The following is a 71,563-nucleotide window of genomic DNA, read 5'->3' as shown; positions in this document are numbered from 1 at the left end:
ACATGGCTAGTCTTGCACTTACTGAGATCTACCTGCCTCTTCCTCCTGAGAACTGGGATTAAAGGAGTATGCCACCACTGTCTGGTGCTTCTTTTTTTCTTGGTCAGATTTGCCAGGGTTATTTTAATTAATTTTTTTTCAAGGCAGAGTCTCACTAAGTAGATCTGGATGTTCTGGAACTCACTATGTAGAGCAGGCTAACTTCAATCTCAGTGAAATCTGCCTGCCTCTGTCTCCTGAGCACTGTGTTTAAAGGTGTGTGCCTCCAGACCCAGCTTTATTAATATTTTTAAATACTATCTATCATGTATTTATATATATATTTTATGCTCTTCTTTATTATTTAATTTCTTCTAATTTTGGTTAATTTTTATTTTAGAAATTCTTTAAAAATTAAAAAATAATTTTTATTTATGCATGTATGTGTGCTTGATTATAGGGGAACCATGTGTGCACAGGTGCCCGTGGAAGCCAGAAAAGCATGGAACTGGAGTTATAGGCAGTGTTGGGAGCCACCCAGTGTGGGGTCCAGACCCTGTCTACTGCAAGAGCAGCAAATGCTCTTAATTACTCTACTTTTACAAATTCTCGAGGTGAGTGCATAACTTACGTATTGACAGCTTCTTTCCTCCTCTTCTACCTTCTCCACCCATTTCTTGATGGTGGAAGTTACAAAGTAATCCCACACTAGTTCAGAATTATGTATAATAAAGGGTTATTTATTTAGGGGAGACTTACAGATCACTGTCCTAGATCACAGTCCTCTGCACTAATGGGGAACAAGAACAGAGTCTAGCAGTCAGAAGCAAGAGAGAGAGTGCACACTTTACAGCCACATTTATAGTATAAGAGACCATGCCCAAGTGTGCTGGTATCTTAAAGACTATTGGCTGAAGAAGCAGAAGGAGCTCTCACAGCACTGTATCTTAAAGGCTATTGGCTGAAGAACTAGAAGGAGCTCCCATAGCACCTCCCCCTTTTGTTTAAATAAGAGAGTTCCAAATCCAATACAAAACTATATACACTAGGAACAGATATCAAGTATAAGATTAGAATTACAACCATCATAAACAATATTAAGCAAGGAACGTATTCTAAATGTTTTAATAAACATTCTATCCTAAAGAGTCTAAGTCTTGTATTGAAAATGGCTTGGCTAGATCATAAGAGGACAGTAAATATGACTATATAATCTTCATCCCATTGCAGGTCTGAGAAGGGAGATAATATCACTTGAGTAGGCAGGAAGTGCAATCAAGCAGCTTCCAAAATGTGTAGTAGATGACAGAGACAACTGGCTGCCTGATCAATCACCCAAAGTCTCATTTGCAATGTTGAAGCAACCAACTTTGGCTAAGACCTAGAAGAGTAACTGACAGACCATTTTCAGAGGCAGAAATTTTTTCAAAACCATCTTAACCTGTCTTAGCAAGATTTGACAGTCTTTTTTCTTGTATCCTGCTTGTCCAGTCTAGACATTGTGCACTTTGTCAATGGTCAAGATATGGGCAGTTTCTTGCCCAAAGGCCAGATGTGCCAAGAAGACAAACTCCAAGAGGAGTGTCTTTGGTGCTCAGAACTCTCAGAAATAGATCAGTGCTGACAGAAGCAATTGTGTCTAATGTCAACAGAATCCTAAATTATTTAAATGCCATGTTCTACAGATCTTTGAAGTGGTTGAAGGTTACCTTTCTATGTAGAATACAATCTCTATGTATCTAAAGAACTTAATTAGTCTGACTAAAAGTATAATAAACATAAATGACTATTGACCTATAATCCTTAATACCTATATAACTTAAAGATTAAGATTTCATATCAGAATATTAAACAATCTTTAAACAGCTGTGTAGTAAAGGAGGACAATGAACTCAAAATGTAAACAATGTATAAATATTGTAATGAGGTAGAAATATATAATACAATATAATAAGTATATCCTAAAATTGTATCAATATAAAAATGTCTTAAACAGAGACAGAAACATGCATGCATATATGACAAAATAATTTTGCATAGTTGTACAAATACTGTAAACAGAAATAACAAATATAATTTAAACTTGTATTAATATATAAGAAACTATACCAGTGTAAATTGTCTATAAATAGAAGCTCACAAATATTCTATTACTCACTATTATTAGTGTGAATAAGTTCACACTAAGTTACCTATTATCCCACTCGATCTTCCCTTTTTTTGGGATTTCTAGGCCTACATAATTTCCATCCCAACCCCAACCCTATGCAAGTAATAATCAACCCCTAAATAGTGTCTTTAACCATGGAAGACAAACTTTGTTGGAAGAGGGGAATGTTGCTTTCTAGAATTGCTTTCTGCTGTCATGGGGGTGATGTTTTTTCTATGGGATCCTGTAAAAGTAAAATGATGATTAAGTTTCAAGATTGCTGTTTTGTATATTACAAATGGTCTCTGTGTAGTCAATAGGGTCTTTTTGCTTGTTTGCTTTTTTGAAGTTCTTATTTAGAGTTTAGGCCAGAATGTTGTAAGAAGGTGTACCATTTCCACAGCTGGTACCAAAAAACCAGTCTCATAGTCGTGCTATCAGCATCATGACCTCATATCAACCAGGTGGAGTTGTTGTTGTGGGGCCCCATCTTCTTCCTGGAAGCTTCAGTGATTATTGCAGGAACTTCAGCTGCTCATAGTTGAAAACTTAGACATTATTCATATAGACATATATTCAACAAAAGATATAATATAGACAAAGTGGGCATGAAGAAAAGTAAAATTTCCTTAAAATCTGTCTTCTTTCTGTCCCATACCAGATGGCTGCTGACATGAGACAGAAATTCTGAATTTTTCTTTTAACAATGTGCTTGGATTTAGAGAAGGATTGTCGTTGTCCAACTCCAAAGACAGCTCTCATTTTTAAGTAGAGATGTATACACGTCCAAATAATCAAATTTTACCATGAAGATAATATAACATCATAAGTCAGATTTCTTTTGGCTTGTTGATTTTTTCTGGATAGCTATGATTTTATCTCTAGGCATCTAAATGTCCAAGGTCTCTTGATTCTTTGAAGATGAGTATTTTCCTGAAAAGACAAGAACAGAACCCTGCCCCAACCCTTATGAGATTTTCTTACCACCTGTATGGTTGTTACTTGTGTGGATGAGGTGTCATTTCTCTTTCTCAAGAGGTTTCTCTTTTTCAAACTGAATCTTTATTAATTTTGATAATATCCATAGTTTTTCTTCTCCTGTGGAAACAAGAGCGAAACCCCTTCCCCAGTGTAACACATCTCCTGGTTTCTATTATGAGGGCAACACATCCTTGAAATACACTGGCTCATTTAATTCAGAAGTTTTTTTCTATTACCCAATGTCTTTACACTGCCATTGTTAATAAAGCATTATGCAATTTATTTCTGGGGGTATTTTCCATCCCTTTCTGTTTGTTTAGCATATCCTTTATAGTTTGATTTGGTCTTTCTACAACTATAGGTTATAGAAACAAACCTGTAGGGTTGTTTGGTATACCTGCAATATTCTTTATATTATAATAAGCAAAAAACTGTTTCATTTTTTTATACACATATGCTGGACCATTGTCTGTCTTTATTTGTGCAGGTATACCCATGATGGCCATAACTTCTAGTAAATGCATGATTACTGAATCAGCCTTTTCTGAGCTCAAAGCTCACTGAAAACCTGAATAAGTATCAATGGTGTGGTGTACATATTTTAATTTTCCAAATTCTATAAAGTGAAACACATTCATCTGCCATATCTCATTCCTTTGAGTACCCTTTGGGTCACTCCCTGCTGGTAATGGTGTTTGGTTATAGAAAGAGCAAGTAGGATATTTCTTTATAATCTCCTTAGCTTGTTGCCATGTAATAGAAAACTCTTTCTTTAAACCTTTGCTATTTACATGATGTTTCTTATGAAATTCTGAGGCCTTCAGCACACTTCCAATCAATAATAGATCAATTTCTTCATTACCTTCTGCTAAAGGACCTGGCAGACCTGTATGGGATCGGATGTGTGTTATGTATATAGGACAAAGCTTATTCCTGATTATTTCTTGAACCTGTATGAATAATGAAGTCAATTCTGTATCATCTAGTATAAATTCAGCAGTTTCAATATGCAAGACAACTTTTTCTGCATATTGTGAATCAGTAACTATATTGAGAGGTTCTTTAAAATCCCTTAGTACTGTGAAAACAGCATTATAATTCTGCCTTTTGGAACTTTTGGGCAGAATTATAAGGGCTTAGTTCCACCTTACTTAATTCTTCTGATTTGTAACCTGTCTTCCCTGACTTATTTGCATCAGTATAAAATGTATGGGCTCCAGTTATTGGTGCATCACATACAATTCAGGAATGAATCCAAGTAGTTCTCTTTATGAGGTTAAGTCTATCACTTTTGGGATAATTGCTATTAATTTCTTCTAAAAATTAGCACAAGCTCTTTGCTATGGTTCATTATTTTTCCATAATTTTAAAATTTTATCAGCAGTAAAAGGAACTACAATTTCTGCTGGGTCTATACCATGTGGCTGCTGGGAATTGAATTCAGGACCTCTGGAAGAGCAGCCAGTGCTCTTAACCTCTGAGCCATTTAATTGTTCTTGTACCAGCTGTTCTAAAGTCTGCAGTTTGTCTTCCATTAAAGGCTATTGTTAACCCTTATGGGTTTCTCAGTTAACCATTTTAAAGGCAAGGCTGTTAGTACCTCTGAAGGTTTGCTAGTTGCTTTGTGTTCTTGTATAGCCTGAATGACTGGTGACTTTTGTTTATAGTATCTTATAATATCCTTCCCAGAAACATGAGTTTTGGGGACTGCAGGAATCTTAACCTGGGTATTCCATTGCATTCACAGCCCCATAAATTCACTGCTGTATTAGCTACATATGGCCTCAGCTTTCCTTTCTGTCCTTCTAGCCCTATGCATTTAACCCACCTCATGCTTTGTTTCACTTGAGATAGGGTTCCAATTCCTAGGAATTGAATATCTGCCTCTTGAAGAGGCCAATCTGGATGCCAAGATTTTGGAGTAATGATAGTCACATCCACACCTGTGTCTAGTAACCCCTCAATTACAATGTCATTTATATGCACTCTTAGCTTTGGTCTTTGATCATTTATAGAAGTCTGCCAAAATATATGTTTCCTATTTCCTACTGGAGTTTTTGACTCATTCTCTAGGTCTGTTTCATCATCCAGAATAGTATGGTTATTTTTTTATAGTAGGCATTGGATTGTTTAATTTTCCTGGTGAGACATATTCTCCACAGTGATTGGGAATGACTAGGCTTTGTTTGACACTGGGACCTGTGAGACACCCCCAAGGAGTTTCCCAGTGGCGTTGGGTTGCCTTGTCTGTCTCTTGTTGACCTACATTCATTAGTTCAATGTTGACCTTTGTCACACCTATTATATATACCAGAAGGCTGAGTTCTCCTATTCTTGCCATTCCTAGAGGAGACATTGGTCCTAGGAATTCCTTGTCTATAGTCCCTTCTTAGATGTCCTATTCTTACATAATTAAAACATTTGACATCTTGGTGTCTCCTCTATCATTGGAAATCATTTCCCCTACCCAAGTTTCAGTACTATAGTCAAATGTTTTAACATTCATTGTATGGAAGATCCATTCATTCATTGGTGCTGATCTGACCTTTAAAGACCCAAGGATTGTCTTACATTCTAAGTTGGCATTTTCAAAAGCCAAGGATTCAATTAGTACACCTCTAGCTTTAGGGTCTGTCACTCCTAACTGTACAACCTTAGTTAATCTTTGTAAGAAGTCAGTAAAGGGTTCTCTCTGGCCCTGTTTAAGCCTAATATATGACTCAGTCCTCTTTCCTAGTTCCTGAATCCTGTCCCAAGCATTTAAAGCTGCTGTGCTGCATAGGGACAAGGTGTGTTCATCATAGTGAGCCTGTTCCTGAGGATCAAAGTAATGACCCTTGTTAAGAATTTGATCTTGGGAAGTCTCAAATCCTTTTGCTTTCCCCTGTTGTTCTAAAATGTTTGTCTCTTCTCTCAGATAACACTTCCAAGCAGCTGACGTCCATTTTCTAGGATCACTGAGATTAATTGCAGCCAATAGAGTGGGTAGCCTTAGTGCTTGGAGCCCATGTTTTCATCATTTCCCTGACAAATGGTGAATGTAGCCCATAAGAAACTATTGCTTGCTTTGTCCTTTTAGATTGCTCATATGTATTGTTTCCCATGCATATTCTTTGACTACCTTGTACCAGATGATCTTTCTGAGGAAATTATTGGATATGCAGTTGAAACTTTTTGTAGTCAACCTGGGGTCTGGCACATACTCATGAGGCTAAATTCTGACCTTACCTTCTATTCCTGCTTATCAATTTCAATAAATTCCTCAGTCTTTTCAAATATTTTTACTACTGTCTTTTGTAAAGCCCGAATCTTCTGGCCTGTATATATTTCTGGTGATTTCACTGAGGCACCTAGCCCCTAGTCCTCATTCTGCACATGTGATTCCAAGGTCTGAAGTTTTTTCTTTAAAGATAACATCTCATCCTTGGACATTATTTGGATAGCATGCAGATTGCCTTCTTGGAGAGATACTCTATCTACTAACCTATCATTAACTTTTTAACAAATTTTGATTGTTAAATTCAACAGTTAGAATTCTTTCAGATAATTTGTCAGTACCCTTTGACATGGATTCAATTTGTCTGTCAAATTAATATTACCCTTTTCAATAGTATTAACTTTTTAGGTAACTTTTGATTTTTGATGGTATTAATCCTGTCAGCTAGCTGTTCATTATTAGTTGGTAAAGACTGTATCATTTCTAAAAGTGCCTCATTCTTGGCTCTGTTTTCAAACCATTTTCTTAAGGATAAAGAAGAAAACTGAGTCCCAATATCCAATAAATGGATGTATCACAATAATCATATAAGCCTTGCAGAATACAATCCATAGTATTAGCAAAAAGTTACTAAAATTCTTTATGGTAATATTTTCTGCCATTATATAACATTCAAGTTTATTGATTTATTTATAAATTAAACAGTTACCTTTGTTATGAGATTCCGGTAAATTGCTTTAGGTGTAATAATCTTTATTGTCTAGCAGAAGAAGCTCCCACAGCACTTTCTCTCTTTTCTCCCCTTTTTTTGCTTCATGATTGCACATTGCCTCTGAGTTCTACAATGATAAGTTTCGGTGGATTACATTGTCATTGTTATTCTTGTCAAAATATGTTCCAAAATGTCTAAACATATGTTTTCTGCTTACCTCAATGTTAATGACATCTATCGTAAGTGCATTGTGTCAGGAGACTATTTGAGGCTGAGCATGGTTGGGCATGCCTATAATCTCAGTTTGTGGGAGTGAGAGGCAGGAGGATCAGGAGTTCAAGGCCGGTCTTGGGTACATAGTGAGTTCAAGGACAGTCTGAGATATAGAAGACCTTATTTTTTAAGAAATTCTCCAAAATTAAAAAAAATTATTTTTGTTTATGAGCCTGTATGTGTGCCTATTGTATGTGAATCATGTGTATGCAAGTATTTAAGAGTGGACAAGAGAGAAGGAGAATCAGAGAATTTGAGGCTTTATTTACAGCTCAAAATATGCTTTTCTGTGGTATATGATCTGAGTTTTCTTTTTCTTAATTTTTAAATTTATTGTGTATACAGTGTTCTGCCTACATGCATGCCTGCATGCAGGAAGAGAGAACCAGATCTCATTAAGAATGGTTGTGAGCCACCATGTGGTTGCTGGGAATTGAATTCAGGACCACTGGAAGAGCAGCCAGTGCTTTTAGCCTCTGAGCCATCTCTCTAGCCCATGATCTGAGTTTTTGTACGTTAGTAGTTCAAACTTAGCTGATAATAGTTTTGAGCTTCTATATCTTGACTTTAGTCCTTCTCCCCTCCTCTTCCCTTCCTCCCTCTCCTCCCCTCCTCTCCCCTCCCTCCCCTTTAATCCTCCTTCTCCCCTCTTCCCTCCCCTTCTTCTTCTCTCCCTCCCCTTACCCCTCTCTCTTCCCCTCCTCTTCTCCTGTCTTTTTTTCAAAAAATGATTAAATTTTGAGATTTCTTATGTATGAGTATTTGTTTGCCTGCACCTATGTCTGTGTACCACGTGTGTGCCTAGTACCAAGGAGACCAGAAGAGGGTGTCTGAGCCTCTGGAATTGGAGTTATAGATGGTTGTGAGCCACTATGTGGATGATGGGAATTGAACTCAGGGTCTTTGTAAAAGCAGTCAGTGCTCTTAATGGCTGAGCTCTCTCTCTCTAGCCCCCTCTCTTTGTCTTCTCTTTTGTGAGGTAAGATCAGTTCATATAGCCCAGACTGGATTCAAACCCACAGTCTTCTTGCCTTAGTCTTTCATGTGCTGGGATTACAAGCTTGCACCACCGTGAATGGTTAGTCGGCTTGTCTTTTAGTGCTGAGAGGGGTATGCAAAAACCATTCACTGTGATGAGAATCAGATAGACTACCATGATGAATCAGTTATAAATGTGCAGTTTTCAACTATAGTATTTTTCTATTGAAGTTTTCCTCTATCTTTTTCTTTTTTTCATTTTTTTTTGTTTTTTTTTGAGACAGGGTTTCTCTGTGGTTTTGGAGCCTGTCCTGGAACTAGCTCTTGTAGACCAGGCTGGTCTCAAACTCACAGAGATCCGCCTGCCTCTGCCTCCCGAGTGCTGGGATTAAAGGCATGAGCCACCACTGCCTGGCTCTTTTTTTCATTTTTTGTTTGTTTTTCAAGACAGGGTTTCTCTGTATAAACAGTCCAGTTGTCCTGGAGCTCACTTTGTAGACCAGGCTGGCCTCGAAATATTGAAGTCTACCTGCCTCTGCCTTCCAAGTTCTGGGATTGATCCTCTTATCCTTATGAAGCACATTTCTTCATGAATTTGGGGAAATACCTCATATTTTTAATATTACATTTTAATTAATTTAATAAAACATTTGTTTTGTAGGCAATCTTTTTTCACTTTTTTTTAAAAAGATTTTATTTATTACATATACAATACAGTGTTCCGCCTCCATGTCAGAAGAGGGCACCATATCTCATTGTAGATGGTTGTGAGCCACCATGTGGTTGCTGGGAATTGAACTCAGGACCTCAGGAAGAACAGTCAGTGTCCTTAACCTCTGAGCCATCTCTCCAGCCCTCTTTTTTCACTTTTTAAAAAAATATTATTTTATGGGTATGAGCATTTTGCCTGCATGTATATACATGTACAATATGTGTGCCTGGTGCCTCTGGAGCTCAGAAGAGGGTGTCAGATCCCCTGGAAGTGGGGTTATTACAGTTAAGAGCTGCCATGTGTGTGCTGGGAATTGAGCCTGGGTTCTCTGCCAGAGCAGCAAGTGCTCTTAACCAATGAGCCATTTCTCCAGGCTCATCATGCTTTTGTTTTTTCAATTCTTCTACATCCTCCAATTTATATTTGTTATTGGCAGGTGTGGTGATTTGAATAAGAATGTCCCCATAGGCTCTATATTTGAATGCTTTGTCATCAGGCGGTGGCATTACTTGATAGGAATTAGTAGCTGTGGCCAGATTGGAGTAGAAGTGGCCTGTTGGAGGAAGTGTGTCACTGGGGGTGGGATATGAGGTTTCAGAAACCCAAGCCAGTCCCAATGTCTCTCTCTTCCTGATGCCTGTGGATCCAGATGTGTAGAACTCTCAGCTCCTTCTTCAGGACCAGGCCTGTCTGCATGCCACCATGCTTCCTGCATCGATGATACTGGACTAAGCCTCTGAAACTGTAAGTCAGCCCCAATTAAATGCTTTCTGTTATTAGAATTGCTATGGTCATGTTGTTTCTTCTCAGCAATATAATACAACAAGGTATGTAGATATTGATAAAGAACTAAGTATGACTCTGCATGGTCATTTCTACACTTCAGCTGCATGCAGCATTTTCACCATCTATATTAAATATGTATTCTAGTCATGAATACATTTATCCTGGACTACGGATGCTTAACAGTCTGGTGCCACCCTGACCAATCCTGGGGCTTCCACTGAACACTGGAGAGACTAAACTATACTCTGGAAAAGCATGACTCAGTCCTTTTCCCCACTCAAGCTGACATTGTCCTCTGTAGATGTCCCCAGTTGTCACTGTGGGTAGCTCTCGGACCAGGCTTGAAGAAGACCAGACGGAACAATGCATGCTTGTCCCAGCTGGCCAGAGGCACAGGGACGTGCCATCTCCCCCTAAGGCCTATGTCTCAGTTGATTCTTTTTGCCACAAGGACAGTCTCTGACAGCTAGCCCAAAGTGCCTACAAGTTGGGGTTAGAGTCATTCTCTGACTCTGTGGTTTTTTCGGGTGTCACCCTGGCCTTCTGGTGAGAAATTCATGGCTAGGTTGTCCTGGGCTCCCTCTGAGTGATAAATATGGGTGAATCCCAACACATCATCTGTCTTTCCAGGCAAAGCTGGGACTCCAGGGTGCACAGTTTTCTCAGTGGTACCCCCAGGTGACACCTTAGCCTTTACCAGCTCCTTGCTTTCTAAAACTGGGGTGGCCACACGACATTCACACAGTCGCCCAGTCTCTCCCAGTACATTGTATCAGTTAGTGTCCAAATGACCAGCTTCATGTAGGATCCAAAGCATTTCAGTGGAGTCTGACTGCTCCCTCCTCCACCTCTCTCTCTCTCCATGTATCTGTGTGTATGTGTATGTCTCTGCCGTGCAGATGCTGTGTCTGAGGACATGTGGGGTGAATGGCCTGTTACCCGGTGCAGCAGTGGAGAGGGGTGGATTCAGCAGCCTAGAGGCTTAGGTGTCATTATGAGACCAGACATTCTGAGCACGCCTGAGGCTGGGGTCTCAGAAATTACTCATTGTCTCGGTTCTGCTTCCACGGAGATCATTAGACCAAGACGTACCCATAGTCCTGTGGTGACCCCCCCCCCCCAGTGTCTCAGGTAGGTTTTGAAGACTGACTCTGAATGCCTGAGCAAAGGTGTGGTCCTTTGCTCATTCCTCCCCACCCCCTGCACCTTCTTCTCCTCTATACAGAAGCTTTTTGTTTCCCATCCCCTCTGGGGAACAGTGAGTGGGGATGGAGCTGATGCTCCTAGGCAGAGGGGTGTGGAGTGCGAGTGGGGGCAGTGAGAGCAGAAGATGGGTGAGTTTGGCTACCTGTCTTTGCTGGCTTCACCTGCCCTCAAGAGGGTTTCTCTGCTTAGTCTCGTCTGTGCAGCCTATGTCTCCGCCCAGCACAGGGGAACTGCTGAGGGCACCTGCGGTCATGTGCCACCAAATGACTCAGGTCGCTAGGACACCCCTGCCACAGAACCCAATTTCTATCGACCTTGCTGGAGGAAGTGTTGACTTGGTTAAGTTTGAGCCTCTCCACGTCTAATCCTGGTGGCTAGCGTGGAGGGCACATTCTGCTGCTTCTGGCACCTGCTCTTGAGCCTCACTTTCCCTCGCTCTGAGTGTTCAGAGTTGAATTGTTTCTTTCCATCATTGTCTTACCTGACCACCATCTTTCCTCCCAGGCTGTGGTTAAGTGACACTGACCACCTGATGCAGGTTACTGGCCCTGCATAATTGAATCACCCAAACCGTAACGGTATTATGTCCTTGTCTAGAAGCCCTCTCCCTCATCTGTCTCCCATCCTGGGCCACCTACCTGCAATAACCTCTGTCCTAGGTCCTCTCCCAAGACACCTCCATGGTGATGAAGATGATGACGGTTCAGAGACTGCAGGCTCAGCTCCACCGGGGCCTTGACTGCACCCACTCTTTCTCACAATACATTATCCAATAGCACTTAGGGGCTTTCCCGTGTGCACGAGTGGGGAACACTCACCACCCCGGGGTACTAGAAAGGTGAATTCTGATAGTGACACTCACCCTACCATGTTCAGGCCACGTCCCTTGTCCTGCTGGCATCCTCTCTGAACACCTTCCCACAACAACCCACTAGACTGCCTCTCTTTCTGGGAGTCTTGGTACACAGGGCTATGTTCCTGGGACAGGGCCAGGAGTCCTCTCTAAATGGAGACACAGGCGTGAGGACTCCTCCCGCTTTCCCTGGTGAGTCAGCTCATGTCTCCCCTCCCCCACAGGTGGATCTGGTCTGAGGACAGGACAAGGACATCTACCATCAGGGAAGGGCCTGCCTTCCGGGTGTCCTGCTGCTGTGTCCTTGCTGTGGTCTGGATAGGTATGCTTAAAAGCCCACGTGTCAAAGGCTTGTTTCCCCAGGTGGTGCTCTTGGGGGGCGGCTAGCACCTTGAGGAGGGGGTCCTTGTGGGATGAGAAGCCCTTAAGTCATTGGACAGGCTTTTAAGAGGGATTGTGGGGTTCTGGTCTTTCTTCTTTGTGTGATCTGTACGGTTTGCTTTTCCACGTGTTCCCCAACATGTCTGTTGATGCTGTCTGGTTACACCCCACTCCCCCCACAAGGATCCAAAGCCATGGTCTCTCGGTTCCGAATCAGATCCTCCAAACTGCATGTCAAACCAAGCCTTTGCTCTCTCAATCAGCTGCCTTACAAATCACTGTCTTGTTGGAGCAGCCATGGGGACTTATTCACAGGCCTGACTGCAGTGACCCTGCTCCCCACCCCAAACCAAAGGGGCCGTGACTGGTTATGACTGGAGTTTGAATTGTGGGGACAAGAATGTGGTGTCACAGCTGTGTTGATATTTATGCAGCATCAAATTATGTAGGCCAGGTTTAGAAGGAACTTAATGTCATTGCTTTAAGCACCCATATCAGTAGTGGGTGAGTAGTGAACCAGGGGCCCATGGTTCCACATGATCTGCTGGGATGCCGCAGGATGGAGGTGTCCAGTGCCCCTCTGGGCCTTTGAGTGGAAAGAGTGTGGTGGGCAGCCACAGGAGGCCTGGACAGTAATCCCAGAGTTGTGGGAATTGGCTGTCTGGGTGCCAACTCTGTTTAACCCCCCTATCTGGGACGACAGAAGCCAAGCCAAAGAGGCATGGGATGAAGAATGGCTCTCACTGGAGCCTCACTGACCCACTGGGAAAACATCATTTACTAGTGGTGGCCCCGGGGATTTACTTCTCTCTGTTGCCTGGATCTCAGGACCTTCCTATTCTATCCATCCTCTTGGCTCACTGTAGCACACAGGTGATCACTCATTCACTTGGTTTTTTTGTCTTCTATCGCAGAAGCTTCACTGGGGCCAGCCTCTGCCTAAGCTATGTGTTTAGTGTTGCTCCTGTCTCTGTCTCTTCTCTCTCTCTCTCGCCTCTGTTTCTACCTTCCTGGGCATGCCCTGTGCTGTGGATGCACAGCTGGGCTCCATTGTGCTCACAGGATTCCAAATACACAGCTTTATCGGCTTCGGTCTTTGGTCCCAGTTGTAATAATAACAGGTGACATTTTGTTGGATTGCAAATCACACAGTGAAGGTGTTTCCCACGCCGCTGACCTCAAATGCAAATTCTAACAATGCCATGGAGGAGTAAGTGTAATTGGGGGCGGGGAGCTTCCCTGAGGGCTGTGGTCCTTGCAGAGGGCTCTGAGGATCTCAGAGCCTACCCAGAAACACTGAGAGTCAGGGGACAGGGGATAGGACTTGGAAGATTGCCTATAGTGCAGCCAATGTTAGGAACATCTTTCCCAGGCACTACCTGGGACTACCTGCTCTGCAGAAGAATTCATCCATAGGTCCCCATCCAAGGCTGCTCCCAGACTCCACATCCCTGACATCGTATCCTCTGAGCTGACTTTCCTTTGAAGACAGGGTCCAGAGTCTTCCTTGTTTCCCCATGTTTCAGTCTCGTCTGCTTGTTTTAGGCAGCTGGAAGGTGGATATCATCTCATCTTCTTTCTGGTAGCTTAAGAGACCTCTCAGGTGTCCAAAGCCCCCGCAGAGGTGACTCATTCCTAGATCTGAGAGGTGTCCTCGATCTGCCTAGGCAGATGTGAGATTGTCTGGCTGTGGAGTACACCCCTGGGAGACACAGCGGCACTGCTGGTCTCCAGGCATGCAGAGCCTCCGTAGCTAGAATCACCGCAGAGGTGATTGAAGTTGTGTTAACATCTCTGAGTGCCGAGCTTTTAACCTTTTGAAATACTTAGCAGTGCAGGGGGCCAGGGTGAGGGGTGAGGGGTGTCTCATGCTACCTTTGTGAAGAGCGCACGGGCAGATACACACATGCACACTTGATACAGATGGACATGCGGCATGACTCTGACAAACACCCACTCACAACCCACACACTCCACACACAGATGTGCATCCACACACTAACGTGCACACTCACAGCACAGCCACCTACACGTCGGCCATGTGCATTCTTATGAAAGAGGGAAGGGTCATGGCAGAGGAAGCCGGCGAGGCTGGCATAGACAAGTGAGGTTGCTGAGGAGTCGAGGGCTCCAAGAGGCAGCAGCAACGCTACAAATCACTACACTCCCCCAGCAGGACATAACTGGAGTCTGCTGCAGCGTTGGTCCAAGTGGACTCATGACTCTATGTCAATGTTGAAGCAGAGTAAGGTTCAATATTTAATGCTGAATTTCTTTGCTTGAATGAAGAGGTGTCTCTGTTCTCCCAGAACATGGAAGAAAAAAATGTGAGGGGCAAGCCCAGGGGAGCAGCCTGGATGGCATCCCAGCCTCCCCCGCGCTGTTCATCCCTGTTAAGACTGAGAAACACACACGAAGGCTATTGACCAGCCTGACCAAGGACAAACAATGTAAAACGCTGTATTTTCCTCTGGATGGTCTGAATCTACAGTGCACACACAGCCTGGTGGGTTCTGCACGCTTCAGCTATAGGCGCAGGTGAAGAAGCCCGGGAGTGAAAGGAGCTGAAACAGCCTGGTGGTCCCCGGCTCCCCACCTGAAGGATGGGTGCAGAATGTTTGCACAGAGGAGCTTGTAAATGTCCTATCTGTCTGCCAGTCTCCTTACTCAGATACTGAGTGTCTGCCTCTAGGTGGCACTGCCCACAGGTGCAGAATGTGCTGCCTCCAATGCTCTAGGAACTTACCCGGGCCCTGTTCTCTGAGGAGGTTGTCAGCAAGGCTATGCTCTGTGATACAAATCACAGAGACTCATTTACATCTGTAAAGGAACCCAGGGCTCAGGGCTATGAAGCGCACTAATTATTTGTGGGTGCATATGAACACCAGTATGTCTATATGTGGGCATTGAGTATGTATGCATGTGTGTGGTGGTATGCCGGCATGTGCACGTGCATGTATGTGATGAGCAGGTGTGTGGATGCACATGTCTGTGGTGTGCATTGTGTAACTGTAAATGTGTATAAGCGTGTGTGTTTACACACATGTAGTGTACATATGTGTGTGCATATGTGCTGTGTGTATGCATGTGTGTATGTGTGTGTGTATGTGTATCATATGGATCACAAATTGGGAAGAGAAAGATAGAAAGGAAAGGTGGACAGTCTCATAGGTTGGTATCTCTGGACATATGAGCTCTCACCTCTGTAAAGGCCTCCCCTAGGACGAGACATCTGATTTTACAAAAGGATCATTGTTGATGTCTATTCTTTAAGGTGGGGCTTTGTACCCAAAATGTTCATGAAAATGACAAAAACGGAAAGGCAGCTTTCGTCTGTGATGACCATCACAGCCCGGTCGACCCCTCCTTGTGGGACAGACAACTTGATTACTACTTGTTCTCATTAGAAGAGAATCCAGTCTGATGGTTGCTGACTTTCAAAGCTAGGTCTCCATTAAAAAGTGGGCATCTTTTAAAAGCATAGGCTCAGAGAGACCGAGGCCAGCTCTCTGAAGGCCACAGCCATTGGCTGTTTCCTCCCCCCATAGCTCCACAGCAGGCCCGTTCTTAGCACCCAGAATGCCCTCAGGCTATCAGTCCAGGGCCACGTCCCATATGGGTGCAGGTGTGGGCAGGCAGAAATGTTAGGTGGTTCCGGTGAAGATGCAGATGTGAGGTAACACTAGGATGGCAGGGGACAGGAAACTGCCCAGTGTGAGTGTGCTCTGGAGAACCACTGCTGTGGTCCCTAGAGTAAAACCTAACACACATGTACCAAAGGTGGGAACATCAGGTGGAGTCTCTGCGGAGGTCTCCCAGCAGGAAGGGAAGGTGCTGTGAACAGAGAGCAGGTGATAAGCTGATGGAGAGCCACCTCCCACCTTGGAGCCAGCGGAGGTGGCTGTGGCCCAGTGTTCTCCAGATGGGTTCTGTCACAATAAAACAGATCATGGCTGAGGGGTGTGAACCACTCCTGAACCGCTTGGTCATTTGATGACCCTCCCAGCCCACTAACCTCACCTAGCAGAGTGCCACTCTCTGCTTTGAAGCTCCTCCAGGGACACATGGTGGCAATGGTGAGGGACTTGTGTTCCCAACCTGGTTACACTGTAGTTTCATTTTTCCAGGGTCCTGTTCGGATGTTCCCTGTCCCATCAGTACCAAATGGCAGGCCTTCTCGGACATCACCCTGGAGCAGGCCATTCTGGCTGGGGCCCCCAAAAGGCAGGGACTGTGTCCTTCGTAGCATCTCCAAGTGGGCAGGGCCTGGGGAGAGCCGTGGGGGACAGCCATAGAGCCCAGGACTCGTATCTCCACCCTCAGGCTGACTGACCATGGGGAAAGGATCGGCCTGGGCACAGCAGGCCAGTGTATGCATCCCCACTGGGCCCTCAAGAGAGCTGGGAGGGCTGTCTGTGCGTGAACTGTGGGGGCTGCCATCCAGGCTGGAGGGGATGTGGTAGGCATACTCCCTCTCAGCTGCAGCTGCCTGGTGCCTGCTGAAGTAGTGGGGCTTAGTTCTGCCCTTGAGGCACCTGTGCAGGTGAGGGTCGTGCAGGTGGGGGTCGTGCGGGAAGGTGTCCTCCCCGGCCATGTGCATGTGGGCCTCCTCCTCCATCAGCTGTTCACAGTGCATCTTGGCGCAGCAAGGGGTGGCAGGTGACAGACAGCTGACATGGCCCTGGGCAGCCTGCAGATTTGTCATCTTGCAGTGGCCGGCTGGTGGATGGCCAAAGCCTCTGAGTTTTCCAGGGCACGGTGAGTCCTGCAGGCAGGCTGTATGCCCCAGGGCATCCCCGTTGGCATCGAGTGCAGGGTGGGCATTGGGCTTGGTGGTGGAGGTATCTCCCCGAGACGGGCAACATGACCACCAGCACTGCCACACATCCTCCCGCTTGGCGCAGTGATGGATAAGGACAAAGAGTCCCAGGGTCACACAGAAGGCGCCGTACAGACAGCTGAAGATCATGTCCAGGAAGTGGCCCTGAGACACGGCCAGGGCCCCAAAGGTCCACGTGGCTGTGAACAGGAACAGCGTGAAGGCGGCAGCACGCAGCTGGGCTTTGAAGGAATGCTCGTTCTGCAGCTGTGAGGCAGCCAGGGCATCGCAGGCGGGTGGCGTACCAGGACGCATCCCATGGCGACGGCCGCTCTCTGGCACTGCCAGCCGCTGCTGCTCCTCGGTGCGCTCTCTGAGCTCATACCTGCGCTCTGGGTGACGCCGTAGTTGCACATAGGTGCAGAGGAAGTACACACAGGTGACCAGGGCGATGAAGGCAGCAGGTCCATAGAACGCACCTAAGCTGGGCTCCCAGGCCATCCAGCAGCTGCAGGGAGAAGCAGGTAAGTGTGGCATGTAGCTCGAGTGCTTGCCTCCCCACCACATGTCCCCCCACTCATCAGGACTAAATGGGGTTTCCTACAAGGGAGTATTTTACTTGTGGTAAGGAAACAGATGACACCGGAGACTGGTCAGTCCTGAGGTTTGGGTTGATGGGGACAGAGCTGCAGTCTAGATGAGTGTTCGGAGCCAGCTGCTTGGTTAACTCTGTGTGCTAGTCCTCAGGAGGTGGGTGGGGATGGGACGGGGCAGGCCTGGGGTGGATGGGGCAAGGAGGACCGCTGAGGGTCAGGAAACTGTCCTGGGTAAGAAGGGAGTGGGCAGAGGCAGGTTCTGATGGGCAGCACATGAGGCAAGCGTGGTTTGAGTGAGGGTCAGACATCCTGGGGTCCCGAGGTCCTGAGGTACTGAGAAGGATGAAGGTGCCACTAGGGCTTTGGGCACCTGTGGGGTTGGGAGTGGGTTTGTCTTTTCTCCAGGGGTGTGTCATGCTTGGCTGACCTTCTATTATCTGGTCCCGGGCTATAGAAAAGGCAGGCCTTTGGTGTCTAAGGAAATAGAGTCAGTGGGCCGCTGAGTGTGTTGGGAGAAGAGTACTGGGACAAGGGGGCTCTGCTTCCACAGAGTCTGGGGAGACATGATCCTGAGTGATCTTCTGGGGCCCCAGGCTTTCTGTTCCTCTCAAGGGCTTGCCTTTTTACAGGTGCCTTGGAGGAGAGTCACTAACAAAGGTTGATTATGACAGGTGTCTGTGGGGCACCTTCCCTGCCCTCCCCGGGCCTGGATGCTAAGTCGACAAATTCCTCAAGTTTCTGGGATGACCCCAGGAGGAGCTGGGCAGCGCCCCCAACTTTTCAAGGGCTCACAAGTCGGAAGTACTCACTATGCCACGTCCTCATCCTCGGTCCCATAATTTCTGATGTTTGTGGCAGCTGTGACCCCACAGATGATGAAAGGGACCCCTCCGCTGATGAGGTAGAACCTGCCAGAGATCAGAAGGCTGACTTTCCAGGAATGCCCCAAAGTCTCCTAGAGAAATGAGGACATTCTCCTCCCCCCTCCCTGATGCAAAAGGGAGGCGGCTGGATTCCAGGGCCTTGCCACCCTTTGGTATAGACAAACACATGTCCTGCAGGGGAGCCTGCTCTCCTCCCACTTGGTTCTGGCTGGCAGGGGCTCACCGTGAATCTGCAGACTCAGTGGGACCTTGTGGAGCCTGGGCTGGGAGCAGGATAGATATGAAGAGGTACATACAGTATATCCGCAGGGGAAGGAGGGTGTTGAGTGTGGCATCACTATCCTAAAGTGGTATCCTGAGTCGTGGCCCAGCTAGATTCCCTTTGGATCTGTCTTTAGCCAGAGCCCTGCTCAGACCCCTCCCCTCCCTGTCAGCAGTGCCCAGCAATCAGTGGGCCAGTGTATTGTTAGACGTAGTTTTAGGGTGAGGAGCCTAGCTCACCTAGCCCTCTGTGGCAGTTGGGAGAGTTGCTCACCTTTGAGCCATCCCCGGAGAGACAGCTGATTATGGATTGACCTCCCCTCCATGGGCCTCGGATGATAGCTTCACTGAGGGTGATTCAGTGCTCAGCCCCCTGGATACCTCCTATCTGAGTCCAGCCCCACTGAGCATGTGTGTCCTAGGCCTGGCCTGTGCACACACCGAATCTGACATACCAGGCATGACTGAGCACTTCCCACTATGCTGAGCCATGGTGAGGCCACCTCAGGGGACAGCTCCGAGAGGATTCCCATGAGAAAGTGGCAGCTATGACAGACACCCTGAGCAGACAGTGTGGCACAAGTTTGAGGACAGCCTGGGTGGCCTAGCAGGTAGGTCCCAAGTAGGCTGGTGCTACATGGAGATACCGTGTCTGAAAACAGACAAAACAGAACAGGTTTAGTGGAGATGCTCTCTCGGAAAGGAATAAAAACAGTTTGTGCTTGGGTGAATTACACTTGAAGGAGGGTCACATGATGGTCCTCAGGGTAGCGGGATGCTGCGCTGAAGGAAGCTGGTCATCAGGAAGGAAGAATACAAGGAAGGCTGAGATGAGAGTAGCTAGAATAGATTTGCTTTCTCGCTAACTTCTTCAAAATACAGATGAGTGTTAAAACAGAGAAGTCTGGCACGTCGTGAGTTCATGAATAACACTGGGGAGTAATGCATGTGGCATTTGCGACATAAGAGATGAGATGGAGGAGGTTCTTGAGTTACCGGATATCTCTCGATGTTTTATGTGATGTGGTACAACTTTATTTACTTGGATTGTGAGTAGATTGGGCATTTTGATCTCTGAGGAGGCTGCAAGATGCTAAGAGAGAAAAGCTAACTAATATATTAATTTGAAATAAAAATATTATAACAACACAAGAGCAGGAATAAAAGGAGGAATGGAAGAACAGAAGCCACACCAAAACAACATCCCAAAAGAGGCAGAAAAAGAGAATAAAATGGAGACAATCTAACCAAGAGAAAAGCCAGTTATGTTTTAACAGTCTAAATATTCCACTTCAAGGCAGAGATTGTCAGAATAGAGAAAAAAGAAAGACCCAGCTGGGGATAGTATAGAGTAGAGGAGATGGGGTGGGGCTGGAAGTGGACCTATAGGAGGAGTCTCAGCCTCTGTAAGTCATGGGTTCTCAATCTGCGGGTTGGGATGCATTTGGGGTTGAATGAACCTTCCTCAGGGGTTGCATATCAGATATTTACGTTAGTAGCAGAATTACAGCTTTGAGCAAAAAAAATAATTTTTTGCTATGTGGGGAACTGTGGTAAAGGGTCATGGCGTTAGGAAGGTTGAGAACCACTGCTGTAAGCCAAGGAAGCCAGGCCAGCAGCGGGAGGGAAATCAGGCTCAGGCAAGATGGAAGTAACACAGGCTACGGTAAGACGTGACATTTGCATTTGCCAGGGAGGCAGCACAGCTGAGGCAACTGAGGGTTCAAGACACCAGAAGGAATGTTGTCGGGCTGAGGGGAGAAGTAGAAGTTCCCAAATTATAGGTGGTATTCAAGTCCCCTCTCTCAGCATGAGATAGAACAACTAGCCAAAAATCAACGAGGAAACAGAGGCCATTAGCACATCATTTGAGGAAGTTGACCCCAAGGCTCCTTGTAACACATCTCACCCTACAGTGCCACCAGTGTCACCCAGCGCCGGTGATGGTAGCTTGTTCACCATGACATCAGTGACATTTGCACATTATTCTCCAGAACGTGTGTGTGACTTGTTCATGCAGAGGCGAGCAGCACTCACATCTTTGTTCAGTGCATGTAGCCCCTGCACCGTGGCAATCCAAGCACTCACACATCTCCTCCCAGTGTGTGTGTGTTTCACCATGTCAAACATGGCATCTCCACATTCTCCTCTGCTGTGTGTGTCCTGTCAACCATGGAATCCCTGCATCCTCCTCCAGAGCCTGCGGCATGTTCACCATGAAAACTGGCACCTGCAGGAAGCATCCATTTTTCCACTGTGCATGTACTGATGATCACCATGACAACAGTGGCATCCTGTTCCATTGTATGTGGTCTGTTCATCATGTTAATAATGGCATTCATATACCCTCCTTCACTGTGTATGTGGCCTTTTCACCATGGCAACTGTGGTATCTACACATCCCTCTTCCCTGTGTGTGGCTTCTTCACCATGACAACATTGGTACCCTATAAGCACTCCTTCATTGCGTGTAGCAACAATAACATTCTTCAGTGTGTTTGGGCCCTTCAATGGGTACATGCCACGAAAGACTCAAACATTCAGAAGATTTGAGATCATGCGGAGCATATTCTAGGACCACATAAAAATTAGAAGAGACATTTATAACAATATTATAACCAAGATACCACAGACACTGTGGACTTAACAATACACTTATAAATCATTCATGGGGCAGGGAAGAAATCAGAAATTAAATAATACCAAAGAAAATACAACATACCGAAATTTCTTGGCAGCAGATACAGCAGGGCTGAACAGAAAATTTCTAGTTTCCAATCTTCCATTAGGAAGAAGAGAAAGGTCTAAAACTTAGTGATCTAAACCAACAAGGTAGAAAAACAAAAGCTTAAGTCAGGCCCAAGGTAGTCACGTGATGAAGATGATAAAGATCAGAGAAAAAGTTGGAAACTTGCTCCTCCACAGCAAAAATCAATGAAGCTACAAACGCTCAGACTGAGTAAAGAGAGACGGGCTGGCAGGACGGCACAGTTTGCCAAAGGACCTTGCCTTGCAAGCACAAGTTGATCTCTAGAACCCGAATAAAGGTGGACGGAAAGAACCAATTCCTCTGACCTCCGCACACATACCACAGCTTGTATATCCCTCACACACACTATGAACACACAATAATGATAAACTAATTACAAAGATTGTTTGAGAAGATTAATTCTCAATCTTAAGGAATAGTTATTGTTATGCACCCTGCAGATGCACTGCAAGAACCAAAGGGGTATATAGTGAATAACTGTATGCCAACAGATTCAGTAACTTTGAGGAAATGGATATATTCCTTGGGAAAAACCTAAAACAAAAAACATTAGAAAAGCTTGTTGGAGTTGATACCTGAAGGCAAATGGAAAATCAATTCTCTCCAACAGAGTGTCACTGGGTTTATCAACTACACTCCAGGTAGGTCCCTTGCCCCAAAATAAATTGTTGATCCACACAAAACTCTTTTTTTTGTGAACTTTTTGTTTTGTTTGGCATTTTTCCAGTCATATTGGTTTTTTTCATTGTTTGTTTTGATTTTCATTTTGTGTCTTTTTTTCTGAGAAAGAGAGAGCGAGAGAACACAAAGTTTGGTGTGTAGGGAGGTAGGAAGAGAATCTGGGAGAAGTGGGGAGGGAGAAATTATTATCAAAATTTATTTCACAAAGAAAAGAAAGTCTTGTTGGGCTTGATGGCACAGTCTCCTCTGGGAGGCAGAGAGGAAGATCTCTGAAAGTTCAAGGTTAGCCTGGACGATATAGCAAGACTTTGCCTCAAGAAGCCAAAATACAACTCTTTCAACCAACCAACCAACCAGTTAATCAACCAACCTACCAATCAACCAATTAACCAACCAACCAACCAACCAATTAATCAACCAACCAACCAACCAACCAACCAACCAACCAACCAACTAAAACAAAATAAAACAAACTTAATTGTGCTCTGTCTAATAATAAAAAATAAAATGGGCTTTAGCATCTGTACACTCAATGAGTTTGCTTGTAGAGTATTATACAGATTATTCAGATGGCAAAGTAGGGGGGATGGGCAGGAAAATTTCCCTCAGATTTGAGGCCAGTGGGACCTAATGTCAAAACCAGACACAGACATTGAAGAGGTCAGCTATTTGCACCTGTAGAGCTTTGTAATTTAGCACTTTATGGAAGTAAGACTGATCTCAAAACTCTGGGCTGGGTTATTGTTCATACACAGTAGCAAAGTAGTTCGACTTATCAGCAGGTGGACAACAAGGTGCGTTCAGTCGCTGGATTCAGGGAAAGCATCCAGTGGAAATAGCATGTATTCATTCCCACACTCAGCCAGTCAGCAGAAGAAGGCACCTTTCTCGTCTTTAAAAGTCACCTGGGAACATCTAGCACCAGATGAGGCTGAAGAGCGATGTCTCTGTTTGTAGATGATGAGATGGTCTGCATGAGAAAGCCCGCAGTATCTACAGGATGAGCGTACATTTGCGACGGTGCAGGGTTCACACCGACACACATTTTTATATTTGAGTGAAGACAGAGGCTGCTGAGAAGTAAAATAGAGATGCCATTAAATGGCATAAATGCGTCCCAGTCACAGCCCCCAGAAGATTTTCTTCTTGTAAAAGTGAAAAGTTGAAAAAAAAAAATGGAAAAAATGCCTTTAATCCTAGTACTCAAGAGGCAGAGGCAGGCGGATATCTGTGAGTTTGAGGCTAGCCTGGTCTACAGAGCAAGTTCCAGGCCTACAAGCCAGGGCTACACAGAGAAACCCTGTCTAGAAAAACCAAAAACCAAAAAAAAAAAAAAGTTGAAAAATTGATTCTAGAATTATCTGGGCGTGTAAATGATTAATTAGACTATTCAGATTCATCTGAAGGACCCAGAAGACTCCCTGGTCCCCCCAGATTCCTAACAAGCTGGATTTGTGTATCTGTCCCCATGGGAGGTGAATATAAAACATTGTGAGCCAAGCATGTCTGATTCCAAAGGCTGCCCCCTGCAGTGGGTTTCTTTTGCTTGCCTTTTTCTTTGTGGTGCTCTGACAGTAGCGTGCCTGCTATCACGTGTTCTACCACAGAGCTGCACTCCATCCTGGAGGGGTCTTATTCCTCCCAGGACCCAACCAGGCAGAGTCAGTGTGTGGTGGAGACATCTGCCCACAGAGATGCCTAGGGCCAGACATGAGATCACTTTCGGGACTCGGCTGTGAAAGTTGTCAAACCCGAAGCAGAACGAGTACAAAGGAGCGAGTAGATAAATCATAGTGACGGGTGATTAAGAAGGGCTCACCGTGTGCCTGAAGTGAACAGCCGCCACAGCAGACCACTGGAAGCACAGCTTGCCACCCTGCCTCCAGGAGGACACACTCTAATGGGGATGTCCCCAGAGGCCCCTCAGACTCAGGCAGCAATCCCCTGTGGACTGATGGCTGAAGGTCATTTATTATACCCCATGGATACCACCCCCTTCCTTCTCTTGGTTGCCTCCTCCTTGAATACACTCATGGTTTGCCATGGTGGGCATAGCCTCCTGTAAACTTAAGTCTTCGTAGACTGGGCTCTGACGGCTACCTAGGTGGAGGGTCAAGTTCTTTGCCTGCATCTGCTTCAGGTCACTGAGCATGTGTGAGCGCTACTCACTTCACCGTAGGCCAGTTCTACACAGTGGGGAAGTCCTGCAAGCAGACACTGCCGGACAGTTCTGTTGTGCAGGCGAGGTCTGTGCACAGTTGGAAGAGCACAGAAGTAAGGCAGACAATGGATGGACAGGTGTGTGGGGGACGCGGAAGGGCTGGGTTGCTAGGAAGTGTAGCTAGACGTAGAAGGAGGGTGGGATGACTAGAGAGAGGATGGTCTATAGAGAGCGGATGGATGCACAGAGGGAGGGCAACAGCCTCTGAAGGATGACTGGACGATGCAGGGTAGCCCAGCTGGGGTGGGATAGGATGGGGCAGCTGGCTTTCAGCTTTGTACACTCGGGCAGGCTCTCAGGAGCTGTTGGGAGGAGGTGGAAGAAGGCCGCAGTCCTAGCAGGAAATGCCTCTGCAGTGGAATTCCCTAAGAGCACCTTTCGGAAACCACCTGCCATAGTTAGCAATCAGCCGTCAATCTAACACAAACCTGGAGTCAACAGGAAGAGGAAATCTCAATTGAAGATCTGCTTTGATCAGATTGGCCTGTGGCCACGTCTTTGAGGCTTGTTTGTTTTGAGACAGGATTTCTCGGTGTGGTGCTGGTGGCTGGCCTGAAACTAACCACGCAGGTCTGCCTAGCCTTGAACTCGCAAAACTCTGCCGACTTCAACTTCTGAGTGCTGGAATTAAAGGTCTGTTGCACCTGGTCAGAGGCATTTTTTTTAAATTGCTAATTGAGGAGGGCTCAGAGCACTGGGCACAATGTTGTGTCTAGGCAGGTGGGCCTGGAATGCGTAAGAAGGGTGGTTGTCACTCAGACTGAGCAAGTCAGTAAGCAGCTCTTCTTCTGTGGTCTCTGCTTCATTTCTCACCCCCAGGTGATGCTTTAGTTTCTCTTGATGATAGACTGTAACCTATAAGCCAAATAAACCCTTTCCTCCTCTGAACTGTTTTTGGTGAGTGTTCCCCACCCCCTCCAGACAGGATTTCTTTGTATATCTCTGATTGTCCTGGAACTTGCTCTGTAGACCAGGCTGGCCTCAAACTCAGAGAACCCCCCTACCTCTGCCTCCCAAACGCTGGGATTAAAGGTGTGTGCCATCGCAAGCCAGCTTTGTTTAGTGTTTTTAATAGTTCTTTTTTTTTTCTTTTTTCTTTTTTTTTTTTAGCTTCTGGGTCTTTTATTTTTTTTCCCCACTGCCGCCTCCCCTTTCCCTCCCCCTCCCCTCCCCCAATCAAGTCCCCCTCCCTCGTCAGCCCAAAGAGCAGTCAGGGTTCCCTGCCCTGTGGGAAGTCCAAGGGCCACCCACCTCTAGTAAGGTGAGCATCCACGAAACTGCCTAGGCTCCCACGAAACCAATAGGTACAGTAGGATCAAAAACCCATTGCCATTGTTCTTGAGGTCTCAGTAGTCCTCATTGTCCACTATGTTCAGCGAGACCGGTTTTAACCCAGGCTTTTTCAGACCCAGGCCAGTTGGCCTTGGTGAGTTCCCGACAGAGCCTCCCCCTTGTCTCAGTGTATGGGTGCACCCCTCGCGGTCTTGAGTTTAGTGTTTTATCACAGCAACCAAAAACAAAGAAGAAGACCACTAGATGGCAGGCACTCCTCTCTCACAGCAGCTCATTTGAAGCCATGTCCAGCTGGTACCTTGGGAAGGAGCTACGTGGGACTAGGTGGGAATTTGATCAGAATAGGGCTAACTGATCTCCCGCTGAACCCTGGTATGAGGTGCAGCAGGTGGGCTGACTTGGCCTTGTCCCATCTCTGAACCCATCAAAATCTCTGAGGCTTTGCAGTTTAGGGAACCTACCAGAGTCCACATGGTCTCTGCAGTCAGAAGGTACATCTAGAAAAACTCAGCTCCTCTAGTCACTAGTTCAGGCTAGACTCGGTTCCTCTAGCCACTAGTCCAGGCTAGACTCGGTTCCTCTAGTCACTAGTCCAGGCTAGACTCGGTTCCTCTAGTCACTAGTCCAGGCTAGACTCGGTTCCTCTAGCCACTAGTCCAGGCTAGACTCGGTTCCTCTAGTCACTAGTCTAGGCTAGACTCAGTTCCTCTAGTCACTAGTCCAGGCTAGACTCAGTTTCTCTAGCCACTAGTCCAGGCAAGACTCAGTTCCACAGACTTATTCTAGGCTGGGGGTCCCATCTATCTCTGACTCTGGCCTTTGTTCTCCTCTCATGGGTTTTTTTCCCCCTCCCCGGCCCCTGGGGTACCCTCCAGACCTTGCTTAAGTCCTTTCTCTTGAAAGAGTTGCCACTAGACACAGGCAACACTAACCATGCTATCCCACTTGGGGGCCGCCTGCTTCCTGGTCATTAACACTTAAAGCTTCAGGTGTTTTAGCTTCGTGTGGCTCCCAGGGAGATGGGAGACCAGTGGGACACCTGGGCCTCTTTCTCTCCATAGGCCTTCTGCCCCTGGCCCACACAGGGCGGCCTTAGCCCCATCGCCTAGAGACAGAATAGCCAACGTCTTTTCACAAAGGCCCTGCTCTTCTTGGGAAGAAGGTGTGTGTGTGTGTGTGTGTGTGTGTGTGTGTGTGTGTGTGTGAGACTTGATCAAAAAATGTCAGGATTTTTCTTAGGAAACAGGGAACCCTAAAGGTGGTGTTTTCAGCCTAATAACGAGGATCTCAGAGGCCCCTGAGCAGCATCCCTAAGAAGTCTATAGCCCCTCAAGGCTCAGCCCCTGACCCTTTCCAGATCTTCTCCCAGCACTTGTCCCGGCTGTACCCTAGCTGCTTTGCCTCACCCATGCCAAGTCTCCACCTCTACAGCCTTCCCATGCCCCACTGGAGAATCTGTGTGGCCACACCACTGTTCTGTCTGCAGAGATAGAGATGGCCTCACTGACCCCATAGCGAGACAGTGCCTCCACGCCAGGGCTGCTGGCGGGTGGGTGCTGGGTCTGTTATCACAGGACTCTCACACGTCTTAGTCAAATTAGTCATCAGTGCAGACTTGCCACTGGGACCGTGCAGCGGGTGTGGCTACGAAGGCTTTTTCTGTGGCTAAATGTGGGTCTGCACCATGCTAGAACATCAGGGCTAGGGAAGATGGTTTGCCAGGAAGCGGCCTAATTTGTGTGATGCTGTCACAGAGTGAGTCAAGCCACCCGTCGAATGAGGGGTCAAAGCAAGGCCAAAAGCTGGGACGTTGTTCTGGCTTTATGTGGGGGGAAATACACAAAAACTTCCAGATTATAATCTGTGGGAGCCCACGGTTTTGAATCTGCTCCATCTTGACTAAAGGTCAGAGTTCAAACCTATTCTTGCTTCTCAAGGATAAATAATAGGACGCTTGGCCAAAGGTGTGGCTACTGGGTGTCTTGCTACTCAAAGACCAGAAAACAGGATGTTTGACTTAGGGCGTGGTCACTAGGTGTTCTGAGAGGTGAGGAGGTAATTACACTCATTTGTCTCTTGTATCATGGGAAGGAAGGCTTTTTCCCTCTCCTTCTGATTGGGGTGTATAAGACTATGAGTAATAAATCTATTAGTGGGCAACTTGATGCTACCCTTGTTCGTAAGAGCAGTGGGAAAACTCCTGAGTGAACTGTGCATGGAGATCCACTCAAAACAGGTTCTGTCCAGAGCTTGCTGCTGGGTACTGGAGGTCAGTCTGTGCCTGGCTGTCTGGAGCCAGCAGACCCGATGTTATGCACAGGGACTCTCTGCTCTTTCTATGGCTGGTGGGGTACAGAAAGCCCTGGTTCTGAACATGGAAGCTGGGAGCCCATTTAGAATGGGAAGGCAGTCCCATTACCCATGTTGTCTGTAGGTTCCAGCTGCAAGGTACCCCTTGATATTGTAGACTCCTGGCAGCAATATGCCACAAGAACGATACGTTTGCTCTATTTGAGACCAACCTACGGTTTCCTTTATAGACACACACCCAGAGGAGCGGGAGAGAGATAGTGCCCCAGAGTCCCAGTTATTGGAGATTGGAAACTCTGCTTTGGTTCGCATCAGGGCCACTCAGTACTGTCCACCACTGCTTTTGCAGTGCCTGTAGAACTTATCCTGGAAAACTGGCTCTTCCTGTGTCCCCATGATCTGCTCAGAGGGGTGGCGCTATTCACAGTTACTGGCTTGGAAGGTTGCTCCTCCCCTCCAGAGTTCCAACTCCAAACCCTCACGTATCACAGCCACAACTTCAGTCTTTACTTCCTTCCGGGCTTGCCTGCAGTTACCGGATTTGGCCAGCAGAGGGCGTCAGAGCCCGCTGCAGATGCCTTTTGGCCCAGGCCATGGCTTTCCTTGCCTTTGCATCCATCACCTGCGCAGACGCTGGACTACTGTGGAGAGCTCCCTCCCTCACTGTCAGCTTCTGGGCCATGGACCTTTGCACCAGTGCCTGTCTTGTCCTCTTCCTGGGTACCCACCTGTCCTGACTGCTAGGAGAGCCTCATGAGTCACATTCTCTTCCCTGGGGTCTGATTCCTGGCTTGCTGTGAGGAGGCTCCAAGTGCATTCTCTTCTGGAACCTTCTCTTGTATTGTGCCCTGCTAGTACCACTATTTGATATGTGGAGTTTGCCTCTTAAGGAAGGCGTCTGTCTATCTTGAGTGTTTCAGCCCTGGCCCCAGGGCCCCTTCTGACTCTGGACTTCTTTGGAATCATCAGCCCACCAGACATAGCGCAGGTGCAGCTTGAATTATCTAGCTGGGGGGGGGGGGTGTCAGACCGTCTCCTTTCCTAGTGACAGCTTCCAAAATGGAAGGAGGAAGCAGGGTCTCAATGAAGCCCTAATCAGATCCCAGTATATCTAAAGAAGAAGGAGAGAGCCTCGGGGAAGGCTGACCTCCAGCTGTAACAGTTCAGGGTTATGGATAGGGAGGTGGGACCAGGAAGCCTGAGCATGTGGGGGGCAGTAGGGGCTGGACCAACTACAGCACCATACAGATCTGTCTTGCACAGTGAGACCCAATGGCGAGCCGTGTTGTGGACAGTTACATAATGGACCATAAAGAACAGCGTGCAGGAGAAAACCATGGTAAAAACAAAATAGCGAAATGATCCCAGGGTTCCCAGCTCAGGTTCAGTGTACGTAAACTTGGGTGGCAAACCACAGACAATGGGGCATTCTAAGGGCTAGACAGGCATGACAGCTCCTCACGGCTGCAGACCGCACAGCCCTGGGCTGCACTCATCTCTGTAAGAGCTCCTTTGTATGCTTGGGAGAAAAAGAAGGAGAAGAACCTAGGTAGTGGTGTGCTCTGTGGTATTTCTGTCAACTCGGCACAAGCTGGAGTCATTCTGGAAGGAACCTCAGTTGAGAGTGTCCCCATTAGACTGGCCTGTGGGCAAGCCTGCGGTGCATTTTCCTGATTGCTGATTGATGGGGCAGGAGTAGCTCACTATGGGCAGTGCCAACCCTGGCTTGTGGTCCAGAGTGCTATAGAGAAAGCAGGCTGAGCAAGTCATGAGGAAGAAGCCAGTAGGCAGCACTCCTCCAGGGCCTCTGCCCCAGTTCCTGCTTCCAGGTTCCATGTATTGGGTGTCTGCCCTGACTTCCCCAACGACAGGGTACAAGCTGTAAGCTGAAACCCTTTCCTCCCCAGGCTGCTTTGGGTCATGGTATGTTATCACAGCCATAGAAACTCTAACAAGGCAGCCCGCGTTCCTGCCCTTTCCAGTCGCGCCTTACTGCCGGTTGGAAATGGTGCACCTGTTGGAATAAATTTATCACTGGAATCCCGAGAAACTATGGAATAGGCTCAGACTCAGCCACACTCTCTGTTCCACACGAGCCCACCACTGACACGAACAGCAATTGTACAGCACACAGCGCACACTTGACATGCACATGTCATACAAACACAGGTCCACATATATGTATATAGAATATATATCTGTTTATGTATGCGCATACGGCTTCGACACATACAGATTTATATACTAAAGCTCTTGTGTACTCATTGATTGCGTACTTCTAAGAGGCAGCATCCCAGGTCACAAATACGCTAGGACGACAGCTAACAGATGAGCTGGGGGAGTGTGAGCAAGAGGCAGGCCCATGCCTGGGATGTAGTCCAGTGCTGTGACTGTGACAGCTATGGGGGGGGGGGGCTGAAGGCAGCCTGGATCCGGGTGGCCCTTAGCAATGCCTGTGAGAGATTTTCCTTTCATTTTAGAAAAGTCCCTTTGTTTTTACCTTATGTGTGTATGGGTGTTTTACCTACGGGATGTCAGTGAATCACATACATGCAGTGTGCCCTCAGAGGCCAGAAGAGGGCGCTAGACTCCTTGGGACTGGAATTATAGATGGTTGTTGGCCATCACGCGGGAGCTGGGAATTGAACTAACCAGTGCCCTTAACCAATGAACCACCTCTCTGGTCCCGGTGAGGAATTTTCTTAATTGGATTAATTGAAGCTGAATGTGGGTGGAGCCCTTTCTCATGGCTCAGGCCACGGACAGAGTGAAAAGGAAAGGGGGAGCACCCCTCCCTCTCTGTTTTCTAACTCTGGGTGCGATGCGGCCAGCCATCTCCAGCTTCTGCTGCTGTGCCTTTCCCACAGCGGAGGACTGGTCAGAAACAGGGAGTCATAACAACCCTTCTTCTCCAAGGGTAGTCAGGGCATTTTATCACAGCTATTGGGAAAGAAATGATGACATTTTGGCTCTGTCCTCTGGGACCTTCATGTCCCCAGGACACAGGATCCATGGAGAGATGGCTGGGAGGGATTTCTACTTGGCAAGAACTCAGAGAGGGAGTTTGAACTAAGGTGCGGATCCTCTCCCACCTACTTGCATAAGAAGGCTGACTCACGCTTCCACGCACCCCGAGGTGCATCCGACACACCAGTGATGGTGGAGGGAGATGCTTTAGGCAAGGAGAGGACCGGTGGAGACAAAGACATGGAGATCAGGGGTGGAGTGAGACCAGATGTCACCTGCCGATGGCACTGTGACATCTTACCATAATGAGACCTACAAAAATGTTAAGATGCTATTCCCTAGGACTTCCTACAGGTTGGAATAGGGGACCATTTTTGCATGAGGAGAGCATATATTGTTGGGTCAAGTCTGCTCAAGGATGTATTTCCCATGGGTGGACTCAAGGATTGCTCCTAGATATGGGTACCTGCCATGACTTGACCTGTCCACCAAGGTTCTGGGATCCTCTGTGTCCCCAGGGGGACACTGAGCAGGCTCTCACGGAGACGGTGAGTGGGCTCTTGGAAGCACCAGACAGCTCTTTCTGGTCCTCCTGCCCATTTGAAGACAATGAGAGTAGGTCAATACTGAGGCCCTTGGGCTATCTGCGTGAGGAGACACAGTATGGCCAGAGTCTGTGGGGATGAGAACGTGGGGCCCAAGACCCTGTAAGCCCAGCTGTGGCTGTGCACAGCCTTCCAGGTTGCTCTAACCTCACTTTCCTCGTTTGGAAATCTGGGCCAGGAAATTAACTCTAAGGCCTTTTTTTGGCCTGGCACACAAGGACCTGTGAGGAGAGGCTACGGAGGAATGCTTTATCGGGTGGACACTGGAGGATGGATTTCTGGTCCCATGTGAACATTGTGGGGAGTCTTGGTTCCACAAGGGGAGACTTCAAAGTAGATTGTGGGAAAGGCCTGTGCATGGAATCCCATTTGAGCTATGTGGTGGCACCTTAGATAGAACGTTTGGCTACACTGGGTCTCTCCGAATCAGTAGAGGCCCTGCATAGGTGGCACAGCATCTCTCAGCAGGTGGGTGGGCTATGCCCAATCCTGCTGTGCCCCTCAACCAGGCAACTCAGCTTTTTCTTAGGCTTCCCTCTCTACCTCTCACTTCCCTTCTCCCGGCATAACCTTCTCTTTATGTCTGCTTCATTCTGCCCCTATGCTAGGCCAGTTTAAGGTCACCCTCCCCTCAATAGCAAAGCCAGATTATCCTTGTCAGCGGCCCCTCCAGTTCCCTAACAAGACTCTGTGCTCCTGGGCTTCCCTGATGTTTCTCTTTGTTACTGATGGTTTCTTAACCCACCGAGGCTTGAGATAGGACGAAGGAAGGAATGCAATCTGCATTCAATCTCCAGTTGTGTTTGTGCCAGAGACTGCCATCAAGGCTCTGGGCCTACTGCATGATGTCTGGATGCTTCTGATCAGGGTCCTCAATGCCTGGTACCTTCTAGAGGCTGTAGTCCCCACTGAGCACACGACACAGCTCCACTCCCCACTCTCCCCTTTCCACTCCAACAGAGCAGGAAGTGGCTAGTCTGGGCACAGCCTAGACTTAGCTGGGAGGGAAGAGATGTGACATCTACTCTCAGCCCTGTTTTTCCCCTTCCCTGGCTGCAGAGCCACTGGGCACACATAGAATTTTCTGAACATGATAAAGGAGTGAGACTCGACTCTGGGTCATAGCAAAGATCTCTTTGCAGAGTCTGAGCAGCTAAAATGTCACCAGTACCTGTGACCAAGCCAGGAATTTCTTCATTCCAATCATCACTAAAAGAAAAGTCTCCACAAGTTTTCAGACAGTTTCTCCCATTTCCTAATGTCTAACAATCTGTGAAAATAAAACTGCATCCTTTTAAGTAACCAAAGACCAAGGAAGGAATACTGAGGAAAACCAGAAATGATTTGGAGATAAATGAACAACCACACACTATGCCTTGGGGACCTGGCAAAGCCACACACACACACACACACACACACACACACACACACACACACACAAAACCTACAGCTATGACAGAGCCATTTTAATGAAAGATGATGCCCCCAATTTCACATGGTTAGGAACTAGGAAGAGGGGCAAAACAAACCTGTCCACAGAAGAAAGGACAGAGCAGAGATGACAGAACAGAAAGCAAGATGGAAACAGTGGGCACCCCGAGGGACGCCTCTTTAGAATGCTTGACAAACTTGGCAAGCGTGTGCTCCACTGAAAGGAGGAAAAGGCCAAGGCTGGCCTGGAGTCATAGCCAGAAGAGTTAGCCAGACAGGAGAAAAGGAACGGCTCAGACTAGCACGGGAGGAGCAACTTTGTTGTTAGGCACCAATGACACAATCATTACATGCACACAACTCCACAACTCCTAGGACCTAACCAAAAAAAAACAAAAAACAAAAAAAACCTTTGAAGCTGATAAGAGAACTCATCATCAGAGCTATAGGAACAAGATCTGCACACAAATCCAGTTGTATCTCCATAGGCAAACACGGAGCAATTAGAAGTGAAAATTAAGAAGATCTTAATTCATAGTAACTTTTTTTTAATTTTTTGTTTTTTTGAGATAAGGTCTCACCCTGTCATCCCTGCTGGCTTGGAATGCACTACGTATCTCAAGTTGGTCTTGAGCTTTTGATAATTCAGGCTTTAGCCCCCCTGAGTTCTGGTAGTACAGGCATGAGCTACCACACCTAGTTATAGTAACGTTTAAAAGGAAAAATGCACTTAAGAAAACAGATGTGAACAAGGAGGCCCAAGGCTTCTGTGTTGTAAACTACAGGGGATTCTGGGGGAAGCTGAAGATTGCCGATTGCCATACATGGAAAGGTGGCTGTGTCTGTGGCATCGAAACCTCAGTCCCTCCTGTGACCATGATGGTGCTTCCTTACATGGTCTGCAGGTCACACCATTCCTCACTGCAGGCTGAACTGAAAAGACCGACCGACTGCCCAAGGCCAGTGCTAGGAGCTTGTGTGAGCACCTGACCTATCTTTTCGTGGGGTTTTGGTCTTCCATGGCTTGCCTCTGGGACACATGCTCCATGACTGAGCATCCACTTGCCTGGCCCCTGCCAGGACCCTGTTGGCAGGCAGCAGGGCTGGTTATGCCTTCTTCAAGGCACCCCACTGTTGAGGAAGAGACCTGGGTTGCTGCTTCTCCACATTCTCCACCTACCCAATGGCCATTCTCTGAGAGCTTGGCTAGCCACAGGTTTCTCAGTGTGCCCCTTAATCTTGTATGTGTGTGTGTGCACGTACACGCGCAAGTGCGCATGCGTGGTCACGTGCACATCTAGAGAGTGAGGGGAGATGAGACCAGGTGAATCACGATCTAAAGTCACAGAATCCCCACTGAGAGGCTAGTCTTTTTTGTTGTCATGGAAACTACCAATGTCGATGATGGTTGAAGAGCAAATTTTGGGTCAACCTTGGCAATGAGGCCCGCTCAGCTGGTCTCTTCTAGAACTCTGTGGATCCCTCCCTCTCCTTGAAACGACAGTAATACACACGTGGGGGCTCTAAGGAGTCAGAACCCTCACTCTGTCACCCAATGACACAGTCTGGATCGTACCCAGCACTCATACAGACAGGACTCATTGCCTAAGTCCTATGCATCTTCTAGGCTGGAGTTTCCTTCAGAGTCTCCCTGAGGCGGGTGTGTCTCCACCAAGTTGATCATGGAGTGTATTGAGATTACCGAGATTGCAGCGCCACCTCAAGGACAGGAAGGTTGCTAGAAATGTGGACAGTTCCAACAGTGTGTCCTGGGCTCTCCTGGAAGCCTCATCTTGAAAACCTGTGGGCTATGCTAGCATGGCCTTTGCTTGTGGGAGACAGAGCTCACTGGCTGTACCCATGGAATTTTACTGTTCTGCTGGTAGTGGCCCAGGGTCCAGTAAGAAGGGGTACGGGTGTTCTGTCCAGAAGTCAATTAAGCAGGACATACACCTGGTGGGCACTTTGGGGGTCCTTCCCTGGGACTGTGCAGTTCTTGGGACTCTAGAACCAATTTCAGTGAATGTTGCTATGCACTTTTGAGGTTGGGGACCAGGGCAGGATGCAAATTCAGAGAGATGTCCATTGTGAAGTCCCTTGTAGAGACACCTGAGTGAGATGTTGGATCAAGGAAGGCATGTTAGAGACTTCTGGTCCAGATATGGAGGATGTATCAGCCAGTGTTCTCTAGAGTAACAGAACCAATAGGATGCATGCCTGTGTGTATATATTTAAAGTTATTGCATTTGCTAAGAATATAAAAAGATTTGTTGCACTGACTCACATGATAGGGTCTAGGCAGTCCAACAATGGCTGTCTGCCTGCTAGAGAGACAGAGGAGCCCCCAGCTGCTTAGTTCAAGGGACTGGAAGCTTTAGAACAAGAGGGACCAGTGAGGCCCCTATCTGAGGCTGAAAACCTGAAAGCCCCCTGCAGAGTCACAGCTGTGATTACATTCAAAGGCTGAAGAAGATGGAGTCTGGTGTCCATGGGCCATGGCAGCCAAAACAAATGTACCCTCTGAGGAAGTGTGGCTGGTGCCCTCCTTTACTCATCGTGCTCCATTTGGGCCCCCGTCTAATTGGGTACCACTGCCCACACTCACCATGGCCCTTTCCTTGTCATCTACTGCACGGTGTAGCAGTCATCTCTGGAAATGTCCTCGCAGACATACCCAGATGTAGTCTTCTGGTCTCAAACATGTCTCCATTCAGTAAAGTTAACAATGAAGATCCAGGATCAGAAGGCCCATTGTGGGGTCTGAGGCGAAAGACTCCCTCCTTCCTTCTTAGCCTCTGGTTTCTCTGAGAAGGGTCAGGTGCAATAGTTCCCTTACCAGCACCAGGCTGGGTCAGAAGCCAGCAGAGGGAAGCAGGCCTTGAGTGGAGAACGAGGCAGACACCCCTCAAGTCTCTGAACCTGCACCTCCACATGATATGAACCCGCTGAGAGTGTGAACCTGTTGGAGGGCATGCACATGTGTGTATACATGGATAACATGTATCCACATGGCTATGTACCTGTGGATGTGTGTTGCTATGTGTGTACAGAAAGTACATATCTACATATGTCTTAGCGTCACTGAGACCAAGAAGCAAACCAAACTCACAAATGCCCGGTCACCATGTGTGGTCACTCCAGGAGTATGGAGGGCCTTCTACCAGTAACTGGGCAGTTCAGTGTCCCATGCATTTATAGGGACATAAGTCTTCAGACCAGCCAAGCTCCAGCCAGAGATACTATTGTCAGTGCCCTGACCTTCAATTTGCCCCAGACCTACCCTAGGTCTCTGTCCCTGTATTAGCCTCACCCCCATAGCTGAACCCATCTTACTTCATGATGTAGGAGTCCCCTCTGTATGCTGTGAATGTGTTTTATTCATAAAGAAACTGCTTTGACCTGTGGCAGGGCAGAATAGAGCTAGGCGGGAAAGCTAAACTGAATGCTGGGAGAAAGAAGGCAGAGCCAGAGAGATGCCATGTAGCAGCCCAAAGAGAAAGACGCCAGACAGAACTTTACCCAGTAAGCCACAGCCTTGTGGTGATACACAGAATAATAGAAATGGGTTAATTTAAGATATGAGTTATCTAGAAATATGCATAAGCAATTGGCCAAAATGTGTTGTAATTAATATAGTTTCTGTGCGATTATTTGGGTCTGGGCGGCCAGGCACAAACGAGAAGTCACTGTCTACAACTTCAGAACTTTGCTCTACTATCCCATGTTACCCCTGGTCCCCATATTCATCACAGTGCCTCCCAATTCCTGCCCCCAGACTCTTTCCCCCATTGACTGTGCCACCTCATAGCTCTGTCCAACCCTCAGGTCACTTCTGCAGGCCAGACCATCTCCAGCCTGGAATCTGGTGAAGGTTTGCAGGACACATAACCGGTGTGTCCAGGGTTATGGGTTTCTTGGGCTCAGGTGGTGGAGGGGCCCATGAACATTCTTGGATACCTGAGCAAGGGCTGCTTGGGGTACGGTGGCTGGTCTGCACCTGGGCATGGCAGGGCCTTCTTGGTCACCTGTTTGTAGATGTTCCTGGCAGTCACTCCGATCCACAGCATGGTAGAAAGCGTAGAATAGTGCAGTGCAATGCCCACCTGGGAGGGGAGAATGTCAGCCAGCCACCTCCTCCAGCCACCTGCCCCAGCACAGCACTGCACAGCAGAGTCCCTGTGCACATGCCGCCCAGACTCTGTGCTGGAAGGGTCCTGAACCCTGACAGCTACTCTGAAACTCTTTAGGGACAATAAAAAAAATGAGGCCAACAGGAGGACAGGTAAGGGATGTGTCAGGGCAGCCAAAACTTTTAAACTGTTCCGCTGCTTGCTGTGTATGTGAACCTGTAAGAAGCTCGTGGTCTTGCATTACTGGTCCCCCCTCTGCAGGACGTCTATGCTGCCTGTGAACTCTGGCCCCTCTCTAGGGTCCCCAAGTGAAAGGCAGGCACAATTGTACAGCAGGACTCCCAACACGTATTCACTATGGCACTGAATTTAAGGAAAGGCGCCTCCGGGACGAGGCTCTGATAACCTGCGCCTGCACGGCAGAGGGACTCATTGCTATGGAAACAGCCGCTGGAGCCAGTCCCATCCAGCGCTTTTACGCTAGCTAATTACGCATTCCGCACTGCTTCATCTCCATCTGATTCCATAAAATAAGGCTACCTTTGAGGTAATAACCTGACATTTCGAAATGACAAGTAAAATATTGCTATAATCGGAAAGGACATAAATGTTTAAGGAATACGGAGATTTCCTGAATAAAGCTAACACCGCGCCATTATAATGATTTATCAAATCCAGAGTTCAGTTTTTACTTATGAGTAAATGCTATAATAATTGATGAGGATTTGGGACGGGGTGGGGGGGGGGTAGAAAGATTGAAGAACTGTTTGTGGTTTCAGATGGCTTCATAGGTACAGCACAACGTGACCTATGAGTTCAGCTTTCCCTTGGTCTTGCTGCTGCCCAGGTGAGCTGAGCCTTATGGACATCCCAGGCACACTGAGCTCACCCCTCCTGGATGAGAGTACGGGGTCCTGGACCTGAGTGTCAAGAGCCATCTGTCATTTAAGAATTTAGGGCAAGGGCACCCAGAAGAGGGGCGGGCAGCCCCTGCTTGAAGGAAGGTCTGTAGTGTGGTTGTCACTGTCATATACAAACAGAAATGTCCGACTCATCCTCAGAAGGGCTCCCGACTTTGGTCTTGAGACATTGGCCCAGGGCCTTGAGGTGGGTGGCCCAGCTGGGAGGAGGGAGAGAGAGGAGGCCTGGCTACATCCTTCCTTAAGCTGAGTCTCATCAGGGAGTGGGAGAAGATGTACAAAGGGCAGGCTCTGTCTCTTAAACACCAGCTTGAGGCAGAACACACAGGGAGGTCAAGGGAGCCGCCGCCTGGCTTCCAGACAGCTTGTGCTATTGAAAGGAAGAAGCAGGCAGGGCACCCTCCCTTGCTTCCGGACCCAGGGCCAGCACTGACGCACATTCATTATGTGGGACTCACAGCAGCCGTCTGCTTTGTTTATGATGTCACTTAGTACTTTAATGAGACTCACGGTCATCTTTCTGTTGCTATGACAACTGTCTGTTCTGGCTAGCCATCCAGAGCTCTGGACCACTTCTCCTGGCTGTTTTGTGGCAATGCTGAGCTTGGATGTGGAGGGGCTGGGGCTCCTGTACTCAGTCACCTGGTTGCTAATCTACGTGGGCCCACGTCTAGCTCTCAGTGAGCTTGCTTTTAGCTTGCTCCTTCTCAGCCATTTCCCTCTTGGCAGGTGAGGGAGCAGTTGTGCTGTGTGAGCTGGGCCAGCTCCTGACCTAGCAGGCTTCTGATTAAAGCCAGCCTGGCCTCTGGCTCAGGGAGGCCTCAGAAGACATAGACAACCCTACTTCTCCTTATAGGCATGGGGAATTAAGTGTCCTGGTGCGGTGGAGATTGTCACCTCTAGAGTGCTTTGTGGGAACTGAGGTCCTCACCCTTCAGCTCTTCTTTACTTGAGTTCCCCCCCCCCGCCACTTCTCCATTGCCCTTGCAGCCGTTCTGTGTCCCCCAAAGCTCACCTGCCTGTGGCTCTTTCTTTCTCTCCTTAGTCTGTTGTTCACAGCTTCTCCCAACATAGCCCGGCAGACGTGTTTCCATTGGTCCCACATCCCTAACCCTGCCTGGGCCTGGAAGGTGTGTTGCCAAGTAAGGGATGAATAGAGATTGGTCACTCCAGGAAAAGCCACAGGAGACCAGAAGGTGGCTGCTTTCTGCGGTCCATCCAGCTCTAGCACACGGGGACCCGTCCGTCATCTGGAGTCCCAGCATTGTTACTAAGGACTTCTCACCTGGGCATGACCCTCTCAGATCTTAGCTGGGAGGATGTTTCCAGGCCGGTTTATCCCCACTGACCAAAGCTCTCTTTCCGGTCCTGCACCTGTCGAATTCTGGAATGCCACGGATGCCTACCTTCCGGGACTTCATGGGGCTGGCCTGAGCCTTGGGCCAGTGCTGGACCTCATGGAAGCACCAATATTATTGCAATGGACGGTGTGGCCAGCAGGCCCCAGCTGTGCAGCACTTGGTGGCAGAGTAAAGACATAAAGCTAACAACCCCCTCAATTGCCTTGTCTGTGGCTTCTGGACAAGGATTTTAACAACAGGAGCGAGTGGGGTTTCCTAGCCCTCGCTGTGGCTGTGTCCAGCTTAACGGAGGCAGCCACGGAGGAAGCCGTCTTCTCTCCCTTCCATTCAGGCATGTGGTACTCTCTCTTCCGCTTGTCTGGCCCAGGCCTGGGGAGTGGCCTGGCTTCTCAGGGTTGAATGTGTCACATAGTCACACATTTGATGCCCAGGGCACTAGAGCATTGGTTGTCTTTCAGGTGTAGGTGTCATGCTCACAGACCCCTCTGAGTCTCAAATGGCATCGGTGTGGGGAAGCAAAGTAGCAGTGGTTGACTCAGTTGGAGCCTGCCCGAGCTAGGTGGGTCTGTGGGAACCAGGCAGTTAGGAGGGTGTGTTCTCTTATAGCTAACCCACTGATCCACAAGATAAGGCCTCACTTTCAGCTAGCTGCCCATGTAGGAAGGATTGCAGGTCACAGGAAAGGCAGAAGGAACCAGTTAGTATGGCTATTGTCATTAATGTGGGTCCTGTGGTCTTCAGGTATTGGCTGCAGGTGATTTCTGCAGCGGCCAATAGCTATTCGCAACAGTGAGGGATACCTGAGGACCCATGGTGCAGGGAAAATGAATGACAGAAACCACCAAGGTCGTTGGTGAGTTACTCTGGGTCTCTGAGTCCCTGCTTGACCTCACTCATGGAGCCTAGGTGTAGAGCAGCTCTGGGGGCTGGGCAAACACAGACTCCCTGCTGCAGGTGCAGAGGGCTCTCTTCCTTGGCCCCGAGTTACAACCCAACAGGACAGTCCTGGGATTTACTTGGAAAGGATGCTCCCTAGCCTCACCTTAGTCGGGGCTCACAGGTTATTTCTGTTTCCCAGTTTAAGCCAGTCAAACCAGGTCACGTGTGTGACAGCAATGTGCCTTGTGATTTGAGATAGTCTTTGCCATGCTGGGTGTTTCAAAGCTCCCCCTTCCCTAAGAGAGAACAGAGATGCCTGGGGGTGCTCTGCCTGACTCATGCAGGGATGGAGCCTCTGCTACCACCGGTACCTATGGCTGGCAGATCTGCTGGAAACGTGAGGTTAGCACCTGGAAGGTCTCACTCAGCCCACCCCTGGGTCCTGCCTCACTGATCTTCAGGAGAGACATCCTGTCCCCTTTCTTGTGAAGGTCACCATTTGCTGGACAGTGTATGTCTAGGTATATGGCCCACGAGTCCTCAGACAAATTGATGTAGGAAAGAATAAAATGGTTTCATATGGCCAAGTACTGAGCAAAACAACCTGCTTCAGAAGGAGTGGGATTAGAATACGGACCCACTAAAGAAACCTCACTGTCCCCTTCAGGGGCACCATCTGAAGAAACACTAAGGTATTATTTAGAAATGAACATTCGCTTCCACCTTGATAAGAAAGCTGGCGTGCACACTTCTGTGTTTTAGCACAGGGAAGGCAGCACTCACCGCTTGGCAGAGGATGGGGTGCTTGGTGCGATTGATACCACCAGCAAACACCGTGAAGGTCAGAGCCGCGTGGAAGCAGAAGTTGAGGAGCGCGTGCCGGCCTTTCCGGCTGATCCGGATGGCACTGTGGGGAACAGGGATTTCACATTAAAAAGCAGTGGTTCAGAGAAGAACCCGGAAATACCACACCTTGTCCACAGTGGGAACACCAGGACCTCAGCAGGGCTGGAGGCAACCCATCCAAAGGACAGGACCATGGGAAAGATGGACAACTGGGCCTTGTCCACCTCAGCAGGTTCTCACTGGTGCATAGAGTTTCCGCCCCTCTGCTCGTCTGACAGAGTCTGCCTTGTCTAGGATCTCAGAGGGAGAAGCCATGTTCTTGATTCCCAGGACAGCTTCATCTCTGAGCAGATGTCTGGTACACAGAGAGGGCCAGACTATGTGACTGTTTGGTTCTGATAATATCTATGGTCACCAGCATGGCTAAAGCTCTGCCTAGCCAGTGAGGGCAGGGCCAATATTGCTCTCCATTATTGCTTTTCTTATAACTTTACCTAACCATGGCTGTGCACGTGTCTAAGTCTACAGCTCCTCTGGTCTGAGCATGCTTCTCAAAATCCCTGTTTAAACTTAATTGCCAGTATGCTGGTATTAGAAAACGGTTGTTGGGGCAGAGTTCTCATGAATAGATTTAGCGCCCTTATTAAAGGGACCCCTAGGGGCTGCCTTTCTCTTTATACCACTGGAGGACTCAGAAAGAGAGTGCCATCCATGGACCAAGATATGGGCTCTCATCAGACACTAAACCAGCTCAGTACCCTCCTCACTCTTGACTTACAATTTCTAGAACTCTGAAAAAACTATTTCTATTTTATCCATTGTTATCAACTCTGTGGTAACTTGGTAGAGCTGCCAAAATAGATTAAGAACAATTTTGAACCTATCCAAACCTCTCCCATTGTTATCATCTCTGTGGTAACTTGGTAGAGCTGCCAAAACAGACTAAGAACACCTTTGAACCCATCCAAACCCCTCCCACAATAGCACCTTGTCATACCAAGCCTTCGCTTGTGACTGGCTATGACCCAGACCTAGGCATCACTCGTAATTGTGGTTATGAGTTTGGCTGTGGTTGTGATCTCCTCCTTCTATGTCTCAGTGCGTCTTCTAGGGATTCAGGCAGACAGCAGTCACACACATCCCCATTCCCAGACATAGGCAGCCAGAAAAGAACTCAGAAGGAGGCCTCTGTCTAGAAGGCCCTCCCTAAATAAAAAGGCACAGTAGAGAGGAACTTCAAGGTTCTGCAAGAGCCTGCCCATGCCTCTTAGGATGCTAGAGTCAACATGCATCCATTTCAGGATGGACTTATTTCACAGTGTTACAAGAACAGAGGGGCTGATGTTAAGAAGGCTCAGTGGGGGCTGCAGAGATGGCTCAGCAGTTAAGGGCACTTGCTGCTCTTCAGAGGACTCTGGTTTGGTTTTCAGCACCCACATGGTGGCTTATAACCATTCTTAACTCCAGTTCTGGGGGATCGGGCACCCTCTACTGGCCTCCTTGGGCACCAAGCACACACACACACACACACACACACACACACACACACACACACACAGAACACATATATACATGTAGGCAAAGCACTTACACACATAAAATAAAAATAAATTAGCAACAACAACAACAACAGCAAAAAGAAGACAGAGACCTGGGATGGAAGGATTGGGTTTTCTCCAGTACTATGCCCTAGTGGCCACTGTTCCAGGGAGGGTGAGGAGGGCTCCCTTACCTCTGATGCAGGATATAGGTGATGACCGAGGCAAGGAGGCACAGGAGCATGACCGCGGTGCAGGCATACACCACGGGGTGCAGGAACTCCCCTGGGTACTGGGGCAGGGAGAGGACAGTCTTCAAATCCTGGAAAGGAAGCAAAGACTTGAGTGACCGATATGGCCGGGATTCCCCAAGTGATTTCTCAGGTGTCTCAGGGGGGATCAGACTGAAAGGGACTCTGCTCAATGGCTACTCATGCAGGGTGTAGGGCATAGTATCCCGGGAGCCCACCTGGGACTGGTGTCTTCCCAAGGCTGCTCAGCTGAGAGCATCTTCCCACGACTCTGAGAGCAGCTCCCAGAGGGACCACTTCCACAGTGCCCACACCTGCCTTGAGCCTTCTTTCTATCCACATCCCTAGCAGAGGGCGGGCAGACGCCAGCTTCCACTGTGTGTGCCATTGCTGCCCCTAGAGATGGTATAGGACACTCAGCCTCCCCAGCCCACTCCCTACACCCCACACTCCTTGACATTATGCTTTTGCACGACTCCCTGGGGAATTCTGCATCATGTTTCAGCAGCCCTAAGACAGTGGCATTGACCTGAGCAGACGGAGAAAGAGGAGTTGTCATCAACAGTTGGTATGGCCTCGGGACCTTTTCTACCTTCACCCACTCTACTGTGTATCAGAACTGAGGAACAAGGTTCAAGGTTACAGTTCAAATGAAGGCATGGCTGCCCTTTGGTAGGGAAACACAGAGGAATGAATGTCTGGGATGGAAACGCTCAGAAATCCTTGGGGCCCTGGGGTCAGAGTCCTGGCCAATATGTTTGGGCAAGAGGGTCAAGTCTCTGACTTTGAAGGGACAGCTGGTCAGTGGGCAGCCAGGGCTAGTGCCCACAGTGTTCTCATAAGCCTCACGCTTCTGGGCCATAGCTGGTGCAGGGCAGAAAGTCTGAGGGGTAGGTGTGGACATGTTGGCACATGAACAACTCTCCAGAAGACATGGGGCTCAAGAATTAGGATGCATGGAGCCTGTGCCCCTCCCAGATGACAATTTCCTAATGAGGCATTATGTTGTGGAATATTTCTTTAAACCAGGCAAAGATGTGTTACATTTGTTCCTGCTGCATTTGTTAACTGTGTAAAGATGTGTTGCATTTGTGTTGATTAAACAAAATCAACCTGGACTCAGAGAGGTGGGGTTAACAACTGGTTGACAGGAAGTAGCAGGGAGGAGCTTAGTGTGGGTGCTTTTTTTTTTCTTTTAGTTCCGGCTGTGTGGAAGGCAGCAAAGGAAGCTAGTCAGTTGCTATTCTAAATCTCTGAGCTCACAGATTTTCACCCTAGCCTTTGGATCTCACTGTCTGGAGGAGCAGAACTCCCCTCAGGCTATAGGCCGCTGGTAGTTCAAAGTGCAGGCACTGGAATGAACATAACACAACACACTGGAAAGCTATCCCTAGTGCAGGCACACTGTGCTCTCCCTTGGCTGCCACCATATCCTCGCCTCCTTGACTAGGAAACTTTTCCATACTGGACTCTGGGAAGGGAACTCGGCAGTCAGGATAGCCACAGGGTGGCCCAGCTAAGGAAAGATGCCCCATAGGACCATGCGTCTTTGCCCTGGGAAGCCTCTAGAAGTGGTGACCAGACAACAACTGCAGGAGCCTGTGTCTGAGTGAGGACAAGGCACCTGTCATGGGATGGCAGTTTCTGAAAGGGTTGAGTCTGTTTCCCCAAGGTGTGTGTCTTCAACTGGCCCTTTCTTCCTGGACACCCCACATCTCGTCTGATGGCTCAGCTCAGTTATGTGGTATACTTAGGACATTTGCCCATGGGTATCTTTAGGACCATGGCCAGAGACTCCAAGCAACACCCTCCAAATAACAAGAGCCTCCATTAAGACTGCCTGAGTGACCCTGACTTCAAAACCTAAACTCTTCCTGTAGTGTGTTGAGCAGAGGGTCCCAGACCCAGTGTAGTGCTTCCTCCCCTAGGACATTTGGTCTCTTTGGGAGCTCACATGTCCTTCCTTATGGTCTGTCTGCAGGGTATTTGCATTTGCTATGAATTATGGTGTTCTGAGCACCAAGGCCATTATTCAGTCTGTTCGGCTCAGCTGCTTCCTGTCAGACAGAAGCCAACTCTTGAGTCATGGAAAGTACGCTTGCTGATGAGATCAGGGTGCCCACACACCTGATGAGTTTGTGCTGCTGGGAGGTGGGGTGCCCCCTGGGGCCTTAAGAGCTCTGGTTCAACTGGGCCTAAGTGACATTTCGAGGTTTTTGTGCACGTAGGTCTTTTTATGGGGGGGTCTTAGGGTTTTGACCCAATTTGGCCGTTGTTACTAGTGAGGGAGGGACAGAGAGAGAGAGAGAGAGAGAGAGAGAGAGAGAGAGAGAGAGAGAGAAAGCATGAGAGAGAAAGTGCAGTGCAAGCGAGCTTCCCAGTACGGTCCTTCCCTTGCATCTAGGTCTCATCCTGGAAGGAAAACTCTACAATGATCCCGAAGGCCTGTTGCTTGCAAGTCTTCCATGGCCCTCTTCAGGGTCATTGTCACTGTGTATATGTGGTGTGGGGGTGTCACAGGGGCTTGCCTTCTTGACAGTATCAGACTCTTGTGATGGGAAGGATCTAGGGACAGCCAAGGAAGGAAGAGGGCTCAGATCTGACCAAAGCAGTGCTTGCGGTGTCCCTGATGCTCTGAGTTGGTAGCGGTGTTCCACATTCTTATCTCCAGGCCCTATAGGAACACCTGCACTTGGATACTCCTCTCTATGGCTTGAATTCACACAACAAAGCCTCATGGGAGGCCAAATGGAAAAAGTAGAACTGTCTCTAGTGAGCTGACAGGATATTCAGAGAGTCAGCTTGCTACGCAGTGATGTGTTTTGAAGGCTGCTGTCCAGACAGGGTCACACAGCCTTGGGTTGAGGGGCTCAGTCTCAGCTGGATATTCACAGGGGTGGCCTCTAACTCTTTAGTCCCTTGTAAGCTTGGGAGATCAGATCTGAGGAGGTGGAGTCACCTATGTGAAGACAGACCTCAGAGACTAAGGGCAGGCTGACCCAGGGGATGACCAGTAAGCTAGGGAAGAAGTGAGGTTTGATTCGGCTTCCTGCTTGTTTGTATCGGAATGATCGCCTGTGCCTTTCTGCATTTTTTAGAGGTGACATTTAAAATTCAAAGTAGGCAAGGCAAAATGGAGATGCATTTCATATTTTAAAGTTCACACATGGGCAAGTTCCTCTCAAGGAGTCTACTGTGCAAATGTTCCTTGGGCAAGATTCCAGGGATCTGACATGGGGTCAGGAAGAAGCTGCCTGGCTTGAGGACAAAGAGTCCCTCTGCCGTTGTGCAGCCAGAATATTCTTTGGGGCAGGATGGTGAGCCGAGCTTGGCTCCCAGGTCACCACATAAGAGCTTTCAAAGGACCACAATCTGTCTCCCAGCCAGCTGTGTTGCTTGCTCCCACAAACTGCAGCTAGCATGCTGGTCACCACACGCTCCTGACTGCCGGCTACTCAGCTACTCCTCACATTCCTCAGGAGCTCCGCATCCATGAGGTCTGGTGTGGAGGTCATGTTGATACTCCAGAGGCTGCTGAGCTTGTTATAATCTCATTATAGTGATACAGATCCACCCACCCTGCTGTCACAGAGCTGAATAATACCAAGTCAGGGGAGAAAAGAGGCAGCACCCTGATTCCTGGAAGTCTCCTCCCTTCTCCCATGAGAGCATGAAGATTGTACTGTCAGAGTGCAGGGCCTAGTAAACACCCACACCCTAGAGAGACTGGGGGCCTCCAGAGTCAAGCTTCCCTTTTCTGTTCATTGACCATGGGGTAACACTCCCTTCCTACCCACCAGAGCTGTTGAGTGATGCTCTCAGCACTAAGTAAGAAAATAAATGGGAGATTCAGTAACAGGGCAAAGAAGGGCCACCCCAGAGAACCCTCAGACAGGTCATCTAGGTCCAGGTGACATACTGTTTGCATTGCCTGTAGGGTGGACTGATTGTTCCAGAAAACACTGTGGCATGCCTCTGCTCACTGGGAAATTCCAGAGTCCCTTTCTCTTAAGATGGCTGCTCAGTCAACAGACTGGTGAGTACTCCACCTTGGTGGGCGTATTTGAAAAGATTAGAAGGATTAGAAGGTGTGGCCTTATTGGAGGAAGTGTGTCACTGAGGCTAGGCTTTGAGGTTGCAAAATCCTCTGCCAAACCCAGGGTCACCTATGGATCAGGATGTAGCTCTTAGCCATGCCCGCCTGTTGTCGTGTTCCTTGCCATAATGATAATGGACTAAACCTCTGAAACTCTACGCCAGCCCCCAGTAAAATGTTTTCTTTTCTAAGTGTCACCTGGGTCATGGTGTCTCTTCACAGCCACAGAACAGTGACTAAGACCCCTGCCCCAACATACAACAGCAGGCATCCTGTCATAAGTCATGGCTTCCTCTCACATTTTCATCTTGTTTTAGCTGATGGATCCTTTAGGCTTGTTCTGCCAATGGGACGAGCCAGGAAGCTACACAAGACCAAAGACAGGATGGAGGGAGGAAGAGAATTCAGCTAAGTAACATGACAGCTCTTGGTGACAGTGACAAGCAGAAAAGGAATCTCTTGAAAATGGGGATGCCAGGTCTGGTCACATTGCTTTCTGACCTGGGAGTTTTGAATATAGAGGGAACAACTGGATCTTTCTGGTTTATTCCCACCTCTTTTCTTCTTCCCTCTCCTCCTTTCTTCCCTCCTGTAAATTTTTTTTGTGGGTCTCTGTGTCTGTGTGTGTGTGCATGTATGTGTCTGTATGTGAGTGTGATGTGTGCATACATCTATGTGCAGAAGCAGGCGGCTCTGCCTGCGTGCAGAAGCCAGAGGAGTCGGGCAAGTGTCCTGCTTTATCACTGCCTGCTGTATTCCTTGGAAAGAGTTTCTCACTGAACCTGGAGCTAGCCTTGCGGCCAGTTAGACAATCCTCCTGTCTTTGCCCTGCACGCCACTGGGGTTCCAGGAGCACATGGCCATGCCTGGATTTTTAGATGGGTGGTGGGGTCTGAACTCAGGCTCTTGTGTTTTGCACAGCCCAGTTATCTTACCCACTGAGTCATCTCCTCAGCCTTGGTTCTTCTTCCTACTTAGTCTTCCTGGGTAGTCTTCCTCATCTCCATCTGTGGCTTTGTTTGACTTTGTTTTGTGACAGGGTCTTACTCTGCAGCTGCCTCAGCTTCTCAAGTGCCGGAATCACCCGTGTGAGTCACTGTGCTCGCTCTTCTTGGTTACTTTGCTTCTTCTTCTTCTTGGTTCTGTTTTCTTTTCTGGTTCTGTGCCAACCCAGATTGGTCTTGCTAGATCCTGACGCATGTCTTTGCCTGTCTTTTCAGTGATAACTGGGCCTTATTGATCGATCAGCCTTCCATGGGAAAAGCAGAAGGTAAGTCACTCATTTGCTCAAAACACCAACTGGATATTACACGAATATAGTTTGCTGTCATTTTCTTTTTAGAGGAATACAGGGGATGTTGAAATCATGAGAAAGACATTTTGAAGAGTATTATGGGAACTTCCTTCTGGCCTAATGGTAGCTTTCTCGGTGTGAATAGTTTAAGGGGAATTGTTGAGTCAATGGCAACAGCTCTACCTGACAGAAAGGTAGCTCTGAGATGTCTAGTCATTCAGAACTTGGAATGAACAAAAAGAAAGAGGAGAACCAAGAACCAAACCAAACCAAACTAAATTAAACAAAAAGCGAAAGAAAAAAAAAAAAAAACAACCAAAACAAAACAAAAAAAAAAAAAAAAAAAAAAAAAAAAAAAAAAAAAAAAACCAAACAAAAAAAAACCCCAAACCCCACCAAACCCTGTGAGCAAAGTTCTGAGCTGCTCTCAACACAGGCCTCTTTCACCTGCCTGTAAGGGGAGGCGGGGCTGGGCCATCTGCTGACTCCTAAGCGGCGCAGTCAGGCTAGGCTGAAATGAACTCATCACATTTGGGTTCATATACTGTTTGTAGCTTAGAGCTGCAGGTGTCCCCTCACCTGTTATCCCCGAGCTGACCTCACACAGGCAAAGCTTCCCTGTGCATCTGAAAGTGTCCACCATCAACCCAGCCTTTGTGACCCTCCAGCACTGTGGGAGGAAGGCAGTACCTTGGGGCTTGATTGTGTTCTGTAGACTGCAGAGCCCAGGGCTTGAGGTCTTGGCCTCTATATACCTTTCCAGTGCCTTTGATATTTAAATCATGCCTGTCTTATTATATATTTATTGATTTAATTGGTTATTATCAGTGTGTGGGGGTATGCACATGCCGTGGGGCCTGTGTGGAGGCCAGAGGGCAACTTCAAGGAGTGGTTCTCTCCTCTCCTTTCATTTTAATGCGGGTTCTGGGGATTGGACTCGGGGTTATTGGCTTCTGTCGGTCTTAGTGCCCTCTCTTGTCTTTTTTGAAAGTGGAAATTGAAGACATAAAGGTTGTTGTGAATATGTCATGTATTGGGATCCTTGACCCCAAGTAGGGAGTAGGTGAGGCCTTGTGTCCCTGTTAAATGTGGCTAAGGACCGTCCAGTGGCAGTGAGGTAAGCTCCGGGCCAAAGCAAGGGAGGACCAACCGAGTTCTCTGTGGGAGTGCCAGCTTCCGTGGCTGCTACTGCTATTAATAGTGCTTAGAACAATGCAAGGCCACAGCATTGTCACAACCAACAGATAGGAGTAGCACCTGATCGCCAGACTCAAATATTACAATGACAGGGAGCCAGGGATCAACCCCATGTCCCAGCGCTCCGCACCTTGTCACCCCACACCGTGACACCCCACATCACGCTACCCAGTGCCACATGTTCCCACAGCACCAATTAATCGTTAGATCCCACCCATGGGGGCGCCCCATTACATAAGGCCACTTTAATCCTTCCCACCCTACTTTATCCTATTTTATTCCAGACCATCCTGCGTCATGCCGTGTCGATAAACCACACCATTTCATCCCATACCGCACAAGTCCACATCCTGCAGCTCCACACCACGCCCTTCTGTCCTAGGCTATCCCACGACGTGATGCTGCCATGCCCCACCACACCAGGCTACCTCATCCCTTGCCGTCTCACTCCTGGCCACCCAGTCCACGTCATTCTCCACACCATCCACACTGGTCCTGTCTCATGCAATACCATGCTATGCCACATCATTATTTTGTCTTCCAGACAGGGTCTCTCTATGTAGCCCAGGCTGGCCTTAGATGCATGCCTCAGCCTCCTGAATTTTGAGTAGATATAACCCACCACTCCGGTTTACACGGCCATGCCATTGTATATCATGCCTCTCACACCAAGCAGTCCACGTTATACACCCACCCCATACATCCCGTACCATACATTTCATGCTACACCATACTTTACCATACATCTCATAACGTATGACTCGACACCACAGACTCCACACCCCACTAGCCTGTCCCGAACATCCCATACCATACTCCCACACCATTTGGTGCTGCGCTATTCTACACCATACAACCCACACGATACCACTCCACTTCCCACCACACAGCGTACACCACACATCTGATATCACACTGCTCAGCACCTCAGTCCCACAGTGACATCCAGACCATACACCCTACACCACAGTCCTATACCACACATCCCACACCACACATCCCACACCACACATCCCACACCACAGTCCCACACTACACATCCCACACCACAGTCCCACACCACACATCCCTCAACACACATCCCACACCACAGTCCCACACCACAGTCCCACACCACACATCCCACACCACAGTCCCACACCACACATCCCATACCACAGTCCCACACCAGAGTCTCACACCACAGTCCTACACCACAGTCCCACACCACAGTCCTACACCACAGTCCCACACCACAATCCCACACCACAGTCCCACACCACAGTCCCACACCACAGTCCCACACCACACATCCCACACCACAGTCCCACACCACAGTCCCACACCACAGTCCTACACCACAGTCCCACACCACACATCCCACACCACAGTCCCACACCACAGTCCCACACCACAGTCCCACACCACAGTCCCACACCACACATCCCACACCACAGTCCCACACCACAGTCCCACACCACAGTCCCACACCACAGTCCGACACCACACATCCCACACCACAGTCCCACACCACAGTCCCACACCACAGTCCTACACCACAGTCCCACACCACACTATCTAACGCCACCCAACCCTTACCATGTAGCTACACTGTTCATCCAATGTCACACGCTGTGTACCACGCAGCCTACACCGTACATTCCACACCACACACCCACAACACATATCCCACACCGCATACTCCATCCTCCATATATACACCACACGATTATGGCACATACCCAGGACCATAATTCTACGCCACACGTCTATAACACACATCTGACACCACACTCCATCCATTCCACACCACAAAGCCTACACCGTACATTCCACACCACACATCCAACACATATCCCACACCACACATTCCATACCATACATCCCACACATTGTATCCCACGGACCCCACACTACACCATCTTCTTCCATACACTTTATAACCCTGCTCTGGGCCACACCAATTCACATCCTGTACCCAACCCGCTCCGTTCTACATGGCATGCTCTGTACCACGTTATTCTCTACCACATATCCCACGCCACGACAGAATATGTCTGCCACGTCAGTCTATCCTGTTTAGTTCCTCACCTCTGGTTGCCAGAAAACAAGAGCCAGACACGTGGAAAGTGCCTTAGTTAGCCCACTAAATCTGGATGCTCTCAGGGAACAGCAGAGAGAAGGCAGGTGCTCAACAGTTCCCCCTGTCATTGGCAGGTACCGCTTTGTTCCCTGCGAGAGTAGGCCTTGGTGCTAACTGTGAGAATTGCAGGTGACAGAGGGCAAAGTCAACCATGTCTGGGTGTCTGCTGGAAGTAAACAGCAGTACCTATTGTGGGAACGAGCTGGATTGATTCTGAGTCTGTTACCTGCTGTGACACAGGGGCCCTTGGCTTCACACATTGGACATGGCCATAGGGAGAATCAGACAAAGATAATGTTTAGAAGGAGGAGCATGGCATGGCCTAAGTGAAGGAGGCTTGAATCCAGTGCTCGTTAAGCCCTGGTATGTGGTTCAGAAGACCAGGGTATGTGTTTGTGTCTTAATCCTGGGAGCAGGAAGTGGGTGTTTCATTGCTGGACATGCGTGTTGGAGAAGCTCCGGTAGGCAAGGTGAAGGTACAGCCATGGAGGATCAGCTAAGGTCACACGGTCTCAGGACCACAGAGCGTTCTTTCTCTAGGTCCCAGGTGAACTGCCCAGCACCTGCACCACCGACTGTAGACAGGCAGAAGGTGTGGCACCTCGGGCTGTCCACTCTCTGTGTCTCTGAGATACTCTCATCTGCTAACTATCAGGTGATAGTGATAAAACCCCTGAAAGTCCACAAACTCTGGGCCAAGCTGTCAGGGAGGCACTTACAGTATGGGCTCTTAAATGGACAGCCCTGGGCAGCTGAAGTCTGGCATGGCCCTTGTGTGGAACAGAGATCCCCACAGGGCTGCTGGCAGCTGCTGTGAGCGCTGCACATGAAGCAGGGGAAGCAGAGGATGGGCACTTCTTGCACAGGGAGATGAGTGTAGGCAAGGGTCAGGGGCTTGAAGGGAGTAGGGGAGGGTGGGGCCGAACTAGCAGCTAATTCTGCCCAGTGGGTCCCACGGGGCAGACACGGTAGCCACCCCTGCCTCCCGAAGCTCCAGACAGCTTATCTACCATCTGCCAAGGGTAGGTTTCCATTTTGCAAACATCATGGGCTGGAGAAGGGAAGCCACAAACCATTCCAACCTAGGGCTGACAGCCATGTTGGGTGTGGCACCCGGGGGGGCATCAGGGGAGGGTGTCAGAAGCCAAGGGACCCTTGAGCCCACGCTGCTCTCCTTTGAGAGCTGCCAGTGCCTGGAACAGGTAACCTTGCTGGGGTCAGGAGAGAGCATAGCCAGGAGCTTCGTCTCAGCCAACAACGCTGAAGTGGCGTGGCTTTGGATATCAGGGGTTTCTCTCCTTGGGCATTTTTGAATGGAGCAAGAAGCAAGTGAGGCAGTGACTCAGACAGAAGGCTCCTTACTAGGCGGACACACGGGTCTGCACTGAGCATCCATGCCCATGTCTGGGCTATGGACACGTTCTCCTGGTGGTCATTGACATTCTCAGCACGCACCCCAGCCCGAGCTGCCCTGTCAGCTGTCCCTTGGGAGTATACACAATACATTATTTACTCGGCTGTCAGCCTTCCTGGAGACAGATAGACAGCAACCACAATAAAAGCTTGTGGGAGCCTTCCGTAAGGGCCCCACCATGTCTTGGGTACTGTTCCAACCCACTGACCACACGGTCCTTACTCCCTTCTAGTGAGAGAAGCACCTTCCCCGCTCCTGTTGTAGCCGTAGCTGCCAAAGCCCTTGGACTTTCTGAGAAGCAGGGACAGTTGGAAGGGCCTGGTTGACCTGGCTGAGGCCCCCTCAGTGGGAGGGAACCTTGTCTGGGACTAGACAAGGTTCCCCAGGGCATGGACAAGAGCCCCGCGGATGGATGGCACTCGGCTGATTAAATGATTCGACATTGCCGTGTGCCTTGAGCTAATTAGTATGAACAGCACCAAGTGAGCCAGGGAGCAGACAGACCCTGGCAGGCAGCCAGAGACCCAGGGCAGCCAGACCCTGCTGCCCTCAGCCCCACCCCCATCGAGTTCTCCCACCCCAGGAAAGAGCACATGCTGGACAGTTGCTAACTACCTAACTACCCCATAAGTTACTTTCCTGCCCGGGCCTCCTCCATCTAACAGAGGGTGGTAGCTCTTGATCCGGCGTGAATGCAGGGTGCCCTGAGCCGTCAGCCCCTTGGGCTGTGTACTCACCATGAGCCCTGCAGAGTTAGGGAGGCAAGAACACCGGTGGGGTTGCTGGCAGTGACCACTATGTTGCGCCCTTCTCCCCTCTAGCCTCCATGGCCATCTGGAAGGTCAAGTCCCAAACAGCAGTCACAGTGGAGCTCCTGGGAAGGCTACCTCAGAGTGACTGTGGCAGGATGGCTGAGGAGCTGAAGGCTGACCCACCTGCAAAGACAGTGCATGTTGCAGGCCAGTGCCCGGGTACATTCAGGGGGTACACTCAGGGAGCATATAGTTCCTTCCCAAGTGTGCCCCTTTCTGGCTCCTATCAACCTGGCCAGCCTGTTGGAGTCCCTGGCTCAGGCTCCATCTGAGGCATTCAGAGAGTGGCGATAACCATAGCTTTGGGACTGGAGGAAACCCCCCTTCCGGCAGCCAGAAACCATCCCTGGAGTAGTCCCTACTCCCCATCCCGATGTAAGAATGCTACTTGGTTATTTCAGGCTACACAAGCCAGACCAACATTATCAATTTAAATCAAGAGAATCAAATAAACCTGAATAAATCTCCCAGTCCCCGGGCAGACCTGGCAGGCAGAAGCTTCTGCTGCTTGATGTGGCTGGACCTTGAGGGCTAGCATCTCCCACATGGGCATCCTTGCCTGTGCTGGAACTATGTGGTCTTCCTAGAGCTCCAAGCCCTAGACTTACCCAAAGTTATTCAGAATCCACCTTCCAACACCAAGAGTGACCGAACCCCTCACAGCATTTCTGCCCCAGAAATGGCTCTCATGAGTGGACACTGTGGCGGGCCGGTGGCTTGACCAGAAGCACCACCCCCTCCCCTTCCCTTCTCAGACACCAGGAGGAAGCCACCCAACTTCTCACCTATTTCGGTAAAAGCTGCTGAAGAGGCACAGGTCTCACGCTTCTCATAGGCGAGATGTGGCATGTCCCTTGTGCTAGGGAACAGCGTGCTATGACGAAAGGCATCCGACTGGAGCTTGTGAGTGGAGTTATCAACAGATTGCAGGGCTGCAGCCTGGCCAGAGCACTGCGCTGGGGACGGAGCTCTGCACCCGGAGGGAGTGAGTCAGAACCCAGAAGAGCAGGCATCCAATGCGCTCTCTGCAGGCAGTTTCCAGCTCTGGGTTGGGGGACGCCAGCCGCCTGCGCGCCTGATTTCTGCAGTAGCAGCCAGGGGAATGAAGGACCGGCCGGGAAGCAGGAGCTGTAACCATGGGGACTGGGGGAGGCGCGGACCGCGGCAGCGCCGCCCGCCGTACCCTGGCTCCCTGCGGCAGAGCGGGAATGGTTCTTCCCAGCCCGGCGGCCCGCTGCCCGTCACACTGCAGAGTCGATTTAAAGAGACAACCGACTAGGGTTTGCTGCTTGCTTCCAACAGATTCAGACAACTCACATTAAAGCATCTCCCCCAAAATGAGGACAGGATGGTGTTATTTCATTTTTTAAAAGAGATCCCTGTCTGTTGAGGGCTCCAGGAACAGGAAGGAGAAAACGGAAATTGATTTTGGAAGAATCTTCACAATCCTGGTATTAAAATATTTCTCAAATCCAAATATGCCAAAACTGAGGTGAAGTCTATCTGAGCATGAGTCAGCAGGGCTGGTCCTGCCTGTGGACAGAGCCTGGCTGAGCAAATAGTGTCTTTCTTAATCCCATTGTTGACACCCCTTCTGCCAGCCTGGGCCAAAGGAACTGAGTGCTGAGAAAGAAAGTGTAGAGAGTGTGTCAGAGACCAGAGCACAGGGTCTCAACCGTGGTGGGATGACCTGCCCCATGCTGGCTGCCTGAGGTCAGGTCTAGATTTTTCACAAGGTTAATCACTTTGATTGAGAGACACCTGTTTGGGGGGTCACTTAACTTCCTTGCCACCTGACTCAGCTCCACCCATCTACTCTGCTCTTCCAAGGGCTCTCAAAGTTAATGCCTATTCCAGAGAGTCCCCAGGTTCTTGCTACCCTAGAGTTTAAAGGGTAGAAGCTACAGTTCCTGCAGAGAGGTTGGTAAGAACCATGAAGGCAGAATTAGAGCCCGAGACATTGTAGTTCTTGGTTTCGTAAGTTCTGTGGTGTGTAACTTCTGCGTGGGGTGTGGCCAACTGTCTTCTGTCCCACAGCTCAGTGTGAACATGGAGAATGAGCCCTGAGCCTCAGAAAGGGACTCAAGACCCGGAGGGAATTCTGCCTGCTCAGCCCTTTATAAGTCATGGAGACCTCCAGGTGTTCTGAACTCTCTGAAGGCCAGCCAAGGTCCCTTCCTGCTAGATCCTGGCTGACGGTCATGGCTGAGTGGGCAGATAAGGGGGGGCAGAAGGAGTGGTGTGGGTGTGGGGGCTCTGAACTAGAGCAGACTCTGACACCTGCCTCCTGCTCAAGGCTCCAGCTTCATCACAGGTGGTCCAGGACTTCAGGCTATTCTGTGACTCTATGTACAACTTGAGTGATGGGATGTCTCTCAGCCTCTTCCTGGAATATCCAGAACCAAGAACTGGTTTTTGTGTAGTAGTTGGGCCCTAGCTGAAATTTTCAGAATCAAAGCCCAGAACCCGGCTTCACGAATACTGGTACTGGACTAGTGACTTCCACACACTCATAGCTGTCACACATACCACTCTGTAGCTTTCCAGGGCCTAGGGTTGGAGCTGCCCAAGGAGGGCATCACTTGAGATCTGATTTCTGGGGTAGCACTAGAGGTAGAGGTGCCATGATGGCCTACACGGTGGTCCATGTTCTTTATCAACACAAAATAGTTTTTCTGTGGCAGTAATTCTCACCCTTCCTAATCTGCCACCCCTTTAATACGGTTCCTCATGCTGTGGTGACCCCCAACCTTAAAATCATAACTATAATTTTGCTACTGTTATGAATTGTAATGTAAATATCTATTATGCAGGATATCTGATAGGCAAACCCAAAGGGGTTTCAACCCACAGATTGAGAACCACTGCTCTATGGGAGGGGAAACTGAGGCACGGCATAGTCAGATATGCTTCTGGTCACAGCTTTTGCTGCTGTTCTGGGAGTCACCCTGTCCTACTTGCTAGATAAGTCACACTTGCCTCTTACTGGAAGCATATTTGGTTATGGGGTTGCTTTTCCTACTTAAGGAAGCCTGGCATTGTGGCTCAAGCCTCGGGTCTCTTGTCTCTCAACACTTGAAGTAGGATAAATCACCCTGCAGTTAGGAACCTGGCCCCAGATGGGCCTGGGAGATGTTTGCCATGAGCCCAAGTGTCCATGCCTGCATGGCGCAAGTTGCCGTGAAGCTTGACCACTCCTTTCGGTTGCTCCTCTGGCCACCGCCAGCTGGGTGGATTCAGTGTTGTAATAGGGCACAGCCCAATCTCTGGGCGTCTGGGGTACAGTCATCTCAGAAAATCTGCTAACTCCCCAAACTGGTCACAGAGGAAAGTGCAGGAAAAGGACAAGGTTGGGACAAAGAACTTAAATAACCCCCAATCTGAGGCTACTAGGATGCAGGCAATAAGGCCCCCACTGAGGACTAGCAAAATCACCCAATGTACGGAAGTGCCAATTTCTGCCTCATGGTGTGGCTCTCTGCTCAGGGCACATGCGGCTCACAAAAGTTCCCCAAGGCTAATGCTCGAAGAGATGCCAGCAGGGGATAAGAGTTTCTGTCTCTGTAACAGTCACACGGGACGACAGGGATATAAACGTCTGTCTGGAGTCTCCGGCACATGCTGATACTGTTGCCCTTGAGGGTTTTAACTCAAGAAGACCTCAGCTATAGTCTTCAGGTCTGTCCACTACAGGCAGGTCATCCTGCCTAGTCATCCCTGGCCATCTTCCTCATGTGTTGTACACAATAAGGGAATGCTACTGCGCACAGCATCTACAGAATCCCCTCTCTGCAATAGCTCCATGTGTTTCGGCTGAGACAGGACAGCAGCCCCCGCGGATACACAGCACGGACCATCCCACCAGGCTGCCGCTTTCCTAAAGGGCCAGACAGCCCCTCTCTCAGGCTCCGTGGGCCACGTCCTCTTCTCAGCCCTCCACCCTGCTGGTGAAGACAAGTTCTCTGCAAAGGGCTGGCTGGGTGCCAACCCTGGAAAAACACATAGTTCTCACGAGTTATTTTTTATTTTTTTTTCCCCAACCTTTTAAACCCGTGAGGAGGGATGCCTTCTTATGGGTTGTATGTGATGAGCTGTGGCTCTATTGGCTCTGGGGCTGTTATCCCAGGAAACGTGTCCTCAGGACTTGGTCACATCTCCTAGGTTCCCACCATTGTTGGCACGGGGTAGCGCCTAGCTGCTTCACTGCTTCCAATGCAAACCTGACCACAGAAACCCTCTCCCAAAGGAGTGTCAGTGGACAGCAAAGGTACAGAGAGCTCCAGGTTGTGTGGCTTGGTTAAAGCATAGTCCTAGGTCTCTCCAGCAGATGGACAATTCTAGCTCCTCTGCTGCCCTCAGGTTCTGCCTCTCTTCTAGAGAGGTCAGGTTTTTTTGGACTGCGAAGAGATCATCCAGCCAGTCTCATGGACTGAGTTGGTGACTCTGGCCTCCTCTGAAGTGTTAGGATCTCAATGAAAGCTGTGGCCTTCCCAGCAGCCTTTGAACCTGGCTTATTGATGCTGTAGAGACATGGATACTGACTCCAGGCAGTTGGGAGTTCCTGTTAAACTTCAGTGGGCTTTTGAGTACTGCCTGGATGGGGATAGACTCTAGAGGGGTCACAGTCCACCCTATGCTCAGAAGGAGAAAGGTTGGCTGCCCTGCAGCAGCTTACAGGAAACCCAAACATCCCGAACCCAGGGCCACAGGAGGCCAGGCTTCTCTCTGTATTGCTTGACTTCAGCGATCTACAAGCTGTTAGCTGGAGAACAGGAAATAGTCCGCTGAGGGAGGAGGTTGAGATTGAGTTATGCACCTGGTGAGTGGAGTCGAGACTGACTGACTATCTTCCCTCTCTCGAAGAGGCTGAGGTTACAGAGGACGTGGCAAGGTACTTGTAAGAAACATTTCACCTTAGAATAGGGATGGCCTTGGATGACTGACCGCTAATGCCCTGGATAGACGCACCTCTTCGGAGCACTTGAGTCTTCAAAGCTGTGGGCTTCTCAGCCATTTTGTGGAGACCAAGAAAATGAAATGGGAAACCTGAAGATGTGGAAATGGCGGCCTCTGAGGCATGCAGCCTAGCCCTAGAGGGGGTGGGTCTGTGGCTCTGGCCTCTCAGTGTGCAGCATCAGGGCTGCAGAGCAGAATTAAAAAGACTCTTGTGTTGCTGTGGAAACCAGTCATCTCCCCCTGCCACAACATCAGTCTGAATCTGTACAGGCCATTCCTAACAGATTCAAGCCAACGAACTCATTCTCACCTCGAGGGAAGCCGAGTTTGACAAGTGAATAAGGAAATCACCAACGTACAGTCCTCTTCTGTTGCTGGGTCCTTGACAAAGCTCGGTTGGACCCTTGAGGATCCCAGGGCTGGTCCAGCCTCCATCACAGCCTCACGGAAGACAAGGAGATAATGTGCAGTTTCTGCTTGGTAACAAACAGACTCTCTGGCATTCCACATGAACCTAGAAGGCCTCCTGGGCAGACACAGGGCCCTGGCTTGTCCAGGTTGCAGTCAAGAGAGCTCAGGCCCTGTTGGTCTTGGAGTTGTGAAGACAGCAGGTTATGGAGTTATTTATCATCTCGTCCCCTGATCCCAAGTGCCTGGTGCCTCACTGAGCTCCGCCTTCTGGGCTCCAGACCCATCTTCTTTCTTCAGAAGGCCACTGTCTCTCCATGGAGCTCTTTGGTTTTGGGGGAGGTTTGGTTTGGTAGGGAGAGGGGAGCACTAACAAGGCTGCCCTGTGGAGAACACGTGCCATTCTACCAAGATCAGAGGGGAGCAGGGTATCCTGGAACACACACAGCTTCTCTCTGCTCCTGTTAGCTCCATGGTAGATTCCAGCAGAGCTACATGGCTTCTTTGCCCACAAAGCCCACCCACACTCCAGACAGAGAGCCTGGTACACTGGGCCCAGGAGCAGAGGGTTGGGCATGTATGGAAATTTTGCTTATTCTGCAGGCACTAGGGAGCCATGGAATGATGTATCCGAGGGAGAGAGTAAGAAGCAGGTTTGTTCTTAGTTGTCATGGTGATGGGTGATATGATACAACTTTGTGGCTCTCAGCTCCCTCACTTTATCCCCCGAGGCCTCATAAGCGTCAAACACAGCCTTCTGAAATCCTTACCGATGGGACATGTTGCCATGACTTGGCACACTGCTGACCCATGTCTTCAGCACTGGAGAAGTACAGAGTAAGGGCACAAAAGTGGCCCGACTGCGGAGTGAGTCCACAGCCTTTTCCAGGGTCCATGCATCCCTTCCCCCAGCTACATACCCAGCTCCTTCAGGAAGGTAAGAGGTTAATGGAGATGCCTCTGTTGATACTGAGACACACCTGCCAGTCTGATCTCGAGGCACAGACAGACCTGTGGTCTGATCGCTAGCTGCTTGCCCTGACCCCTGATGCACCTGAACAGCCTAGGTAAAACCTGGTCCCTGTCCATGGACTTGGGTCTCCAAAGGTAAGGGGAGACCCAATGGCGCCTGTTGGAGAACACCAGCCTCACCGGCCACCAAAACATGCTAGGACCAGCATCTCTCATTTCCCAGAACCAAGGTGTGGTCCAGACATGTAAACACAGACAGGGTGAGGACGCTTCCCGGGAGCCGCGGAGGCCTCTGGCACTGCATAGAGTCTCAATAAGAGCAAATTACAGGGGAGATAGCAGCACACGGTGCCCGTCCTCACAGGCTAGACAGATAGCAGTGACTGCTGTGGCAGCCATCAGGGCACACAGACACCAGGCGTTTGCAGCACAATGGGATACTCCACTATCTTCCATTTTCAGGAGTTAACCTGGTCCTCAGCAACATTGATAAACACAGCATTTCTAGCCAGATAGGCTGAATCTTTCTGCAACAAAGTCACACTCCCTACTGCTGTCTTCATCTCAAATGTGAGTTAAAGATGCAACAGAGATATCCAGTTACCCAGATGGCTTTAAGTTTCAGGGACCACTCTGGTCTCCAGACCCCAGTAATGAACCAACAGTCTGGCTTTCATGAGATGATGCCACCTCATAGGGTGAGGGTGTCGGGGGGTAGTGTGATGTGGGCAGCAGTCACCTTTGTGAGCCTTCTACCAGGAGTGGATGTGGCTCGAAGGCTTGTGCCTCCCCAACCATCTCAGTGGACAAGCTTCCTATACCTTCTTCCCAGCCTTCCTCCTTCTCCTGCCCAGTTCATCCTCCTGACTTCCCAGTTCATCCATCCTCTTCCCTGACTATGGTCAGACATGGACAGGACATGAAGGTCGAGTCCAGTTGCAGTCCACGGGGCACCTGGCCTTGGTGAGCAGTGAGTGGGTAGTTCCTCATAGGAGCCAGGCTGCTCAAGAACTGTCCATGGTGCTGCCTAGACGGTCTGATGTACAAACTAGCTGGATTATAGCTGGAGCCTGGAGCCTCCACCCTCTAAGCATTCTGGGTGCTGCTAACCAAACCCTGCCTGGACTGTTCATCAGTGTGACATGTGTTTGCTAGCTGCTTGCCCTCCCGGGGGGTCTGGCTCTTGCTGTATCCTCTGGCAGTTGGTCTAGAGCGATTTAACTAAATTAGATGTGGTAGAAAGCAAGTTGCTCCACCTGGCAATTTTGTTAAAGTAATTATTTATTTAAAAATTAATGTTTCTGAGTCACTGGTTTTTCTAGCATTAGCAATTTTGGCACAACCCAGGGCAGTCTTCTACTTTTTTACATTGCGAAATAATTCTTTCTCTGTTTCAAAAATATCTTTAAGCCTAAAAATATCATTATATTTTTAAATTTCTAATAATTTTCCAGCCAGTCATTCGTGCTTGGAGCTCTTGGTGGGAGAAGAAGTTGGAAGATCTTAAATCTCCAACTCAGGGATGGGTTGGAGTCGCCTGTATGCCCACTCCGGGGAGCGGCAGCAAATCACGCTATGGAGGGCAGTACTGCTGCTCCATGAGCCCTCACCACAGGCATCATGAGTGTTGTGAGTGTGAATATGTGTGCTAGTATGTGAGAAAATGTACAAGACAACATGTATGGGCAGACCGTGTAAAAGCGTTTAAGAAAATGCCTGCTCAAATGATTGAGTGTGGAAGTGTGTGCAAATGTGTCTCAGAGTCCAAGTGTGTACAAATGCACCTCGATACAAGTGAGCTCCGGAGCACACAAGCCAGTATGTGGGTGTGTCAGGATGCTACCATGCACAAGCAGGTGAGTGTGTCAGTGTGCAAACATGCAAGCTCAGGTGGATTTTGTGAGTATGTGGCTGTATATAGTTGTGAATAGGTGAGTATAAGTGTGGATGTATATGGCCATGTGTGTAAATATGGATGTATGCAAATGCATGAGTGATATGGGATGTCCTTCTGTATATGTGTTTCTTTTATTGGTTGATGAATAAAGCTGTGTTGGCCATTGGCTTAGCAGAGTAAAGCCAGGTGGGAACAGAGACATATCAAGAGAGTAGGCAGAGTCAAAGAAACGCCATGTAGCTGCCAAAGGAGAAAGACGCCAGAACCTTACCAGTATACCACAGCCTTGTGGTAATACATAGATGAATGGAAATGGGTTAATTTAAAATATAAGAGCTAGGTAAGAATACGCCTAAGCCATTGGCCAAACAGTGCTGTAATTAATGTAGTTTCTGTGTGATTGTTCAGGTCAGGGCGGCCAGGAAACCAAAGAGCAGTCTCCGTTTGCAAAAGAGTATGAATGTGTGTGAAGAGGCAACTGTAAGTGTATGCAAACAGGGCAGGAACTCAGGGCAGAAATGTGGAGGCAGGAACTGAAGCACAAGGCCTGTAGGACTGCTGCTTATTGGCTTGTCTTTGTGGCTTGCTCACTCTGTTTTATTATGGCACCTAGAACCACCAGCCCTGAGGTAGCCTCACCCACAGTGATCTAGGCCTTTCCACATCAATCATTAGCCAAAGCGTGTCCACAGTTCGGGCTGGTGGGGGCATATTCTCAGTTGAAGTTCCCTTTTTCAAAACGACTGTAGGTTGTGTCAAGTTGACATAAAACTAACCAGAACAATTGATCTCTTGTCAACTTGACATCCAGAGAAGTACTATTCAGCTAGAGCTTTTCCTTTCTCATTTGTCTCCAGGATGGCATGATAATATTATTATCACAATAAAAAACACAATTGATTGTGAAAGTCCTTCTTTAAAGTCCAGTTTCTTTAGAATACCCAGATACTTTGGATGTTCAAAGCCTCCCCAGGATATCCCAAGTCTATAAAACACCCACAGTCTCTAAAACTACAAAAATCTCATCAAACATCTTAATTCTCTCAACTGTGGGCCCCTGTAAAATAAAAACAAGTCAAATACTTTCTTATTCCAAGAAGTAAGAACCTGGATACAGTCTCAATCTGAACAAAGCAAATCAGATTCTAACAGTGTAAATAACCCACTGCCCAATGTCTGGGATTCACTCACAATCTTCCAGGCTCCAGTGGTCTGGACAGTTAGCATCACTTCTCAAGCCTGTTACTGAAGCACACACAGCTTGCCCCGAAGGCTCATGCTGGCTCCACTCCATGGCTGCTGCTTCTGTCCTGGGCAGTCATTCTGTAGTATAGACAACTCCAAAGTGTTGGGGTCTCCTACTGCAATTGGGATATACTTTCACGAATAATATCTCCTGGGCTGTCTCCAGTGTCTCTATCCATGCCACACAGTGCCAACCCTCAGCTCTTCTCCATGAGCCCTTCATGCCTTCAAAACCAGTACCAAGTGACTATCAAGTTCAGCTGCCAGCATGAAATGCAGCTGTGACCACCGCAGGTTCTGTGTGCTGAGCCTGAGGACATACTTTCAGAAGGTTTTACCTCAACGAAGCTGGTCTCTTCTTAATTATAGTAATTCCCCAGTCTCAGCGAATCAGTATCAATTGTTCTAGAAAAGTTAAGGTTTTACTCTCATGGTGCTGGTCTCCGTAATCACAGCAGATTCTTCAGCTCCAGCTGACCAGACACTCAGATTCTTAATACAAGATGGCCCTCAAATCTTCCTCTAAAATGACACAAGCCAGGTCCCACTGTCTGTGTGTGTCTTGATAATCTTCTCTTCTAAGATGCCACAGAAAAGCCCACTAAGTGCTGAGCATTCAATGGTTTTTACAGCTCGAAGTTCAGATGTTACCACAATCTTCCCCCAAACATGGTCAGGTCTGTCACAGCAATACCCTGCTCCTGGTTCTCATTTCTTACTTAAGGTTTCTATGACTGTGATAAAACACTATGGCCAAAAGCATATTGCGAAGGAAAGGGTTTATTTCATCTATAGCTTATGGGTCCATCACTGAGTAAAGTCAGGGCAAAAACTCAGGGCAGGAACCTGAAGGCAGGAACTGAGCAGAAGCCCTGTAAGCGTGCCCGTATTGGCTTGCTCTTTGTGGTTTGTTCGGTCTGTTTTCTTATGGCACTCCAGACCACCAGCCCAGGGACAGCACTGCCCACAGTGACCTGGGACATCAATCATCAGTCAGGGAAGTACAGCAGAGGCTTGTCCACAGACCAGTCTGGTGGGGGACATTTTCTCAATTGAGGTTCCTTTTTTCTAAACGACTCTAGGTTGTGCCAAGTTGGCCAAGTAGTCATTACAGTGAGTGTGTATGTGTGTTTGCACACAGGTGTGAATATGGATGACTGTGAGGACAGAAGTATACTTATGTATGTGTGTGAATGTGCTCAAGAGTGCAGATCTGAGTGTGTATATGTGAGCCATGTGCACATGTGAGTGTGAGTGCACAAATGTGAGTGTGCACCATTATATGAGTGTGAACATTCATAAAAATGCTGGTCAGATTGTGTGTGGTTGGGTGTTATAGGGTATGTGAATGTATGTGGGTGTGGGAGTATGTATGCGTGTGTCATCAAGTGTTAATATGTGTGGTTAGTGTTAACATAAGTGTATGTCATGTGGGTATGAGTGTATACTTAATATTCATGAGTGTGTGTGAATGTGTGTGAGTGTGCATGAATGTGGATGTTAATGTACATGAGTGTGCGAGCATACAGGTGTGAATGCATATGAGTGTGTATGAATATGGTGTTACTGTACATGAGTGTGCGAGCATACAGGTGTGAATGTGTGTGAGTGTGAATGCAAATGAACCTATGGGTTTGAAGGTATGCATGTGCATGTGTGTACTTGTGTGTATGTGTGTGGCACACACACATGTGTGTAACTGTGCCAGCATGGGAGTCTTCTGTACTGACCGTGTCTATACAGCCACGGCTGGTCAGCTGGTGGAAGGTCACTGCCTGTCTTGCTGCAGTATTTTTAGACATTGCTTTCCTCCTGTTCACTGTCAGGTTAAAAATCCAATAAAAGTAGTTAAGTCATTAAAAATAAAAGTTTATAGTGGAGACATTTAGTTTTTTTTTCTCCAGTTAACTTTTTATTGTGGTTGTTTGGTTCAGTCCCATATTTGCCCATGCTACAAAGTGGGACAGAAAACAAAATAATTAAACTAATTTCAGACAAAAAGTCAGGAAGTAAGGGGAAAGCAAACATAATGGAAGCAGAAGCATGGCTCCTGACTTGTGCAGGATGTTCCAACAGTATAGGAGGTACATTCTCACTGCTTCCCAGTGCTCTGGGAAGTAGGAGTGGTCAGAAGTGGGACTCTGGGGACAGAATGGTGGGACCTGCTAGCAAGGACACCTTCAGTGTCTACAGGTGGCACCCAAAAACCTTGAAGGTGGCAAGGCAGGACTGAGGGGAGATGTACTACTGGATGGGGACACCCTGTGGGGTAGAGTAACAGCAAACTCTCCCGAAGAGATCCAGCCTTCTTAGGAGCCCTGCTGTTGGCCACGCTATCAGGACAGCCATTGGCGCTCACACCCTAGAGACTGGTAGAGAGCACTAATGAAATTAAACCAGGGTACAGTGTGTGCAAGGATTAGAATCTGAAATGTCCCCAAAGCTTGTGTATGAGGGCATGAGTCCTAGTGTGCAGCCATGGTCAAAGATGGGACATCTGGGGGTGGGGTGGGCACTTTACTAATGGGCAGATCTATTGATGGGGTCATCCTTGGCTGGTACGTTCCAAGGTGGTAGAAACTTGGGGTTGGATTTTATTAAAAAAGGAAGGTACCTGTGGGTGTGACTTATTCTCAGCTCCCTATCCCTCCCTCCATTCTTATCCCTCCCTTCCTCTCTCTTCCCTCTTTCCTTCCGCTCCTGCTTCCTTGCTATGTGGCTGTTTCCCTATGCTCTCCTTGCTGTTATCTATCTCACACAGGCCCTGAAGCAACGACATCAAGTGGCCAAGGACCAACACCTCTGCAGCCAAGAGCCCAATGGACTCTTCCACCTTTCAGCTGATTTCTTAGGGTGTTTTTATCACAGCGACAGACAGCAACACAGTGAGATTCCGTGGACTACGGGACAGAAAGCAGGTCAGTACAAGCTCGCTTCATGTGACTGTGAACTCTTTTTCCCTAAGTTGATATAGTTTGAATTTTAGAAGTTTAAAAAAGTTAAAATCCTTATTAATTTAAAAATACATTTCACAAACTCCAAATATTTGACCGGTCAGGTCATGTGGTCAGCAGTTTTTCCAGTAAGTGCGGAGAAAGCCTTGGTGAGTGGCAGAGCTGCTGGGAGAGACAGTGCAGCTACTGTCTTCTGTACTCTCTTCCTCCTAGGGCTTGGTGAGCTGGTGCCCCAGGAGCAGGGTCCCCAGGAACCCAGACTCCAGAAGCAACTGCTGAGCTGGAGGGAGGGAAGTGGGCAGCAGAAGTGGGGATGAACAGGCAGGGGTGGGGGATGAGGAGTTAGAGGCAAGACAGTCAGAGGCACTCCTGTGTCCTGCACCCCCATCATCCCAACTATTGGCAGCGGGAGGGAAGGGGTTACCCTTGCCTCTCCTCCTCCAGCACCTGAGGTATCATCACCCCAAAGGGCCATGTTGTCGTAGATGGCTCCTGTCAACTCCCTACCCTTATCTAAAGAGGACATATGAAGCTGGCTCGGTTGGGCAGGGCAGTGCACAGTGCTTTTGACAAAGCTTTGGTCACAGAGACAGCTGCTAGAAGCCTCTGCTGAGAGGCTTGGCGGGGTCCGGGGTCCCAGTCTCCTCTCTGCTATTATTGCTGCAGGCTTCCTGTGACTCCAAGAAGAGCAGGTCCCTTGCCACATTCCTCCAGGTGAGTGCAGAATCAGAGTTCGGAAGACCCATCCCATGCTTGGGAGAGGCGGAGAATCAAGGGAACTTTTTGGGATATTTGGTGTGTTCTGGAAGCTGTGGAGATATTTGAAGACTGACCCGCATATTTAGGCTGACCTCATCTAACTGTGTAGGAAACGGTTCTGTGAAGATCCACTCTGCCCAAGTCCGCCCCACCCTGGAGCTCTCCTCTGCCATAGGGCAATGCCTTACAAGAATCTTTTACTGGGAAAATGCCCCTAATCAACTCCCCCTCCCCACTTCCCGGACAGGATTCTCTGTGTAACAACCTTAGCTTTCCTGGACCTAGCTCCATAGATCAGGCTGACCTTGAACTCACAGATCCACTTGCCTCTGCCTCCCGAGTGCTGGGATTAAAGGCCACCCAGCCCCTGAACAACTTTTAAGTTTGAGGGCTTGATGTGAATGAATAACTACCCCCCATAGCCTGAAGCTCTCAACGTCTGGTGGGGCTCCCTGTACAGCTTCTGAGCTCCAGGGTGGCAGCTCAGCCCCAAGTTCATGCAGAGTCTGCAAAGAATCTAGGTGGGACAGCCCAGGGGCTATTCCTATTAACTTCTAGGACTCAGTTCCTCCATTCTGGGCTCACCCTTCTGTGTCTTTCTCCAGCAGGACCACACCAGGACACATTTACCTCATCACGGCTTTCTTTGTGGTCTGCAGTAGCTGTGTTCCCAGGAGATTCAAGTATCCCTGAATCTGATGAGTCCCTGCCTGAGGTCCTTGAATCCTTTCCTTCTTTGTCCCCACTGCAGCGTCCAGTGCTTGAGGTCTCTTGCTTCCAGGGGGAAAAAAAGCATTCAAGAAACTGTAACCGGTGTAGAGGAATGGAAGGGCACTGTGAAGCCAGGATCGGAGGGCAAGATGGAGAGGCCGCTGCAATGCCAGGATGGGGCACTGGCAAGACCACTTACCCTGATTCTCTAGGAGAAAGGGAAAGCTGAGAAGGTTTGGCCAGAGAGTACTGGGCAGCCTGTCTATCTCCAGGTGGAAGGGCAAAGGTTATGGCAGTCTAGACAGCCCTTAGCAAGCTTCATGCTTGATTAAAAAGATCTTCTTGGTTGAGTGTTGGGTAGTGCTATCATGGCTGTGTTTACAAAATAGCCGTTACCTTTCTGCTATCATGCAGAGTATTTATAGGCAGTGAGGAAATGTCTGGGGTTTGTTTCAAAATAGCCTGTGAAGAGAAGGAGGCTTGACCGAGATTTGGATGGCTGTGGTGGCTGCGGGTCTACGCTTCCTGTGCTACTTTCTCTGCCAGTGAGCATCATCCCTGAAAATGTCATGACAAAACTGAGCATGTGTCATAGGCTAGTGCACTCTCATCTCTGAGGTAGCTTGGCCTCTTGCTGAGGTGACAGAGCTGTCCCCACTGGCCACACTGGCCCAGCTCTGCAGCCTGAACCCTGGTCTCTGTGGAAACCTTCAACACCGTGGCTCCCATATCCTGCCAGACAGAGTTAACATAGAGAGCTTACTGACCAAACCCTTGGCCTGCCTCTTGGAGGCTCACTGGCTACCCAGTGGCCCCGGACCAGCATGGAATCATTTTCTTAAGGATTTGTAACCAACTGGTGGGATGAGGAGTGTAGGAGTGTACGCAATGAGCACGGGACACAATTAAAAAGACGCTGTTCCCAGGAGCAGTTTCTTCAGGTGAGCTTGTGGCCTCTGGTGGTAGAGATGCCCATTTCTGAGCAGTCTTCTTGGGCCCTGTAGCCTGGGCAGGTAGCTGCGGAGCATGCGCACAGTGGGTACAGTGGGAAGGAGGTCTGAAAGAGTTCTTCATCACCCCTGCTTAACGTCAGACTGTGAGAGAGAGTGCTTTCGGGTAGACAGTATTCAACTGGAAACAAACTTGAAAGGCATGACGTGCGACTCCGTAAATGTGATATTATGATTCTTACGTTCTCAACCAGGTGTAACACACACAGAGATCTGGCACTTGGTGTTGAAGACATTGAAGAGGTGGTAGAAGCAGTCAAATGGGACTGCCTTCCACCTTTGTGGGCGCTCCTGAGCCCCTCTATCCTTCAGCCCGTCTCTGCCTCGGCTCCTGGCAGGTCTATGCAGGAGTTCCCGCACTGCCTCAAGGTTGCAACAGTGATGGATCCAGTTATCTTCTGAGAGTCAGCCCACTGTCCCTGCGCCTCTACCTTTTGGCGCCTTTCCCCGCTGGCGACTCTACTCTGCAGTCACTCCCAGGAGAAGGCTCAGATGTGTCCTTGGCTGCCAGGACATGCTATCCTTAGTCTTTGGATGGCCCTTGTGAGGTTCTCACCAGGGCCTGGGCCATACTTTCACCACTGTTGATGTGGCCTTTGGTCAGCTTAACATGGGCAAAGGGAACCTCAGCTGAGAAAAGTGTTCCTATCAGATTGGCTGGTAGGCAAGCTTGTGAGGCATTTTCTTAATTAATGATTGATGTGGGGTGGTTGGTGCTACCCCTGGGCAGGTAAAAGAAAAATATACATCCCATGGACTGTATAAAAATGGTAGCTGAGCAAGTCATGGGCAGTAAGCTAGTTTGCAGTGTTCCTCTAAGGTCTTTGCTTCAGTTCCTGCCTCCAGGTTCCTGTCTTGACTTCCTGCCCTGACTTCCCTGAGTGATGGACAGCAACCAATGAAGAGAAATAAACCTTTCCCACCCTGAACTGTTTTTGATTGTGGTGTTTATGATATCAACGACCTTCCTGCAGTTGGCCTGTAAGCCAAGGGCTTCTCTCTGCTGATGTACTCCCTGGCCTGGACAACCTAGTTCAGTGATGTCCCTCTAGGCTTGCGGGCCTGAGGCAGGAGCTAACCAGGCTTGAAAATTCTAGGGGACCTGAAAAGTAGACACAGAACAGAAATCCTGTGGTTTATCTATTGGAAGAGAGAGAGAGAGAGAGAGAGAGAGAGAGAGAGAGAGAGAGAGAGAGAGAGAGAGAGAACATACTGTACTTTTGAAATGCGAAAAGAAATCTACCTGTTCCCAAGTGTCCCCACCGTGTGTGCTGGCCGGGTGAACTCTTGGTGATGCACACTCCTGTGCAGTGAGAGACACAACCAAAGTCAACAAACCTAGTTTTCCCCCTGACTGGTGTCCATGGTGATACATTTGTGGCAAGTGCTGCCTTCTGGAGCAGGCAAGGGCTACTGAATCTGGGGTTCTCTGCCTAGATCTAGAGAGTGCAGAATGAATTGAGTGGCTGATTTTTCTCCTCCTCCTCTTCCACACCCCTTCCCACTCATCCTTTTCATCTTCCTCTCCGCATTCTCCTTTCCTTCCCCTTCTACTCTCTTCCTGTCCTCTTCTCTCTGATTCTTCTTCCTCTACCTCTTTCTCCTTTCCCCTCTCCTCCTTCCCTTATTTTTCCTCCCTTCTCTCCCCATTTCCTCATCCTCTTTCTTCTTCTTCCCTCACCTCCCCTTTTCTTTTCATCCATCCCCTCTCTTCTTTCCTCCCCCTTCCATCCTGATGCCCCCTCTTCCTTCTCTCCTCCCTCTACCCTCTTCCATCTTCCTTTTTCTTTCCTTCCTGGCCTCCCTCGGTCTGGTCCAGTCTAAGAGGGGCTTTGCTCCCACCAACCAGCCCTGGCTGAAGAAGCAAGCTGGATGCACTATACAGCCACTGCATAAAACGGACCCAGAAAGACAGACTCTGTCTCTTCTCCAGGCCTCTGCACTGGCAGTTGCCTGGCCTTTCAATACCTGGTTCTTCGCTGGTAGGACCAGTGAGATTCTCGGTTCTGCAGTGGGCATCTAGAAGCATTATAATCTCTCAGTGATTTGAGCAAACTTCCAACGTGTTTCTTTTCTTTATGTTTTGAGGCATCTTTGATGAATGAATCTTCACTGTCAACTTGGCTGGACTTAGAATCACCTAGGAGACACATCCCTGGGTGTGTCTGTGAGAGTGTTTCCGGAGAGGGCTAGGTGAGAAGAGAAGACCTATTTGTTTGTGGGTGAACTTGGAGTCCAGACTATGCAAGAAGGGAAAAGGGAGAAGGCCCGCTGAGCACCAGAAGCCCCTTCTCTCTGCTTCCTGGTTGTGAGAATGAAACTCCATGCTCCTGCAACCACATCCGGCAGCCGTTTCTCCCACCATGCTTTGCACACCTTGAGGACCAGTCCCTTTGAATGTGAACCCAAACAAACCGTTCTTACTCTAAATCGTTTCTATTCTGTATCTTATCACACCAATGAGAAAAACAATGAATATGCCACTCACTTGCCTAGGTCAAGCATGGTTAATGTGAGCCCTGCTTGGTATGCCCAGGACAAACCATAGGTCACTATGTCACTATGTCTCAGCCGTAGACGTCAGGGTTAGGGTTGGAATGGAGTCCAGATTGCTAGATCAGGCCAATGAAGGACAAGGCTGGGCTCTTCCAGGGTTTTCTGTGTCTGAAAGTGCTGCACCTGGATTGCGCCCCTTAGACATATGTGGACTTGTTTATTGGTTTTGG

At 48.7% G+C, this 71,563-nt stretch overlaps 1 protein-coding gene across 1 annotated transcript; it reads right to left on the bottom strand.

Annotated features, from left to right (window-relative positions):
- Positions 1-14,671: 14,671 nt before the first annotated feature.
- On the bottom strand, positions 14,672-54,989 carry Adgra1 (adhesion G protein-coupled receptor A1). The gene is made up of 8 exons (XM_050137318.1): positions 54,711-54,989; positions 53,851-54,048; positions 48,022-48,335; positions 42,934-43,061; positions 41,139-41,262; positions 37,023-37,168; positions 18,452-18,550; positions 14,672-17,554 (listed from the first exon to the last, which is right to left on the bottom strand). The coding sequence occupies exons 3-8, from the start codon at positions 48,031-48,033 to the stop codon at positions 16,330-16,332; spliced, it is 1,734 nt and encodes a 577-aa protein (XP_049993275.1). The 5' UTR covers positions 48,034-48,335; positions 53,851-54,048; positions 54,711-54,989; the 3' UTR covers positions 14,672-16,329.
- Positions 54,990-71,563: the final 16,574 nt, after the last annotated feature.

Source organism: Alexandromys fortis, unplaced genomic scaffold (genome assembly GCF_014885135.2).
Source record: "Alexandromys fortis isolate MF-2015 unplaced genomic scaffold, M_Fortis_MF-2015_v1.1 scaffold_3, whole genome shotgun sequence".
Taxonomy (NCBI): Eukaryota; Metazoa; Chordata; class Mammalia; order Rodentia; family Cricetidae; genus Alexandromys; species Alexandromys fortis.
Note: the sequence above shows the minus strand (reverse complement) of the source record. Positions and strands in the feature narration are given on the sequence as shown.

Coding starts and splice junctions, on each gene's coding strand:
- Adgra1 (XM_050137318.1), bottom strand. Junction 41,263..42,933: donor ACCTATATCCTGCATCAGAG/GTAAGGGAGCCC, acceptor TGTTCCCCACAG/TGCCATCCGGATCAGCCGGA. Junction 17,555..18,451: donor GAGGATGAGGACGTGGCATA/GTGAGTACTTCC, acceptor TTCTCCCTGCAG/CTGCTGGATGGCCTGGGAGC.